The sequence below is a fragment of the Tetrao urogallus genome (assembly GCF_951394365.1).
Source record: "Tetrao urogallus genome assembly, chromosome: 15".
Taxonomy (NCBI): domain Eukaryota; kingdom Metazoa; phylum Chordata; class Aves; order Galliformes; family Phasianidae; genus Tetrao; species Tetrao urogallus.
Genome location: NC_136828.1, coordinates 13,009,365 through 13,081,453, shown reverse-complemented (window position 1 = coordinate 13,081,453; position 72,089 = coordinate 13,009,365). Strand labels below are relative to the sequence as shown.

General features: G+C 45.2%; 1 protein-coding gene across 2 annotated transcripts; it reads right to left on the bottom strand.

Moving 5' to 3' along the window:
* Positions 1-38,569: 38,569 nt before the first annotated feature.
* On the bottom strand, positions 38,570-64,609 carry PDGFA (platelet derived growth factor subunit A; the record flags this gene model as incomplete). 2 transcript variants are annotated; one of them, XM_079542983.1, is made up of 6 exons in its annotated part: positions 38,570-38,703; positions 46,534-46,660; positions 53,850-54,037; positions 56,270-56,374; positions 63,464-63,560; positions 64,547-64,609. In XM_079542983.1, the coding sequence occupies 6 exons, from the start codon at positions 64,607-64,609 to the stop codon at positions 38,570-38,572; spliced, it is 714 nt and encodes a 237-aa protein (XP_079399109.1). The 2 variants fall into 2 exon arrangements, with proteins under 2 accessions (XP_079399109.1, XP_079399110.1); XM_079542984.1 differs by lacking the exon at positions 38,570-38,703 and adding an exon at positions 44,997-45,052.
* Between the last annotated feature and the right edge of the window lie 7,480 nt (positions 64,610-72,089).

Sequence of the window (72,089 nt, the reverse complement as noted above, 5' to 3'; positions counted from 1 at the left end):
TACAGCAGAGAATGCAAATGGCACACAAACAAATGAATTCACAAATGAATATTGCCCTGAGGAGTAGCCCTGAAATAATGACACCAAGGTCGCATTTGTCACAAAAAGAACAGTTTAACTGCTGTCTTTTGTTTACCACAGCCTTCCACGTTTGGTTCATCAAACAACAGAATCTTACACAGTTATTAGAAGTGACTGGAAACGTCCAGGGACTGTGATCTTCACTCTATTTTCTCACTCTTCCCATGACATATTTTTCAGAGCTGATCTTACTCAGGGACAAGACACAGTTCTCCTCCAGGAAACTTTGACCTGGATTCCCTCACGACCACCTCTAAATAGGAAGATATGTCCTCCAAATACAATCATATTTAACTTCACTCACTTCCAAAGCTTTCTTCCACCTTCCCTCACAGCATTCTCTCTGATATTCCTACACGGAAATATCTTCCCAAAGTCTTTTTTTTATTATTATTATTTAAACTTCTGTCTGTTCAGCAAACACCTCAGGTCTGCCTTCATGCACTTACCATGAGAGTTTTTGTAGGACATTCAACTTACTAAAATGTGTGGAATTTCTTGGTCCTACTAGTTAGGACATGATTTGGTCTTCATTCAAAGTAAAAGGCAAATATTTGTCTGGCAAGGTGACTCTAAGCATTTACTACGTGTTACTTATCCAGCTGAGTCTTGGCAGCTCTCCCTCCCCTCACACAGACTGACTCCCCTTTAATTTTTTATGTTCAGATACGCTGGTTCAAGTAAAACTCCTTGCTTACTCTACTGCTGAGACTAGCAATACTAATATCTGTTCTGTCAGCATGCAGCATAATTCCCATTCATGTCTTCACCGTCTGAAGAAGACCTTTCTACCCACTAAAATAAATGCATTAAGGATTACAGCACACTCAGGCAGAGCAGTAATGGAGCCCATAAAAGTGCTTTGCTGGATAAGCAAGAGAGCGTGTCCTAAAATGGGATAATCTTTCATCTCACTCTCCACGAGGAGAAAACAACCATGTCTCTCTGCCGGATCTTACATGGCAAAACCAGCTCTTGTGAACGTTTCATACCATCCACCCTCAAGAAGGACACTGCTTGGCCCTCTTCCAGCCATGCTGGATCTCTGAAGGGTCCTGGCAGTGATCCAGGCTGGGTCACATCCAAGGGGCCCACGCCGTGCTTTTGGCTCGTACGAGATTTTGTTTGCAGCTACGGAGGATGAAGTTTTCAAGCGTATGATTCATTGGTGCTCTGCGTCAAGCCTACAAGTCTCTGCTCCTGAAAGCCTTCCCTTACTCCTAAATTATGTGCCAGCCAAGGCCAGAAGAGCACAATTGTCATTCAGAGGCTTACATTCAGCCTGGTGAATGTTACTTAGTAGGGGGTGACGTGACTCCATGATACCTATGCTGTCAGCTGAGGAGGGTTTTTTTTTTAGTTAAATGTGATGACAACTGCACCCTATTTATACCAATGAACTTAGGCATATCAAAATAGTAACATCAAGAGGAATACCCTGAGCAAAAATTTCACGCTGCTCGATTTACACTTTAAAGTAAATGTTTCTTTAGCTTACAATTGATCACTGGCTACAAGCATTGGAGACTTGTTTTCTGGCCTTGACTCCACCCTGGAAATGGGAGAACCCAGGGGCTCTGCTCATCCAGGCCTGTGGGACTGAGCAACAGCCTCACATGGATGAAAGGCTGCCATCCCCTCAACTAGCACCCACAGTACCAGTGGGCATCTCATTCTGTCTCAAGGGCAATTTGAACAGAAAAAGCCAATAAGAGAAGGACACTAGTGAGTTTGTGGTTTGCACCGTTCCTACAGCAGTAAGCATAATTATTAATCACGGGCTGCAGTGCCCTTGTCCCCAAAAATGTGAATGCTTTTCAAAACCAGAATCAGCATAGTTTCACCTGCTGAGAACAGGACAGCAGGAGCAGATTTGGATGCCGGGCATCCTTTTGTACAGTGGAATTTTAGGAGTGTACTTAGGCTATGCTGAAACGAGAAGCAGCATTCCCCATCTCTCAGCTGTCACCCTCCATCCCTACAGGCTGCACAAGCAACCGAGTGCGGCCAAGTGGTGCAGCTTCCAAATGCATTTCATGTAATGGAGCAGGCAGAGGCTGCAGCCTGGTAGGATGAGAACACTGCTGCTGGTGGTCCCCAAAGGGCTGCCACTGCTCAGCCCTTAGCTTTAATCTGCAGGGACAAACCAGAGGATAGGTAAGGCTTGCCTGCAATTCTGAATCAGAATTCAGATTTTAATAGTCACACTTTCTCTTCCCAACCCAGTGGTATTATTACCAGAACTCAGCCTGCCCCCAAATCCCCCTTCCCACCAACTCCCACAACTTTGGAACAGTTTAGCGGCCACTCTGCGTTTTGCTGCATAGCCCTAATTACTACTCAGCACTATAATTGATACGTTAAAGCCTATTAAAGTATGGAGCCGAGCCACTGCGTTACAGACACTGCATTTCTAATGCCAAAAATCACTTACAGTTTGTTTCTGTGCTTTATTTCAGCTACTTTTAAATCAACGTCTCTCCCCAGGACCCGGACGATGCTAATGGGATTCAGTCTCAGAGTGTGAAACTTGCAGCCTGCAGCACCAGAAAAATAAAGTGTTCTTACAAAGCCATTCAAATGGATCTCCCTCACCAATTACTTCAGCCAGAAGTAAATTATAAGCCGGACATTATCAAAGAAAAAATCTCTGTAGCACATTCCAGTTCATTTTGTTGTACAGAGGGGTTTGGGTGCAGTGGTGCAGGCCTGCAGTCACATTTTCGTATTTGCAAGACAGACTCGCACACTAGAGCAACCACTATTTATGTATGTATACTTTAGCTATCACTTCTACTATTGACTATGTCAGAAGATGCCTTCAGGACATTCTTGAGGGGATGAGCTCTCTGGCATGCCTACAAAAACGAAGCGGTGAAATCAAGTAAAATTGAAGTCAGCAGAAACTACTACAGGACATAAACAGCCAGCAGACAGGTAACCCTACTGCAGGAGTTCTCCAAAGGCTCATGAGAAGATAAGAGGGGAAAGGGCCACGAGACATTGAGCTGAAATGAATGTTCATGTGTATCATTTTGCAGAAACACCAGGTAACATACGGAAGGCAGAAGAAAGTTGCATAAGGGCAAAGCGTAACAAAGAAAATCCACATGAGATTAATATATCAGAAATTTTAGTGAACAGCACTCTCAAGACCTAGGAAATAAAGGGTTTCTCCAGGACATGTGAAATTCCACAAATACAGAAGAACTAAACAAACTTTACCTATTTCAAGAGAATCAAGTACTCTGCAGTTAAGACCATGCTGGAAAAACTCCAAATCAAACTGGGATCCTTATACACTCTTTTAAGAAACGGTTTGGCCAAAGTTTGCAAAGTCATCTCAGAAGTCACTGAGAGTTTCCATTCAACCCTATAAAGAGGCACACATTGGCTAAAAGGCATTTTTGTCATCATGCTCATTTCTTCCCTCTGAGTCTTTTAAGGAGACATCACACACATGGAAATAAATCTTCATTCACATGATATTCATCCCAACAGCATGGGGACCTCCACTGAAGACTGCTACATGCACCAGATAACACTTAGAGACATCATCCCAGACTGACGAAATCAGGATTGACACCCATGATAGATACAGTTTCAGTGGAGCTCAGCCTTACCAGACTGCCTCATTTATGACAGCGACACCACACTCAAAAAAGGACAAAAAGAAACTCACTGCTAAAATCCCTGGGAGACTATTGCATACGGTACCTGAGATAGCACCAACAATCCTGTTGTAGCACAAGGGAAAATGCAGCAATAACAGCACAAAAGCAAGATCCCAGGCTGCAGCAAGCAAGGATTCACTCAAGCACAACAGAAGCATGCACAGGAAGCAAAAAAAAAAAAAAACCACAACAACAAACAAAAAACCCCACCACTTACCTTCAGAAGAGCCCCAAGTATACAGAAATGTCCAGAAAAGAGCTCTTATCTCCACTGCCAGTTCTTAAATGAGATCCAGGAAAGGATGATCCTGGCCCCCACCCCTTCTGGTCACTCAGGCTCATTGCTTACAGCTGAGCTTTCCTGGGTTGGCCCTGCCCTCCCACCAGGTGCTCAATCACTGCTTCAGGCTGTGACCCAGCATTTCCACTACACCTATGTTCTTCATTTTCTGTGGCCTGGTAGTTCTCACATGTGTATCCTTATTTCAACCATGACAATGCTTTGACAAAGGACATCTCTGGACGTGTGGTGAGATCAGCTGCGTTTCAAGCTACTGGGAAAGCCCTACATCAGCCATGTCATCAAAGGCAAGGGGAAATCTCACCCTCAGCCATGCAGTGAGAACAAAGCAATAGCCACCAGGGAAAGCCCACTTTTAACAAAGGGAAAGCCCCACGCTGGAGGCCACATGAGGGATGCATGGAGTCCACTGGCCCACATCCCAGCCAGGAGGCCACCTGAGTCAGGACACAGTGCTATGCTTTGACATTGCACTCCTTGCCCACCTCTCAGCAGCCTTCCCCCACTTTTCCATGTTGCTCCCTGATGCTTGCAGATGCAGCATCACCTGTAAGTATGGGCTTCACCCGGCAGAGTGTTCTAAGTGACACAACGATGCCCAAATAAGCTCAGCCTCTTCTGATCCCATTATATTTCAGATGTGATCCTCTACAGCTGCAGTACATTTCCAAACTCTGCAAATCACACTCAAGTCTCTGATAAGGAAACGGCCGCTTGTGCAACTCTCTCATTTGTTGTAACCAGTGCATTATGACAGTTTGGCTTCCTCTAATTTTTCCTTTCCCTTGGCACAGTTGGGACTGTATACAACTCCTATCCCACCTCCCAAAAGGAGGAGGATTTTAATCCAGATCCACGAGAAGGAGGAATAAGTCTCTTCTGGTCTTTGTGAACATTGCCACTGATAGCATTTGAACACCCAGCACTCAGTGAGCTCCCTGAGGAGGTGTCAGCATCACCACCGCCACACAGCAGCACTGCTCCAGCCTCAGACAAAGCCAATCTCATGCACGGAAGGCTCCGGATAAATTCCAATTCCAGAACAGCAGACATTGTGTCTGCTGCCCATAGGAGATGCAGAGAAAGCAAAAGTCCCTGATGCAGTTTAAGGACCTTTAAGCTGCTGGGCAGAGTGGCCCTGGAAAATCCTCCTATGGAGCAAGTTTCTCCCCAGGAGCTGCTGGATTGGCAGTGGAGGAGCTGCGCACTGCAGTGCAGCAATTTGTTCCAGTTCTGAGATATGCAGAAAGACTTTTCCATGATTATTTCCAAACCAGACTAGAACAAGTCTTTTCCTGCCATCGGAAATACGTTCTGCTAATGTAATACTGGTTTGGGGGCGAAAAAAAAACCCCGAAATAAATAAATAAATAAACCTCCTGTTAAGTCATGCACAGAAAACATTGTGGAAACAATTTTTGTCATATGAGTACTGGAGGATAGATGGGTGTTTTTAAGCAACAAGACCATCGTTGTGCTTAGCTCACTCTCTTTGTGCCCCAGCAACTGGATTGCGTCTTTCAGAATCAGTATTAATAATAAAATGTCAAAGGGTGAAGGAAGTGCAGGTTCCTCTACATAGCAAGGTCCCTGTTTGGGAGCTTCTGAGCAGAGGGACACCAGTTTCCACATCTATTTGCTATTCAGCCATGCTGCCAAGACAGCCAATATAAAGAAGCAGACATAGTAGTGCTTTTTGTGCTGTTCATCTCCGGTCACTCCACATCGGACAGACACAGCTCATTCAGTTCATCAGGCCACCAAACAGAAGCTGGGTGCTGAAGGCATCCGGTCCCTGCTGCATTGGCTCAGGTTCTGCTCATGATGAGAGTCTCCACAAACCAGTATTGGCCCTAGGAACTGCTCCACTTCAGAAATGTACGTTCTTCTCTTCCAATTAGTGAAACAGAACCACATTGTCAAGGAAATGCTCGCAGTGATCTAATAGGTCAGTCCTATCTTTAACTCCTATCATTCAAAATAGAAGGAAATTATTTTCCAGTCATTTGAAAGTTCACACTGTGATTAAAATAAAGCAAAGTTCACTAACCTTTCCTTTGCTTTGTGAGTTTTTCCTCTTATGAGTATTTAAAGAAATCTGATGTGACAATCCTGGACAATTAAAGTCCTTAATAAAGGTCAGAATTCTCCCCCAAAATAGGGAAAATGCAATGTTTCCAAAGGACTGCTAAATCTCTTCCAGTAGATTTTGAAATAATAATTAAAAAAAAAAAAAAAGCCCTGTGTTTCTCTGCCAAGTGCCACCAAACAAGTCAGCAATACAGCCAGAAAGCTCTTTTACAGGCTGGGGCCATGCATCAGAAAGATAAGTTTCCCGATCTGAAAACGCATCTGAGTCATGTCTGCATTTTAGCATTTGTGAGGAGCACTTTTGTAATTCCCTGATTAGTCTGACAGGACCGGTCGTTGTGTTTGTTATTATTATTATTTTTTTTTGTTTAGATAAAGAGATTCTGTAACACAGCAGACATTACCACACTGTCTTTGTGCTGTTGTAACTGCAGCAGGGAAGAAACGCGGGTTGGGACTTCGAAGAGCACATCAGCCATTCAGTTCCAGCTGAAACTGAGCAGTTGGGCACCTACCCCGTCCTGTGACCGCCGTCCTCCAGCTCTGCAGAACACACAGCAGTGATTTCAGCCTTTTCTGGCACAGATTCCTGAGCTAACCTCACCTCTTACGTTAATAATATCAAGTTTTTCCTTCTCCAGCAGAGAGTGGGACTGGGATGAAGTTCAGCTCTGGCTTGTATGCCACTGCAGTCCTATTTTGAGAGCTCACATGAGACTTTTCTCTTAGAAGAACCAAGAAAGTACTTTCAGCCTCCTGCTATTGCGCACCTCACAGCAGGTTGAGGCTGTCCCTGCAGCTTTGTGCTTGTTTTCCATGCAACCTTTCCCAGTGCTGTTTCTATGCAGGTTTAAAGGATGGCAAGAGGGGGAGAGGGGAGAAGATCAAATGGACAGCATGGTGCTTCCAAAGCTGGTGCTTTGGAAGGGTCATTTCAGTGTTGGCTTCTTGAAATGTAACGGTCTTGTGCATCACAGCACTTCCCTGAAGAATAAACTGAAGGACATACTGGAACAAGCTGAAGGAGTCGGGGAACCGGTGACACACCTTCATTTTAATACTAACTTTCTGTGGCTTTGCTCCTGGATAAAATGACATGATTTTAGCAGTAATGCTCTAATCTGAGTCAGAAGTAGCTCTGCCCTCAGGGCCATGCCATCATGCCATGTCCTGATAGGGGAGGTGAGGCTGACATGGCAGGACAAGGGAAAATGGTTTTAAGTTGAGGGAGGGAAGATTTAGGTTGGATGTCAGGGGGAAATTCTTGACAGAGAGAGTGGTGAGGTGCTGGAACTGCTGCCCAGGGAGGCTGCAGATGCCCCGTCCATCCCTGGAGGTGTTCAAGGCCAGGTTGGATGGGGCCCTGAACACCCTGGGCTGCTATTAAATAGGGAGGTTGGTGGCCCTGCCTGTGGCAGGGGGTTGGAGATTCATGATCCTTGAGGTCCCTTCCAACCCAGGCCATTCTGTGATTCTATGACATGATTGGGGAGAAATGGAAATTTAGAAGAAAAGACCCAGGAAGACGTATTCCAACACATGGGAAGGCTAAATCAATGTTTGTCCTAGCTGCCAGCTCTGGCCTCCAAACATTACTTGTTGCTACAGCTTTCTAAATGTCCATGGCCACTAAGGACATTAAGCAACAGGGTATCCCCATTGCAACACAGGCACTCTGATGCAAGGGCTGCAACCATTTTCAGTCTGTTTGTTGCTGCCATCATTAATCACTTTCATTAGAGCAGCAGGAGGAGACCAGGGCCCCACCGTGCTGCTAGAATGCCTTGGAAGAGATGGCTGCTCTGCCAAAGCACAAGCCCAAATGACAAGTGGGCAAAAGAAGGAGTTTATGAAGTTCTCCTAAATAATCATTCCTGCAATGTAAAATCCATCAAATTACAACTACTCCTGCTCTGGTTATTGGGTAACCAACCAGCTGACTGCACCTACAGCCACACAGTTCAAGTTGAACAGAGCCACTGAAGCCAAAATGTGTCTGAGTGTTCTTCTATGTCTAATTCATTTGTGGCAACTTGCTTGATGGCAAACTGATTTAGAGCAAAAACTGCAAAGCAGTGGTGAGCTTCTGTTTGCTGATTGCAAACAGAATGTATTTAAGGTAATGACTCAGCAATGATTTCCTTGTCAATATTAAATGCAATTTTGGAGTAGTTATTGTCATTGTCAACAGCTCCTTTGGGCACAACACAACATTACTGCTGTTTTGTTTCCTGCTGCTTTACCTGACTCTCTCAGGAGAATTCTTCATTATGTGATTTGCACTCTGTGGCCTAGATATTGCAGTGGAAAAGCCACATCAGTTGTTTTTTTTTTTAAGATGTTAACTTTCCTGCTCTGGCTGGAACACAAAACACAAGCAAGCTATCATTCAGTAGGACAGCAATGAATTCATCCTCTGCATAAGTATTTTTGGAAATATTATTGGCTCAGCAGGGAATTGGAAATGGAGAAGGGAAACATATCAAAACATTCAAAGCACCTGATAGATAAACAGGTCATGCAGATGGAATCCAATTGGTTAATTACCTCTTTCAGCTTTGGAAGAAGTTTTCCAATAATCCATTCTTTTCATAATCTTATAAATCTTTCTTCAATAGAATTTTTCTTTACAGAACCTTGTATTTATTGGGTCAATGAGAATATAGCCATGGATTTTAAATAAAGGACAATCAGATTGAAATACTTAGAAGTCCCAGGTCATGCAGCAATAGCTTACCTTGAAAATGCCATTTTTATGTGACACATACAAAAAATTTTATTTACAACCAAATTATGTCAGTTAAAATGCAAAGAAGAAGAAATACCAAGAAAATATTTTGAAGGAAGCAGATCCCTGAGAAGATAAAAGTGCTGTATATTAGAAAAACGATTAGGATTGGCACAAAATAGGGAATTATAAATATAGGGCAGTGTTTCTCAGCCTCTTCACCGTGCCCCCACACTTCAAGACAGAAGAGTTGGAGATGTAGTCAAGAAAAGATGTAGTAAGAAAAGATTTTCATGTAGTCAAGAAAAGAAGGGCAGTCACCTGCTCTCCAGAGACTAAGAAACACAGTCTGATAGTGCCAGATCTCGAATAGAAGAAACTGTAGGAGAACCAGTAGGAAATCTCAGTGTAAATGGGAACAATAGTGCATGGCTTTTTGAAGGCCCTACATTGGTAATTTAGCTATAATCTCTCATGCAAGCTGCAATTATTATTGCTAAAAAAAAAAAAAAAAAGTTAATACCAGAAAATAGGATCCTAAGTCATTTAGATGTCTTGGGAAATGCTAATCTCAGATCTCAGGACCTATTTTCAAAAGAGACCTGGAAATCAGGACTGCCTTGCTGAAACGATGGGCAGCAGCTGAGAAAAGCTCAAGTCTATGCTGGGGCTCAGATTTCAAAGTCAATGAGAATCAGACTCCCCGAGTACCTGTGCCACTCCAAATAATGTCATCAGTCACCTAAAGCAATTAGGAGCCTACACACCAATTATCACCAGAGCAGCCAAGTCATCCAAGTGTGTTTGAAAGTTTAGTCTCAGCTGCATCTCCTATTTCCCTGCCTTGGCCCCATCCTGCCCTTGGTGCAGAGGAGCTGCTGGCCTGCACCCTCTGCAGGACCCTCTCATTCCATTTGGCAAATGGTTCCAAAACCAGCTCAAACTGGCAGTTGTTCACATGTGAATTTGCTGCTATTAGCCTGCTGATAGATGACGAGGTCGACTTAGTCACCAGCAAAACTACAAATATGTTTATAGGAACTCCTATCCCCTGACCAAATGTTGAACTCATTGGGAAACTTGCCCACTGTGCTTTGTTTAAAATGTGAATCAGGCACTTGTTGCCAACGCATATTCTTCTTTGTCAACCACGTCCCATGGTCTCCTGCCTGCGTACAGCTCCATGCCTATTGGCAAGGCTGTGGCGTTGATGGCTGCTTGGTTTTCCATTTCTGCCTCTGGCTTTGGTCCAGGCAAGAGAGCAGGGGTTTAGCTGGAGAGTGTCACTGACACTGACATCCTTCCCTGACCACCTCAGCTGAGGGGAAGATGACCGTGAAACCACTCAGTTACGTAGCTCAGATTTCATTTTGGTCCTGGCCTCACATATGGTCCCCTTGTTTCTTGCAGCAGACGTGGAAGGTTTTAAGTCAGAAAACTGAAGAAACTGGGCTGATTAATTTTATAGGATTTTGTGTCAGCCTGTTTAGCGTGTTCACATATAAACCAGGTTCTCTCCAGTGGTCTTACCAAGTAACTAATGCATCTAGTGAGTATAAAAGCACCAAAGGACCATAGCAAGGCACTCTGCCTTGAGGAAAAGGATTTGGATTTTAATTTTCATAACCAGAACTAATAGCATGTTTATCACTCAAAAGTTGCAGTTGCCATCCTATATAGGGGAAGGGCAATAAAAACAACATGTATCTTTCTCACTGGGATCCATGACATGGCTGAACAGGTTTTCTAATTCATGTCTAGTCAGAATCAGAAGAGAAACTGAAGCAAATACGAATAAATCATGGTCAGCACAGTTAGCTGGCCTTTGGACTGTTAATGATGTTCTGTTTTTCTGTGACATTCATTCATCCATGATGTGCCTTTGTGTTACGATTGAGCCTCCCTGCTCTGCACTGCTGCCACACAGCCTCTCTGGTGGATTTGTATAATTCTTATCAGTGAAGTTTTCATGTGTGCTAATACACAAGGTGGCCAGGGAAAGAAAGAAAGTTTGCTTGGGGGGAGGCAATACCATCAGCATCAGACTTGGGCATTTTACTTAATGGCTTTCCTGGAATATACCCATCTTGCCAATAGGAGACAGCAGCTCCAGTAACCCCATCTCGTTCACAGAGAATATGGGAGTGTGCACTGTGGGGGAAGATGAATCCTTGGAGCTACCTTTTGAAATGTAATAGGAGCACCGGCTCGCTCAGCTGTGCTGCCTGTTACCAATTTAACAGTAGAAGAATGAAACACATTGCTGTATCTTATCCCACTGCAGTAAATACTTTATCTGCAGCTACCAGGTTAATAACACCGTGTACTTTACTCCACCACCCACAGGGAGCCCAGCAAGAGCTCTCAGCCACTCTTTTGCTGATGTGCCACAGGGCAAAGCCCCTCACCAGCAGCTCCCCTGGCCAGCATGAGAGGCAGGGGAAGGTGAAAAGCCTCAGCCTTGCAGTTCCCAGCAAGGCTAGGAATTACTCCTAGAGTAGCCCACCTGGGACATGAAGCCAAGTGACCCACAGGTAACAGCAGCAGCCATGGGGGGAGGCACGGCCATGGTCTCCTGCCAGCTCCCCACCTCTGAAGTCCCAGCTTTGCTCTTCCTGTTTGCAATGGGGGGTCCTTCCTATTCTGCTCCTTCGTATTTGCTCAGGCCTGCCTCTCACCTACCATCACTCTCTTCACTTATGTATTTTTTATTACTTCCCTTTTATAATCTTTCCCCTCTCTCCGTCAGCTTTAACACCTTCACATATTTTCTAACACAATTTTTCCACCATTCTTGCTTCCCACTTCACCCTTCCTTTCCAAACTTTGCCCCAAGGCTTATCTACTCCCTGAACTCTTATACAGGAAAGAATGATAGGGCTGATCAAATAACATGAAAATTCAGCTTATGCCCATCTTTTCTCTTTCTCTTTTCTGTCCCCTTCTTCTCCCCACACTGCGAGTTGTGGGGGCAGAGACGTGACTCTCCTGTAGGTCTGCTGGCATGCACTGCACATTATAGTTCCACTGAGCTGCAAATCTGCCCAGTGCTGTAGTAATGCAGTGATCAGATGGTTTAGACAAGGGATACAGCAGATAGATATATTTGCCTTGTTTCTTGGAAACCTGAAAACCAAAAACCTGTTTAGTTGAAAATGGTTGGACGTTTTCTGCTCTTGGAACTGGAGGAGGGAAAGACTTCCAGCCAAAAAAATATCAGTTTTCTAACAATAAAAAAGAAAAAAAAAAAAAAAAGAAAAAAAAAAAAAAAGGAAATGTAACTAAAGCAGATACTAATAAAAACATCCAACTAACAATCCAGTTTCCATTTTGATGGAAAAAATTCAAGCAGCCTGAGCACAGTATTTTGAATAACTGAAAAGTAGTTGACAGTATTGTGTTTATTCTCTGAGTTATTTATGTGTGGAAAAGCAAATCCTCTGTGATTTTTTCTTAACATGAAAGATTTTTCTGGGATTAGTCACCATAATCAGCCTTCCTGATTAAAATAAGGAAATAAGTCAGTATAAATCAGTAAAAAATCAGAACATGAATTATGAGGTCCTGATCATTCATTAGACTCCTGGTGATGAATTCTTCCAAAATGTGTGATTTTCCCTGTGTAATAAAGCTTCACATAACTGTTTTAAATGTGTCAGGTCTCGGCCCAGTCTCAACCCCCAAAAAATCTTGAGAAAATCTCATTTCACAGTTTCCCATAAAACCAGGTGCAAAACAGCTGCTATGGGCATGGACAGATTCCTGAAGTACTTCGTTGGTATCAGTAGCCAGTGAAAAACCATGAAATCGAAGGGATTTCGATAGGTACATACACAATCCTTCAAGAAGGTGCCATGGAGGATAGCATGGCTGAGTTAGCGTTTCCCACATTTGAAGAAAGGACATTCTCGCGGTCTAGTTTTCCAGATTCTGTGAAATTTTGCAGAAGTGGCTTCATTTGACTCTGTGTTATGGCTAAGAACACCCTCAGTTTGCTCCATGGTGATAATATGGGTGACTGCACTGGTATGCCAAAGCTTGCTGTGACACCCACTGGAGAAAGGAACTTTCTCATCTTCCCTAATGACTTGCTGGAAGACAAATGGCCTTGACAATTTCTTGTAATGTCTGTGGGTTGTTGCTGCCTTCAATATACAGCTTTCTCTGAATCTCTGGTTCATGTGTGTTAACTAAGGCCTTACTTACAGGGGAAATTTTGCTTATTACTCTATCCAAAGCCAATCAAAGATGAGCTTTTTCCATCACTCCTCCAGCAATATTTTGATCTGTCCCAAGATCCCCTTTCATTGATTACTATAAGTCCTGCTTTGACATTTTTCTCCCTTTGAAGATTCAAAGGGTCTGTTGCTGAATTTGGCAGTTCGAGGAGAGCACAAGAGTTAGGTGATTCAGCTCCAGAAGTGTTTACCACCCATGCCCTGATCTTCCTCCTCTTAGCTGAGTTCTATGGCTTCACGGGAAGATCACGGCAATGAACATGTTTTCACTCACTGGAGAACAGAGAGATCATAAGACCTGCAAAAGGAAGCCTAAATTTTTTGAGGAAGATAATACAGTAGTTGCAGGTTGCAGTTTGTTAGTTGGCTTTTGATTTTGGGTAAGTGCATACACGTGTCTGTGTGCATTTTTATATTAGAAGCCCACTGAACTACTTAGTGTAGTTCATCACTGGTTTAAAAATATGTATTTCTTGACTGCTTCTTAGGCATTTCATTCACTATCTATGGTATTTGAGGAGGACATAATGGTACATTCATAAAAGTCAAATCAAATGTTAGTATGAATGACAGTTCTCTCATCACTCCTACTTCAAATGTTTGTTTTAAAGAATAATACTGAGCAAATTACAGCAGCTTCTAGAAGCCTGGTCACCCACTGAGACAAATTGTGACTCCAGTGTATTGCAAAGGATGTGCAGGGAGGAGAAAGCCATTCTGGCTGTTAGGCTGATACCAGGGACATCCCTAGGGTGAGGAAAGCGTTCAATTTTCATCACTTCCTTTAAAAAGTACCATTTTGTTTTAACAAATGGGAACATAAATGAAAGATATTTCTGTGTGCACTGCTTACATGAATATTTCCCAGTGTTTTTATATCTCGGTTCTCTAAGGAATAATGTTTTCAATTTCCTTCAGCCTTGTACTGAAATGTAAAATAAGACCTCTGGGCTTAAGGATGCCATAAACGAAAATTCTTACTCACTTTCTATTTAATTAGCATGAAACAGATCATGTAATCATTCAGGGATAAATCCTGACCTCTCTGGAGGGAGCAGAGAGAAAAGAATAAAGGAATTTTCTCCTCCTGTCAGTAGCAAACAAACAAATGCAAAAAACGTGCGAGGGTGGCATTTACTGTTCTACAGAAAAGCCTCCAATGTGAGGGGCAGGCTGCCCCTGAAGGTATCCTTCCAGAAGTGGTTGAAGCAGAAATTCAAAATGCTGCTTAGTGCACTTAGAGCTGTTATATATCTTAATCCCAGTAGCCATCAGCTGCTAATTGAGAGGCATTTACCTTCTACCTGAACGGTTACTGGCATATTCCAAGCTGACTTGTGGTTAACACAGGCTACACTTGATGAAGAACCATTGTGTGGATCTGCCCGTAGGCAAGAAGAAAACTTGGCCCATTCTTTCAAAACAGTCATTATTTATTATTAACACTTCCCTCAATTTTCCATTGAGAAACCTACCTCTGCAAGAGCAAGCAGTGGTGTTAACACAGCCCATAATTGGTTGGAGACGTGAGCTTTCAAGCTCACACGGGCTCTGGAGACCATAGCACAGGGACTGAACCCAGGACATTTTCCATGAGCAATTCTCACACCCAAAGCCTTGTCCCCTCCTCTCCCAAGCAGAGGCCAAAGCCGGTGACACTGGGGCCTTGTTCACAGTTCAGATTGGCCATGAGCAGAGGAGGTTGGAAAGCTTTGAGGTGTTGTTGTGCGTGGAAGGGATTACTCTAAATACTGTTATTATACTACTTACGTATTGTTTGCTTTAATATAGGTTGCACAGACATCTCCAGGTGCAGAGCAGGTTTAGAGTAAACTGCAGCAAGGAATCTCTTCCTCAAAAGGCTCTGTTCTGCAAGAGCTGCATACTGGTTTTGGCCTGGGGATGTGCTGGATATTACAAACCTGACCTGCTGTTCTCCTGAACTCCAAATGGCTCTTTGTGCCCACGTAGTGCAAAGCAGGTACAAAGCCAGCCAGGTCGGTGTGCTAGCAATTTGTGTTTATTTTTCCCTGGAGATGCTACTAGAGACTATAGATGCAGCAATAAACACGTCTGAAATGCCAGGAGAGGCAGACTACTAAAATGCACGAGGTAAGGGCATAAATGAGTGGAAAAAGCAGGTACTGGAGAAGCAAATTAGACACTCAGCTTCCCATAGCTAATTTAAATGGGAAATGGGAGTTGTTCCAGGTATTCAGTAAACAGGCTTGCAAATTAGCTTCCCACAGTTTCCTTATGCTGCTCTACATGCATAAAGAACAAGTACTGCAGTTCATTGCTTTCACTCACTTCACTTCCAAGATCAGTGAATATCTCCACTCTTTTCAGCTGTTTACACAAACGTTTTCAAACCTGGTTATGAGCAAACAGGGTAGGAGATAAGCAAAAGTGACTGCTGGACTGTCAATAACTGCGTAGCCAGACTCTTTATTCACAAAATGGTTCTTAAGCCTGGTGTTACCAGGGGATACAAAACTGCTTTTCACCAACTGATATTTATCACCATGTATAAGACAGAGAGGCTCAGAACAGCTTCATATCTTAATTCCATTCCTTAATTCCATATGAATTAACTGGAGGTGACTTCAGGCATCAGAAGAGAAGCACAGCAGGATGGGGACTGCTTGCCAAATCAGCTCCTGTTCATGGGGAAAAGGGGTCTGGAAGGATATGCATTATCAAAGGAAAAAAATGGTACAAACGAAGCCATGACTTCAAACTCCAATTTTAGCCCTAGATTAGCATTGGTCCTTTATCCAAGCTTAAGCTATGTGAGAAGAGAGAAACGACTGCGCAACCCCCAGCATACCTGCTCTCTGGCTAGCAGCAGCCATGCTGTTGAAGATGCTGTTACTGAGCTCATGGCAGTCTTCAGCAGGTAGATACTTGTCCCATATGTTTACTGGACCACCCCCCTCCTATGTGCTCCCTTCCCTTACATGGGGCGTAACACAAGAGCAGAGAAGCTTTGTTTTCCTTGCCTTCAAATTTCAAAGACCAACATGCAATGCAAGGTCAAACTTCGGCTTCTTGGTTGTTGAAGCATCAGTACCCGTGCCAGCAAAGTTCAAAGCAAGACACAAGAACAGCAGACCTACGCAGTCAATATGACAAGGAAAAAAAACATTTTTGCTGGGAATATTCAATTTGCCGCAGTGTCCATTTAATTTGAATATGAAAAGCAAAAAAAGAAAATGGCATTTCCAGTTCTGCTCTTTCCTTATAAGGAAAAACGTTAGATAACTTGTGTTATTTATAACCTGTACATTTGGTATTTTTTTGTACCGAGGGGGGAGGAGGAGGACGTAGTGGGCAAGGAGAATGTGGATTTTTTCCAGTTTAACCAAAGAATTAAGAATTAAACTGTGTCAAAGAGCAGCCAGCTTTATTCATATGCCTTGTAGAGAGGCAGATCTTGAGCTGGGCCATTAAAATTCATGTGGTTACTGACTTCAAGAAAAGGCATTTGCTCACACACCACACAGAGTGTAATGAGAGGTAACAAACACTGCTCCAAAAGCTTTGAGTTAGAAATGAGTCTTCAAATATCCTCCACACCTGCTAACTCAGTCACAATTCTAACAATAACATGTCAAAAACAGCTTTTCGGACTTCCAGAGCTGGAAGAAGTCTCATGTGAGCTCCTGGCCTTCTCCCTGTTGTGCCTGCACTGCACGTTCAATCCCAACACACTGCCCTACGGCTGTGCCAGGATCCTGGGCCAGATGTTCTCCATCCCACCAGCGCTGCTGTCCATGTCAGGCTGAGTGGTCCCAACCCCTTGCTTGCTCATCCGCAAAAGGATTTTGCTGCCAGGTCATTTCAGTCCATTTTATTTGTCATCACTGTTGCTGTTCTGACAGCAGATCCTGCCAAACCACACCAAAATGACTGTTCTTCCTTCTTTATACCATACACTGTGTGGAGCAGTTCTGTACCTCAGCCCCAGGCCTTGCACACAGTCCCTCTTCCATTCCTGAGAAGATTCTATTTCACACGTGAAGTGAAGGTCACACCATTACCCCATCCCTTACCCCAGATTCCCAGTCTTCGTAGTGGCAACACCATTAATTGTGTAATTCTCCACCACATTCACACACTGGACCTTATCTAAAAACTGGGAAAAATATTTATTTCACTGACCACTTCAGGACAGATGACCCTTACATTAATGTAGGTGGCAAAGAGCTCTTTCAGGTGTCCTGCAGAAGCACATCACAGATAACTTGGGGAGGAACATCAAGCTGCCCTACTATCTAAAAGACCAGTTATTATCTGCTAATGGCATTTAACTTGGAGAAAAACCTCTGTGAGTAACAGTTTTTTTGTCCTAACTCTCCATTCAGCAAAAGCAATGATATATGGATGAGCACAGATTATTTCCAAGCTGGTACTAAGACCAAAGCAAAGGTAAGTAGGGCATGACGTGGATTTAAAGGCAGCCCTCAGTGGTAGTTAAAGATTACATGCAGATTTTCTCTTCTGATAAATATTTTTTGCCTTGCTCTACCTCTTAGAACATTGTTTCTAAAGCCCTCATTGTCTTATCAGCTTTCCCTTCCCTCAGAACAGAATATGCAAAAGGAATGATGGCAAGATGCTACTTTTTCCCATTCCATGGCAGAGAGGAGTGTAGAGTTTCAGAGACTGCAAACTCTTTCTTCTGCACTGAGAGACTGACTGCACAGGCAGAACCCCTTCAATAGAGCTATGCTGACAGCATCACTTCAGAGATTTCTATGGGAAAAAAAATCTGTCTGCACTACGCTGGTACCTCAAGCCAGGCAGAGAGCTGCCTTGATAACTTGTTCAGATAATGAATAAAATGTGGAATGAATTCCATGCAGGATCAGCACTCTGCTGACTTGAGAATGGGTTGCAAAACATACAGCAGGATCCTCCTGTGGCTGTTGTTTTAAGCTTTTCAAATACCATGGATTGCATATGCTGAAGTCAGGCTATTATTAAAATAAACCCCCAAAACTCCAGAGAGTTAAGATATGACGTGACTTCCTTTGAGCTCAGGTCTCCTTATCGACAAGATACACTGTATGTGGATGCAATTTATATTAAGTTCTTAAAGACTAGAACAGCCTGTTATTTCTACCATGTCCAGGAAAATCAGGAAAGGTATGCAGCAGCAATAAATCAATTATTTCTTACAAATTAGACCAAGATAGCATTGCCTAGCAGCAGTTTTCCAGATGGTTGGGATGAAAGGTAGACTGGGCTGGAGGGAAAGGGAGGATTTCTAGATAAGAGAATAAATGGGTGACAGTTTAGCAGTATAACTGAAAAGATACAGAGGAATGACACCTGTGAGTGGGGAAACATAGCTGTGGGCTTAGGTTATGGCAGTGGGTTGGCAGAGCAGGCTTTAACAGAGGCCGTTCCAAGACATCACCAGGAAGGTGAATTCTTCACAGTGTTAATAGGAGTAGCCAGGGGGATGGGGAATGACAGAATTAAAGGAAACAGGGGTCATTTCTAGATATTAGGGGAAAAATACACTTTTCTCTGGGAGAAAAGAAGCAGCTGAAGCAAGAGGGCAGGCACTGAAGCAGGGACCTGAAGACACAAGGGCAGCCCCAAAGTAGAAATTAGCTGCCAGCAGTGTTGAATGCTACATCTCTATGCCCAAAGGTGGATTTTCACCCTCTCTTCCTAAGCTGATTTCTGCTCTGCTGTTACACCTGTGGTGGAAACCATTCTCCCCCTGCACACAGGGCAGCCTGGGATGTGGTGTGTCTGTACCCACCAGCAATGCTCCCACCCTCCCACGAGCCAGGACAGCTTCCAGCAACAGCTTGGAGAGATCAGTCCAGCACTTCCTCAGTCTGATATGTTGAAAACAATAGTAATTAAAAATATACATATTAAAAATAAATAAAATTCTGATCCTGCAAGTCCCAGAAGCAACAGACATCTTGACCATGTAAGGCCTGTAAGTAGAAAAAGCAAGTTCCCCACATGTGACTGCCTAGGAATTGGGCTGATATGCTCCACAAGGGTACTGGGAGAACACTGGGACCCTTCTGAGCCTCACTTATCCCATAGACAAAGGGGTTAGTACCAGTGGGACCCAACAGAGAAGAGAAAGCACTGACGTTAATTAGCTAGGAATTGACATTGACTCTTTAACATATGTATTGAAAAATATTAACGTGCTAAATATATAGAAATAATTAATATTAATACATTAGCAGTGAAGCTCATCCACTCCTAATTATGGGAACAAACCCATTGGTGTTACTGAAGAGTATCTTTATATCTACACATTTGGTTTTGCCAAAAAGCAGCATTGGTTGTTGTGTAGTCTTCATTGGCAGCAAAACTGGGCGACCATCCCGCAGGGAGGCATAGCTCCAAAGCCCAAAATGTCCCTCACTGCTTACCACAGATGGACCTTTAGGAGCACAAGGGGCTGAATCCATCCTACAAGCCAGGCAGATAGCAGGAGTTTCTGCAGGCATTGTCAGCAGGCTGATATATGTCTTTTGCTGGAGACGTTTTCCCAGTGTCTCACAAAGCTCTGCCACTTCTCCTGCACTCCTAAAGCAAATTCTTCAACATAATCCCTTCCCGCATCTCCTGCTTTGCTCAGGTCTAATTGTAGTGGTGCAGTTGCTGAGAGTGTGCCATGCAAAAGCAATGCGGAATATGCTCCAGAAGTAGAGAGCAAAGACAACCTTGCTGCACTTCAGCCTTGCACAGGTTTTGGCCTGAACCTGATCGTGGTGCAATGAGAAGCAGCCCCACATTTTGCTGTAATTGAATTACTGCCTGACAGCTGCCTCCAGGATGACGTGGAGATCAAATCAGTGCAGGTCCTCACCAGGTGCTCAGATCCTGATTGCCTCCTCACCTCGCATGTGCTCTGCACCTAACATGCCACCCTCAAAATGGTTCTTTTTCCTCTTTTCAAATACAGAAAACACTCACATCTGCTATATTTGGATACTGGACATCTGAAAAAAGAACTACCCATAAAAACAGCCTTCATGAACCTGCTGGATGGCAAACCATTGCCAACAGACTGAATAGTTTTTTCTTGCAGAGATGTTTTTGATGTTTTCTCCTATGAAAGCAACGGAGCAGGACGTCAGCAGGAGCTGCACACATCTATTTTCATCAGCTCTGTTATGTCCAAGGAGCAGAACTTCTCTTCCAGTAGCGATGCAAGAGCCACCACCCCAAACTCTGTGTGTAATGCTCAGAGCTGGCAGGCAACAAAATGACTTCTGTGTTGCTTTTCCTGCTCTTAGGACCTGTCAATTTGACAAATGTAATTCAGATGTTCCTGCAAGGTGATAAACATGGAACCTCCCTACCTCAGCGTCCAGAAGTTTCAAGGACAAATATATTTAACACAGAAATGATGAAACAGAAACACGGACCTCTTAGTGAGCAAGGCCAGAAAAAGCCAGAGCCAGGAGGGAGAACGGATGCTCTGAGGTCTCCCTTATGAGCAAAGAGGGGAGGGGGGGGTGCAAGATACAATCAAGAATTTGGCTTCTCAGGACCAATGGATTTGAAAAAGAAAAAAAAAATGAAAAAGAAAAAAAAAAAACTGCAGGCCAAACTAAAAATGGTTATCATGGTAAAGTTATGGGTTGCTTCACGCTGCCAAAACAAATAGCTTGAATCCCAGAGCAGTAAAGGTTACATGCATGGAAAATGGAGCTATCCCCGAGGACTAACTAACATACTGCAATTATTATTATAATTCTTGAGAGAGCTTTGAGAAAATCAGGGCATGCTGAACTACCTTGTCTGCTGCATCCACGGAAGTCTGCAGAGGAGATGTTCCAGCTGAGAAATGTTGTCAGATTCCTGGCTTGGCTGACATCTGCCATTGCCATCTCAGAAGTGAAAGCAGCATTTCTTCAGCAATTAACAAGAGCTGTTTGAGGTTACTGATGTACTAAAAAATGCCATGAATTTCAATAAGTTTGAAGCTATTTCCTACTACAGCTCGTACCACTTCTGCAGGAGATGTTCCCAAGTAAAATGCAATCATGTCTGGAATTTCAGCTAAGTAAGGGTACGACAGAAAGAAAAAATCCACACTTCTCAGAATCTGTTTATCTCAGTTTTGGTAAGCCTGCCAAGGTATTCCAAAAGGCACAGTCTCCAGCCTTATGCTTATATCTAATGCAGCCTTTCTGCAGGGCCTACTGCAGGATTAGTTATATCACTGTTTAATGACTGTAGATCTACATCAGTTATGTAAGAATATTTCTTCTTTTTTGGAGTAAGAGACAGTATCCACACCTCCATGTTCTCTTTTCCTTTCATAAGTATGGAGTTCAAGGATAGGATGAGGCACCAGGATCTCCCAGGCTCCCTTCCCAGCTGTGTGAGCTCTTTAAGGACAGCTTCTTTTCTGCAGAAATCAATGAAACCATAGTGAACTTTCCTGGGAACACGATAAAATCCGTTATCTCTCTCTGCCTTCTTACCCTATCCTGCAAGACATCAAGCACACTAGCTCAGCTAGTCCAGCAAAGCCTTTAAGCACACACATGGGAAGTGCAGGATGACTGTGGCCAAAGCCAGGGCTTGCGGTGAGCGCCTGCCTGAGTGTGCTGCTGCTCCCAGAGCCAGCAACGAGCGGGGGACACCGCATTCATCTACCTCCAAAGGATGTTTCAAACATGAAGTAAGGAGATTCTTGGAGAGCGGTCACAGGATGCAACAAAGTGAGAGCATCGTTCGTATCCCTATGCTTAATACCTATTAATGGAAATGGATGATAGACTATCTATATCTGTGCATACCCCACATCTCTCCCATCCCGTCAGGGCAGAGCGTTATCTGCTAAAGAAGCAGCGCTTTCAGGTTTGAGGAGGGGGAATGAGAAAAAGGACAAGCTGTTTATAACACATTAAACAGATACAGAATTAGACGTTTATATTCTAATCCTCCCCAGAGAAGCCAGAACCTACCTACAGGGTGTGTTGACTTAGTTTCTCATTCCTTCTTCCTTTTTTATTTTTTTAAGCTTCTTTTGAAATCACTGAGTGTGCAGCATGCCTTGCCTCGGGGCAACATAGTGCTGAGCTGTTTCTGGCACTGTAAAAGGGTGCCACCTCCTCCTCCCTTTGCTCCAGGGCCCATTTTGAGGTGAAGAAAGGGCTGATGGGCCAAACCAACAGAGCCTGGGGCACCCAGCCCTGGGGCAGGCACGCAGCTGGATGGTTTGGGGTGTTCTGCCTTTGTGCTCTGGGAAGCTCATTCCTGCTGGGAATTCAGCCTAGATGAGGTGTGCCTGGGACCATGAGGAGCTTCAGGGACACAGCCTGGATGTCTGGTATAGCATACGACACTGCTCTAGTCTGGCAACTGGGATTGGGTCAAGAAAGGAGCTAGTTTGGGGTGATTTTAGGTCTGTTTTAGTGGACTCTGTCCTCTTCTGCGCCATGTGCCAGAGGCTGGCCCACATCTGAAACAAAAACAGGGTCGCATGTCCAAGTTTGATCCATCTCAGGTGCTTTCCAGTGCTGCCTTAGTGCAGCAGCTGGCTGAGGCACCTCACAGGTGTCAAGGGAGAAATTCCTTGCCATTTATAAATTTCATTGAGTTCATACATCTCCTGCATGAGCCCACAGTATTCCAGCTCCCTAACGTGCTGCTATGTGAACGAGGAGAAAATCGTCAATGTAGTCAGCAATCTACCATGAAATTCACTGATTAAATTACTGGATAAATATTTGAGTGGATCTAGCTGACAGGTATGTCATGCATTCAGTCTTAAAATAGGAAGGTAATGGGAAATGAGGGAGAAATGAGCCAAGGAACAGGAACTGGAATGTGATTTCTGGTAATACAGCTCATGTTCATCAGTACATTTTTAGCAAATAGAGGACGTGTGTGGTGAAACTGAGAGCGAGGCACCATCGTTAAAATAAACTGAAAGTGCAGCAATGGAGAAGCTGAGCATTAAACAGTTCTCCGGGAATAAAGCTGGTGAATTAATTTATGAGGTTTTACATTGGCTGAACGTGGCAGGTAGTTCTTACCAGGCTCACAAGAAGCAGACATCGCTATTTCCAGTAAAATCTAGAGAAGCTGAGGTGGGTGTGGGCTTACTGGAGAGGCATGAGGCTGACGCCGGCCCTGACAGTGTTGGACTTGAGGCTCTACGTTGGCTCTGACCCCTGCCATCTCTATGGCTGCTCCATCTGCAGCCCGATGATCCGGTGCTCAATTTAAAAGATGAAAGGAGCAGGTCATCCTGTTGTACAGGCACACCGGGTCAGAGTTGTCAAAACATGCACACGCGTGACTCTGACTAACATCAACAAGGGTAGCATTAGGCATCACCACGTCCATCAGACCATGCTGTGAAGGGCTCTAAGTACCGGCTGACCATATTTGTGTCATTCCAAGTCAACAGTCTGGAACGTAATTGCTTTAAAACACATCTAATTCATTTTTGACTGATTCTGCAAATGTTTCCCCTTCCCTCAATGCCCCATTGATTGGCCGTGCAAACCATTTGGCGCTGGCCTGCGTGGCGTGTGCAGTCGCTTTGCTCCTTGATGTTACCTCATCAAAGAGCACTTGAAAATGATATTTCCAGCCAGACGGCTTTCAAAAGTGGCCGGTGAACTTGCTCTGCCCTGTGCCCTCCGGCTCGCCGTTGGATAGATTTCCTGTATGTCACTCCAGCTTCAGAAAGGTGATAAATTTCAGATTGCAAGATGCTGACCAAAAAGAAAATAAGATCATGAAGGGCTATTTTTGGTTTCAAAAGAAACTTCAGTTGCTAGGTCTTTCCAAGCCATCACCCTAATGTACAGCTGCAGCAGACAAGGAAAACAGGATGCAGGGTTGCAGTGCTGGAGGAATCAAGCATAAATCAAAGGAGACAAGCTAGTCCCTGTGTGTTGCCTGGGTTAGACCTCAACCTCTCAGCAAGATGAGCAGTCATTGCTTGCTGGGGACTCTCCCAGTAACAGCATTGCCCAGCTGCTGGAGAGTTTATACTGGGCTATACCATGTCTCACTTTTTTCTCCCACTGTGTCACCTCCTTCCCTTGTGCTGACAAGTGATTTAGACAGCCTGCCCTGCTGGACCTGCGTTTGAAATGTAAATCAAACACATGGGACATAAAGCTGGGTTTCAAAGTTGACTATTAACTAGGGCGGAAGGGGTGGCTTAGCAAAAACAAACAGTTCCAAGTTCAAGCCTGAAACCATAAGAGTACACTGAAAAGCCTTCCTCCTTTCCATCGCAGCCAACATGAGGGTGAGCACTTTTCCCTTTTATCAAGTAGGAATGTGCCTCTATGATTACAGAATTTAGCCTAATATTACCTTACCTGCCACCCCAAATAATTTGCAGCAGTCCCAGTGATGTGGGCAGGGGATGGTTCCAGTCTTGAAACACCTTGCGCCAATCAGTGGGCCATGGCTCCTGGTGGGACTCCAGGACATCTCCAACTGCCAACCAGGGCAACTTCAGACACATCGTTCTTCTTCCAGCACCTCAGCTTTCCTGTTTGTGGGGTGACTGAGGAAGAAATGCTGTGGTACTACCAAGAAACATTTCCTTATAGACCCAGTTCTGTATAGCTGCCCTCAACACCAGCAACTGAGGAAGGGTTCTGCTGGCATGACCTCTAGGGGCTCAGCTCCATCCCAATGCTCTCTGAAGGCAGAAGGCGCCAAGTGCAATTTCACACAAGCCGGTAACCAACATATCTGTTTATAACATTCCTTTATCTATAGCTTGGACTTCTTTCAAACCTGCTTAATTATCTCCTCCAATACGGAAAAGCATTGTCCAAAACCATAGAGGATAATAATCATGCAGTAGTTCTTCTGTAAATAATGTTTCATTCTAGCAAAGCAAACTGCTCCTCATCAGACTGGATCTCAGAGCAAGTTGAAGCCAATTTGCTGGAGCAGCAGTGAGGATGTCATTGCACAATCTTCATTTCCATTAAACAACTGGATCTAACTGTCCTTATTTTTAGGCTAACCATGCTGAGATTTAAAATTGCGTTGATTATAATATAGCTTTTAAATGATTTATCGTGGCTGATGGATTTTGCACATGAAAGTTGCTACTAGCTGATTAGGAAAAAAAAAAAATCAGCATTGCTTTTTCTGCTGCTTAGGAAATTGCAATCCTCTATCTGCAGCCTGAAAAGCATGTTGCCATGGAAATGATGCTTATGCTTTCGTAAATAAAAGTATTCTAGGGTCACAAAGGTCTGCAGCATAAACAGGGGCACAAACACCGCCTGGAGAAGTGCCAGAGTGGTTTAAACATATAGGAAGATAATTTTAATGGTATTTCACTTTCACTGTTACCATCAGAAGGACTGATGAAGGTTAACATGTAGCTATAACCTCGTCACGTAAACAAAGCAGAGAACATCTTACCTATTGGTATTAATTAGAGTACTGAAAGCGATATCATAGCCCTCCTGACTGGTCTTCCTCTGCTCTACTGGATCAGTGTTTCTTTCCCTTTCCCTGCAACACTGAACTGAGATGCATGCATACACTTAACCACAGGCAGCTTTACCGAATTCATCAGCACAGCCCAGGACATTGGGAAAACTGGGTGATGTTATAAAAAGCTGTATCATGGACTATCTAATTGTGTTGTATTTAAAGGCAGAACTTTGTCAAAGGAAATCACCTTGAGAGGATGCAATGGGCTTTTCTTCACAAGACAAGCTGGGAACTACAGGCAAAGAATGGCGGCGCTGGTTGGGATGGCAGGCACCAGCTAACCTTCCATTGGGAAACTGAGGGCTTCTATCCTCACTATAGCACTTCTATACTCACCCACAGTCTAACTGAGACATGCTCTCCATTTACTCCACGTCTGTTATTCCATCCCCAGGCCCTGAGATGTACAGCCAGAGCTCAGGGCAATGCAAGGCCACCTGTTCAGCTCCATGCTTCCAGGCAAAGTGCTTTGTGTTCAGCACTGTGTGTGAACACCTGCAGTTTGGTGTCTTAATCAGTGGCTGAAATAATGGAAAAATAACAAAAGTGGGAGTGAACACAGAGACCAACAGCAGAGATTGGGACGCATGGGTTTGTGTGAATCTTCAGGAGGAAAGCAGACAGTTACTGTTTCTGGTGGGTTCTTAATTGTTCAATGGACTGCTCAGTGGCATTAAATGGGCCATACTGTGAAGCTGCCTTGGGCAGTATCAGATCAAGGATACATGCTTTACTCCTTGTGCTTTAAATACCCGTACAGGCATTTAGAGCAGACAGTCTTTATATACATATATATACAGTCGATATACTTTAAATAAAACTACGGAGATTGCAAATGCCACAGCTTGCTTATTTACTGCATCTCAGTCTGCCCAAAATGTGGAAATAATGTTTCCAAAGATGCTGGAATTCATGTGTCTGTTGAGGATCCTGGCTCCTGTCCTGAATGATACTGCATATTCAGGGGATGATTCATTCACTCGGAGCAGGAGGAAGGGCTGTACCAGCTGTACCACCTCTCCGCTCTGATTGACGGCAGTGATGCTCCCACAGGGAAGCTGTGCCTCCAGGTTCAGCCAGCAATTGCAGAACAAACAAAGGAGAAGTGGAATGGAGAAATGATTCACGGGAATAGAAACCAAAAGAGAACCCGGAGATGATGCCAAGCCGAGCTGAAGGCAAAACTTTCATTCGTTTCTGCTGAAAATGTGCAGACAGCATGGTGCATCTCTTTGGTGTGTCAGTTAACAGTGTGCTTTGCCATCTGCAAGGAAGGACCCAGGGGAGAGAAACGGCTTTGAGGGCTTTGAGCCTGCAAAAGGGTGAGAAGCTTCACAGCCAACAACATGGAAAGACCCAGCCTGGTAACTCTGATGGCTCCCTCAGCTATCTGAAATAAGCTTTCATATTTCAATGTAAAAAAAAAAAAAAAAAAAGTGCTATCCCTGCTGGGATGGGAACTGTGTGGGATACGGATGGTGCCAGGCACGTTACACGCCTCGCCATGGATTTAGCACAGGGTTGGGCAGCTGACGGCTCCCAGCCGGCACAAGGCTTGCTCGCATGGGAACAGGGTGGGAAAAGTGGACTCAAAGGTTGCCCAGAATGACCAAGAGAGGAAAAATTCCTCCTGCCACTCCTCTGCTAATCAAAGGGGTGTGAAGGGGAAGTTTCGATCTCTTGTGTCCCGCGCTGCCAAGCAGAGAATAAACACGTATTTTATACACTGAATACACAGCCAATTCCCGTATTAAGGAAGAAGCCTCCATGCAGTCAAAATCAGACTTGAAATCTATCTCGCCTGTTGTGTATTAGGTTGCTGGAAATGGAGCCAGATGTTCCAAACTCCCTCAAAACACCCTCCAACCACACCTGACCGGCTGCTCCAGCCCCTTGCTGCTGGCAGCACCTGGGACCTCATCTCAGAGACTTCCTACAGCGTGTGATCTTAGCAGGTCAAAGTTTCCAAAGGTGGGGAGAAGAGAGGCAGCTCCTCCCCTACTCGTAGTAAAGGTATGTGCCTCCAAGCCACTAATTTAGAACCAATGAATCAGAAATAAGTAACATAAAAAACATCCAGCATTCCTGTTTGCTGAGCACCTTCTCTCCCAGCAGACAAAAGCACTGTGACAACAGGGAAACTGCCACTGAGAAGTGGCACGGCTGCATCCAAATAGCTCATGCAGGGAAGGGAACACGCTGCCCAGAAAGCAGGAGCCAGACCGCCTGCACCCAAAGCTGCATCCCCACTGCAGGGAATGGAGCTGCCCTGTGCTCACCACTTCTTGTTTCCATCTTTGTAGCTTAACAAGGCAGCTCTTCCATGGCTAATTAACGTTACTTCTGCAGAAACAGCATTTCGCACATATTGGGCTAGATTTGAACTAAAATAGAGTAGGTTCTACCTCTTTTTTTTTTCTGATACTGCTTGAAACTCATAAGCTTCAAAATGGCATTTTTGAAAAAAAGCCTTTCCTAACCTGAGGAATAAAGGCAGACAGGCTGCCCGGATGCACACCTGTGTTGATGTGAGCACGCTGCTGCAGCAGCTTCAGGACACACACAGGCACAGCTCAGAGCACCACGACAGACACCCCAGCTCAGAACTAGGACCTCCTGGGCTGTGGCAATCTGCCCAGCACAGCTCCTGTCCCATGGGGTGAGGCAGTGGCACAGGACCGGAAGGGATGGCTCCTACAGGTACAAATCACGCTGCAGAGTGTGTGCACTTCAGGGAATGAGTGGCACTGTAATATACTGCATCATCCGGAATGCATCTATCCACGAAATTAACCTCCATAGACACACCTATTTCTCCACGTGGCTGGGTATATACATAGGTCACTCCCAAAGAAACGCCTCCTGTTTATTTCCACGGTAACGACAACAAAGAGCACAATAACACTATTTGATAGAGCACATTCTCAGCTACAAAGCACTGATTTTCAGCACTGTCACCATCATAAGTCACCGCCATAAGTCAATTTGCGCAGGTGAGCTGATTGAGACGCTCATGGTTTGGTGGTGTGACAGCAGGGCATGGCCATCCGGAATGTGGCTTGTCCTTTACATCCCTGCCACTGCTGCTGAAATGCACCATCCACCCCTCGCTGTGCTCACACCCACTTGGTCTCCAGAAACATTCATCAAGCATTGATGAACGTCAGTTCCACACGGAGCAATTCAGTGACACTACTTTGCTTTATACACACCTTCACAGACACTTCCTGATGCAGTCGCCTGTCACACAGCAACAGAACGTGAAGGTATATTGGTGGGAAGGTTCAATGCCTACCGCCATCCCACCAACATCCACCTCTGACATCGTGGCCAACATAAATAACAGGAGGCATTACTTTCAGAGCAGCCCTCTTCTGTATCTCTACCAGCATCCCACCAAGAGTTTTTATTATCCCCATTTACTAACGGGATAATGAGGGTACAGAAAGTGCTGTGAGCCCTCTCAGCTGCCCTTTCTCAGGAGAGTAGGGTTTATGCCTCTGTAGGAAATGTAACAGGGGGAGTGGAGTTTCCCAAAAGCCAAGGAGCTCCTCAAGCAGGAGCCTTGCTCAGCTCATGCTTTGAATCATGCTGGCAAATAAACATGAAAGTGAAAACGGTATTGTGAGATGGTTACACAAGAACGGGCGGATCCCAGGACCGAGCCATTGTTCCAAACATTTAATTAACATTATGAAAGCTGATTAAAGGAAAATCTGTAACCTCCAAGGAAATCCTATTTTCCCTCACTTCCCATAGCTCCATAATTTTCACAATGTAAGAAGGAAAATGTTATTTCAAGGCATGAGTCATAACAGCTACAACCTGATTTTTGCATCTGTCATGTCCTGCAGCTTAAATAATCATTAGCAGTGACAGTAAACGGGGACGCTTCTGAGGCAGCATTTTCCCCCGTTATGGCATGACCTTAATTGCCATCATAATTTCTAGACTTTGTGTCATCCTGGCATGATGACAAGCGTTCACCCACGCTCAAGAACTAAGAGTGAGTTTGCAAGGACAGAGATTACCTTCCTGGACACAGCATCTCAGATACAAAGTGCTAATGACACGGCACGGCCCGGCCTTGGAACAGCAGGGGCCGTTTGCTTTGGTCACTGGGATGAATTCCTTTGAAGGCAGGAGACCAAAGCACCATCCCCAGAGACTCCCCGACTAACCTTGAGCAAATCACTTACCCTTTCTCTTCGCTTGGAGGTGGGGTAAGCAGGGTAACCTCCCTCGGGGGCACTGCAAACTGCAGTGCATGTATTGAAGACACGCAGGTGGAAAGCACTACTGCAAAGTTATTTTATCAGAGATTTTCTTTTCGACGCAGTGAAAAAATCAGCTGTATGCGTTGCATATTGCCTTTCCTGAGACTATTTTGATGATCCAGAGTGGTCAGCTTGTCGGAGTTCTAATCCCAGGATCTAATCTTGGAGGCAAAGAACAGCTGATTGCCAGTGCTGTTTACAGAGTAGTGCCCTTGGGGTGATGCAGCTGATGTGCCCACCCCGCATTGCTCAGCACAGTGAGCTGAGGCTCCTCTCACCCCTCCAGGACAAGGACACCCAGCTTACCCTGACAGCAGTGGCATGTGGGTGGCATCACTCACACATCGTAGCCCTGGGTCACCTCCTGGTTAACAAGGCCGTGGGCGGAGGATGGCCATCCAGACAGCCAGACCTCATTCTCAGAGCATGCACATGGCTTTAGTCCTTCCCAAGATAACAAAAATACATATGCATGTAAGTACACGATATAAATACAGCCTCTAGCAGCAGCAACAATCTCTTATGTAGCTCTCTCCATCTGCAGACAAATGTAGGAGATCCCAGAAGCTCCAAGACCATTCCAAAAAGGGGAAACATTGCCTTTTCTCCTGTGCATGTCTATTGCAAAAATACCAAACCAACACTTCAGTGATGACATAGCAATATCATTCTCACTGCTCACAACTATGAAGAACAGGCATTGCTTTGGTACACATTGAGATTTCAGTAAGGTTGAAGCTTTATTTACCGGACAAAATTCCTCCTTCAAAAAATGACAGAGCTGAAGCAAAAGAATATTAATGTAATATAATGAATACCAAATGCACAAAATTCCGACTCAGTTAAAGGCAGACGGCTGGGTATTCTGATAAAAATGGGCCTCAATTTTTTAATTCTTTCTTTCATTACCTGGCTTCTGTGTCGGTCAGAGCAGCAAAATAGTTTCTTTGATATGCAGCAAAACTGAAAACAATCCTGCCAGGAGCACAAAACAAAACAAAAACTCCCACAAAGGAGAAAGCTATAAAATTTGAGAGGCAACAAGGCTTTCAGAAGTGCCAGCTTCCCAGTGCAATGGCTGGAAGGGTGGCCCGGCCTGGCGGCGGTTCAATCATTTTGTAACGAAGGACAAATACTTTCAACATCCTGAGAAAGAGGGCGGAGGGAAGGGGGGCACGGCTCCCTTGCTTTCCCTCCTCCTGCTATTCTTTCTCCTCCCTCCCCCCACCCCCTGGATTTTCAATAGCTCTTTAGTGTTTCCATCAAAGGCTTTTACCATTCATTGTCCCTTTCTGGTGCCTGCCTTCCACCTGTCTATCCATCACAGCCCTAACCCAGGTCCTTTTTTCCCCCTCTTTGCTATTTTTCACGCAGTGGGATTTGTTTATAAGCTTCTGTATTACCTAAAATTGAGGGGAGGAGGCTGCTGGAAGGAAAGTGAGAAAGCAGGATTAAGGAGTAGTAATTCAGCTCCATTGCATTTCTATCCGACCAGTCATAAAATGTGCAAATCCTGTTCCTGGGAATTTCATTTCGGAGACCTTCCCTGCCACTGCCCTTCGTGTGCCCCTCTCACGTGAAAACCAGCCTTGGGAAAGCTGCTTGTACCTCCAAGGATACCAAGGGACATGGCAGGGAGAGGGCTCTGAGCAGCACAGTTGCAGGCAGACACCTCAGATGGGCCAATGGGCAAAGCAGTGGGAGGCAGCAGGGACCAAACCTGGCAGGATGGGAGGAGCAAGAGGGGAGAGGCCCGTTAGGCTGACAGCTCTCAGCACCCCTTGTCCATAACCAATTAGTCTGGATAAAAGACAGAAGTAAGGTGGCCTTCCCGACCGCTTCATCCTGTAAGAAAATGATACAGAAATCTACGAGATCGACCCATCGGCCTGAAGAGTTATTTATTATTTTTCAATAAAATGTAAAGAGATTTAATTGGTTTCCCATCAGGAGCTCAGTTCTTTGTTTGGCAACTTTTTGAACAGTTTGACCATACGTATGACAACAGAAAATGCATTTCACTTGCTTGCAGCAGCAGCTTGCTATAAACCCAGTCCAACAAAGATTTACAGTTCTAGCAGCAGTGGGGTATATGAAATGAGAAGCCGTTTCATCCTTAAACTGCTCTGCAGTCTCGTTGAGATGATGGAAGTCATCGTTCCTAAGGCCAGAGGAGTGCTGGAGTTACGCAGCCGGTTCGGCTGTGCTGGGAGCAGGAGTGCAAATTGGGTCCAAGACGAAAGGAGGTCCACAGAAACAGCAGCCCTTGGTTTTGCTGAACAGTCAAAAAGAAATCCTTAATGACGTTAGCCTTGCTTTGCAGGCTGAAGAGGAGCACTACTTCCATCAACTAAATAATCTTTGCCTTTCCCGAGGGCACTGCAAAAGGACAGACTGTGATTGCTCACCAGCCACTCTGATGTTTGTGCTCTTCCCACCCACCAGCAGCCTCAAACCTGAGCAGGACTTTGGCACAGCAGGTGGTATCCTTAATCCCACGGAGGGCCAGCCCGGAGCCAAGATTAGCAGAAGAATTTGTTTTCATTAAAATCCAACCTACCATTACCATCCTATCTGATGGTGCAGGTTTAAAATGCGCATGTCCAGCTATTCTAGCAGTTCTGTTTCTGCAGGGAAAGGACAGCTCGGCAACCTGCCTCTTCACTTTCTAATGTCTTTCTTTTAATCAACAGGTAACTAAGACAGACACAGCGAGGAATGTTAAACGCACCTCCTCCTGGAGAATTCTGCCAGCAAGGTCAGTGGAATCGGGACTTCACCTTCGTTACGTTTCTTTTGACTGTGGAACTGGTCTGATTTTCCTTCCAGATAACTTTTTTTTTTTTTTTTTTTTTTTTTAATGGGACCGTGGAACAAAATAAAATAAAATATACAGAAAGAGACATACAAATAAACACTAATACACGCAGGAAAAATACAAACCTTAGCACCATGCACTCCCCTCGTTATTAGACAAAGGTTGGGAAGGGTTCACAAGTGTAAAACGCTCATGTGAATTACGAGATTACTGCTCAGTTTTCTTTCAAGTCGTGGGCTGGAAACAGATGGTGGCTGTAGCATTTATGACGACACAACGTGTTACTGCAAGCCTAGCCATCTCGCTCTCCCTCCTCAAAAATGCAGCTGCAAGGAAAATTGTGGAAAATCACATTAATAGTCTCTTCCACCACGCAGTTTTCCAGCCCTTCATCCCTGGCCAGCACACAGACAGAGCCATCTTGGATCCCAGCAAGAATATTCTCCTGAAGCCTGGCCTGCATGGTTACCACTGATCAGCTCTTTTAATGGCTCATTAATGAGGAGTCAGTCAGCATCTTAAAAAAGGCTCCAGAAGGCAGGTCCCTAAGGTCATAGCACCTGCTATGTGACCTCAAGCACTCAATAAGGGGAACACTCAAAAGGAAGCACGCAGACCATCCTTCAGCTGTTTGTTATTTACACTTTCAGTTCAGGCCAAGTAGGTTGATCTACAGAGGAATGGGAGGACAGATAAAATATTTGCAAAAGCGTCTCCATGACCTAGGGGCCCAAATCTCACTTCCAAGCACGAACAGAAATTGTCACAAGGGCAAATGCCTCTCGATTTTCAGTAAGACAGCCTTTCCGTGTCTGCAAGTCTAGAGGCATCTCAGTGTCTAAGGGCAGAAAGAGCATCTAAGCTCATATTTAAATACCTTGCTGTATTTAAGAAAAACTATAAGAGCTCAAGCTATGACAGCACATCTGCACTGGAAACCATGAGGTGAACCAGGGGTACAACCCCTCAGTTCTCTGGTCATCAGTGAGGGGCTTGTTTACACCAGTGGACAATTTATCATCCAGAGGACCTCTGAGTACTTCCTAAAGATAGGAAGTATTTCTGTTCCACATTCTCTGAGGCCTAGAGGAGCATCAACTCACTAGCAACAAATCCATTAGCTTGGGATTTGGGCCTTTGTCCAGAAACAAAATTTCATCATTACTTCTTCACTTGATTTAGTTAAGAATCTGGCAAATACTAATTTTTCAGGCAAGTGCCACCAATACATTAAATCTGAGTATCCATGCTTCTTTCCTGATTTTGCTGGCATCAGTGCCTGATAGAAAGCATCAGTACAACATAACCTGTTCATCACTACACATACAGATGTGATCCTGCTGTCCTCCCTGCAGCTGGATGTATGCAATGCAGCATTCTGCTTTCTGTGGTGTAGAACAAGACAGCTGAAAGCAACACAGACTTCTACCATTCCCTTTATCTCATTTCAGCAGCTAGTTCAGGAGGCTGCTACAGAAATTCAACACCGTACACATTTACAACTTTGAAAAGCTTTTTCCTAGGGGTAGAATCCTTCCACTGAACAGTGTTACACATCCACTGCATGGCTACCATAGTTAGCAACCTAAGACCCTTCTTCTCAGATACAGAAGGTACCTTATTTTTTCCTTTTGGAAACTTCACCCTGCAAAATTCATTAGTATCTTATGTGACAATGTATTTCCTGTAAGTAATGAGCTATAAAGTGTATTAGAAGTTTCCACTTCTGATTTTATCTTTTCCTGATCTAGCCTACAAACTCTTTTGAAGTTGCTCAAAGTGTTCTTCATGTATGCTTGTTTTGCTGGCAAACTTTTCCTTCATTAAGCAAGATAAAGAAATCAAGATGATATGATCTGCTTAATTTCCCACCTTTTCAAGGAACTATTTTAAGATTTTTTTTTTCTCTTGCCTTAGAAAAGAAATGTTGAATAAGGAAGGAAGAGTCCTCAGAGGCCCAGAAAAGGCAGTTGTTGCTAAGGGCTTTCTACTCTAGCAGTTTACTGCTAGAATGCTACTGAGTAGTTAAAGATGTCTGATTTCTCTCAGTGCTATGGAATAGTTTTCTGAGAGCCTGCTGCTGAAACTAGCATCACTGCAGGCAATGCACAAGAGGAAAACACCAGGCTTACGCTGTGTTACCGCAGCAGGCTCCTCAGGGCCTCAGCAAGCAAGCCAGATCAGAATCATGCCTAACTTGAAGTGTGAGTAACTTCAAAGCAACATCTCATGTGCTTCAAGTTCAGCTTTACCACTGAGCACCTTGCTGAATCACAGCTACGGGGAATGCAGGGAGCTAATGGGAAACATTTGCACTTGCCAACTCCAGCTGTGAGGTCCCTGAGCCTCCATTACATAGGCAGACATAGCCCAACAGTTTGGGTTGGTCAGCAGCATCTTCACAATCAATGGATACAAGCTGCTAGGGGAGCCATTCTGAAATGCACAGAAGAGATATCCCTGCATAGTGACACTGTGACTTAAAAGCTGCATTTGTGGCCAGCAGTAAAATACACAGGCTGCAGGACTCACACACAGCCTATTGCAGATGGTTTAGTGGGCACGGTGGTGATGTGCTGATGGTTGGACTAGATGATCTTAGAGGTCTTTTCCAACCCTTATTATTCTATGATTATCTTTTGTCACTTTTACTGTGAAAACCCATTGCATTTAAGGGGGAATTCAGGTCCTGAAGTCATATTTGAGTAGCTGCCTTGAGTGAACCATTTCAGCAGCTCATTTTGCTGTGGGTGACTTAGGATAAAGAAGAGTCTTCCCTTCCAAGTTCATGAGCCTCAATTTCCATAGGAATCCTACTGGACAGACACTACCTCTCCTCAGCCATTTTGTGCAGCGTGTGATGCTCCCCGCATGAGGGATATGTCAGCATCAGGGAAACACAGGCCCTCTGGACAGGAGGAGAAGAGGGGAACTGCAGGGCTTGACAGCAGTCAGGGAGGACTGCATCTTTAGGAAAAATGACTGGAGGATGAGAAACCGTATCTTGGCTTCCTTGAAGTGTTGTAGCATCTCTCCCTCTTTCCCTGGCCCCACACAGCAGAGCACAGCTGGGCACTAGGCTCCAGCAGAGCAGAGCTCAGGGCAGAATATCTGCCCTCTTACAACTCCCCTGGTCTTCAGCTTCATCCAGCATCTCCTTTCTATGGATACACAGGTAAAAGCAGGGCGCAAATGAAAAGGTGAAGCATGGCTAGCATTAGGAGGACATCCCATGTGAAATGTCACGCTGATTCCAGCAGCAGAATGGAGCATATGACAGCTACTTGAAAAGTCATTGCTGGAAAACATTTTCACCTAACAGCAGAAAGCAAAGCTGAGATTTGAGTGTAAATACCTAGGGAAGGAAGGCAACATTCAACACAACATCCCTGTGTCAGAATTAGCCTCTGCAAAACAGAGACAGAAGGATTTTGGAACAACTTGAAGTTTACTGAAAGTCTTGAAAAAAAGAAATAGAATGTACAGATGTACAAATCCCCGAGACTGCTGAAAAAAATCACAGCAGGGGGACCCAGCAACTTTGGAGGGCTCTGGATACGCCAGTGAGGGCTACAAGTTTGAGTTCATCCCCAAAGGGAGCTGAGGCCACTCAGCACTTCACCCGCAGCCCCCTCTGAACAGAGTCTTCTTTCTTGTGGTCAAATGGGGGATATCTTGAATTTATGTCTTGCTTCTCCCCTCGTGAGCAAACGAAACAATTTCTGTGAGTAATTCTACCCACTAATTGCCAAGGAAAAGTCTGGTAATGAATGCTTTGCATTTTTGACAGGTCAGAGGCTTCCCTAAACAAAGTTGCTGTTTTATGTTTTCTATCAGCACATGTTTGCATCCGGGGACCTCAGCAGATTCCAGGGTGGATGAATCTCTGTGGGAAATTGCTCGTCCGTATTTTCTTGTTTTAACTGCTCCAGGAAATGAGTCTATTTTTACAACAACACTAAACTGCAAAATAAGAAACCATTATCTGCTCCACGCCGAGAGTTTCGGGTCAGCTCTCAGGTAACTGTCATTCCCCATGAAGTCAATGAAGTTGCATCTATTTCTGCAAGGTAGTTATGCAATTGGTTGATCAGTTACTAGAACATGCTGCTACCATTGGCCTGAGGAGTGTCTCATTTTCATATGACTCAAAGTCCATCCAAGCCCTGATGTATCGATAAGTGAAGTATTCGAGTATTATGGTCTGTAAAGATGATCATTAACTGCTGAAAGATTTAAGCATAAACATTTTCCATCAACACCTACTCTGTTGCTGTATGATCGTTATATACAGTAGATTTCCTGGATTCATTTTTCACCTGCCAAATAAACTGAGGTGGGCTTTTCAAATGTCTAAAATGGCTTTTATTCCTGCTAATTTCTGATCGCTCTCAAGAATTAATTATTTCTTTTTTTTTTAATTTCCATGGGATTTCAAGTGCTACGGATCCATCTGCATCTGTGTTTCTGTACTTCGCACACCTGATCTTAACAGCCGCTCAGTTTCAAAGATGGACAATAAAACAGATGCCTTTATTACGGATGGTCAAAGGTACTTCACAGAGCACAAAACAGTTCTGATCTTGGAAAGATGAGCACGCGGCTCTCAGGCTGGGAACGACGTATTCTTGACTTCACACCTGACATAACAGCTCATCAAACATCACTCGAGAAACAAGCGTACAGACAACAAACTTAGAGACAATATCCAAGGAAAACACTACCTAACCTATGACTCGTTCTTTGATTTACAGCTGTGATTGCAGGCCCCACCTTACAGTCATATGCCATGATAATAGGTAGCAGTTCAACGAGAACCAGCCATAACTTTTATGTGTTGTGGTGATTCTGAGCTACTTCAGCACATAATTTGGCCTGATGCAGCAAATAATTAGAATGACTGATAGGTGACATTCCAGAACTGAAAAATGAATGATCAGTCTTCTGGTCTTGTTCACTTTCTTTTCTAATTCTTTTCTTAAAATAAAAAGTACCACATTTCACATGAAATTTTAACTAATTATTTTTTCTCATCTTCAATGTGTCTGTTATGGATATGATGGTGAGTTTTCAAATTATGCTCTCTGAGGTTCCATCTTAAATGGGAATTGCTGGCATTAGTAATTGCAGACCTGAACCCAGTCCTGCCAGAAAAGCAGTTTTTCAAAAAAAGGAACAAACGAGGCAAAATGGCAACCTGCACAGGAGCAGAACGGGGGGAATCCAGCTGCACGTTCTACTCTCGTTACTTCGTATTTGGGGTTATCTACAACGTACTTCGACACTCTAAGGGCAAGAAGACCCCTATCTCCCAACTGGGATCCTGTGTCAGAAAAAGGGTAATAGACACCAACTCTGCTCCGTTTGCCTGAAGTCAGTGGAATACTTCTGCAAAGTCACAGGCTCAGGCACTGGTTTGAAGAAGGGTAAACACAAGCACCTCTTAAAGTGCTTTTCCACTTTAGGGCCTGGGAAAAGAATTCAGGATTGGGCCTATGATAAAAACAGCTCCCTTAGGAAATGCTACCCACACCATAAAAGGAAGGAATTACAATGAAGTGAGGGGAAGGACAATGAAAAATTGTCTACTGAATTTTCACAAATTCCCATAAAATCGGACTCTTAATTTGTTCTATGTGCATAACTTTCATTACAAAGTCACGAAAGGTTGGCTCCTTAGAGATGCAGGAAATGACTAGCTCATGATAGCATAAAAGGCTGCATAACTGCATGGGCAGAAAGCTAGATTTTCATCAGTCACCACATTCTTTGATATGGCAGTTTTTGGATCATGTATCCAATGCACAATAATTAGGCAAAATGACTTACCCTCAATCTTTTCAGTATTTATCTCTAAGGGTGCAAGGATTCATTCTTGGAAAGGAAAGATGGTCGTGTGATTTAGGGCACTGGATGAGCACTCAGATCTGAGTCCTATCCCTGGTTCTGCCATAGCCTTGCTGTGTGACCTTGCACAGTCACGTCTCCATGCCTCGGTCTCGCCTAAAATGGGATAACAATAGTTCTTTATTTCAGTGGGATATGAGCACAAACCCATTCAAGGCTATGCCACATAGAGACTCTACAGCAAAGAGCAGCATAGGAAAGCTGTGACATGACTAATACCTTCTATTAATATGTGGGAAAACACACAGTAATTACTTAAATTTAAATATATATATATACATCCATAGGCTCAATTCTGGGGAATAAAACACTAACAAGCTTTTCTCTTCCACGTCAAATTAAAGCACACGTAAGTGGAAACCTCACTGATTCCAGCAATTTCTATGTCTCTAAGATTTGCTTTTCAAGAAGCGGTGGAGTTGGAAACACCAAGAAAACAAATTCCTTGAAAACAAATAGATACCTCTGCTTTGTTTAGGTTTGAAAGCAAGAAAAACTTTCAGCTCAAGAGTGGGCCAGATCAATATTCAGAGTAAGAGTTTCAAAGCCAAGGAAGGGGTATATAAACATTATTTCCTCCACTTTACAGTAAAATACAAGCATGCAAATCTGAGGTAGCTTTGCAACTTCATCTTTGCTTTTGGGTGCACTTCCAAATTAAATTATAAATGGGGATACTGAGTTTAATTGAGCTGTCAAGTATCTGAAGAGCTTCAACACCACTATTCCAGAGTTACAGCGTTACTGCAATTGGACAGAGCTTCTAAGGCAGCCTTCTGCACTATTTTGCCACATGCAAAGATGAATCTTCTTCTCTCCATAAACATGTGTCTAAATAAGAGCATTTGTTTTTCACGTGTGTGGTCAGTTACAGGCTTGTAAGCCTGGGAGACAGATCTCAAGGCACATGCCTAGATAAAGCAATTGATTTCAAGATAAACAGATCAAAGACTGTTCTCGCAGGCAGAGGGAAAGCAAAGAGATATGTGATGAGAAAGAATCGAGGAAGGGAAAATTATTTCTGAGAGAAACAGAGAGATGGGAAAGTCAGGCAGAGAGTAGCTGGAAAACAGCCCACAGAAGGCGAATATGGACCTGAGGATGACAGCCAAGAGAACCTCACAGCTGGAATGTTGCAGCCCACTGGAGGGAGGAGATACATGAGATGCTGTTCCAAGTAGAATAAAAGGCTTAAGCTCAAAGACGCAGAAGATCTGGAGCTGCCCAGGAACCTCCTGGGCTGGAGAGGAGCAACTGCTAGTCACCATGTGCTAACAAAGCGGATGCCAAGTAGGACGAAAAATGGCAGAAGAGGAAGGAAAACTGGCACGTAATCTTTGATTTCACTCAATAACAACTGAAGGGCAGCTCCAAAAGTTGGAGCACAGAATTAAATGCAAAAAATTGACTAGAGAATCAGCAGTCATGCACCGTATGATGACACTGAGGTGTATTCTGACACTTCCCTACACACAGGCTTTTTGATCAGAAAAGACGGCAAAAAGGATAACATCAGACCAAGAACTTCTGAATTTCCGGACAGGTGAAGCAACTGCAGAATGTAAACAGAACATCTTGCCCCCAAACCTCCACCTATTTTGTGCAAGGACAAAAACAACAAGGCATGGAAGCACTGCGTGGGAACGGGACTTCCAACAACTGCCACCTTCGGGTCCCTCCTCAAGCACCCTGCTGCACCCCACCCCACAAACAGCAGTTATCAATCACGTATCTGGCGGCTCCAACTGCTCACACCCTTCCCTCTGTCGCTCCAAGCGCTGCACTTCAGAAGCCCAGGCAGAGTCCAACTCCAACAGACAGTGGAAGAAGGTATGACACGGCATTCACAGATGCACAGAGAACTGTTTAATTTACAGCCACAATGGTGAAACAAACCATTTCAGAGCTCGGACATTCAAAGTTAAGTCTGACACTCATTCTTATATTCACTTATTGTGCTTAAGTATTAGAGAACACAGGATTACATTAACAGTACACAACAATCTGAGATCCCTGCAGGACCGAGGAGTGAAAGGGATGAGCAAGAATGAAGGACCGGCCCCTCAAGTGGTGTAAGCTGGTACCGCTCCATTGCAGGCAACAGAGCATTGGTGATTTACACCAGCTGAGGATATGGCCCTTGAAATGTCCAACTTAACTTTGAATTAATGTCTCCTGTGTCACAACCTTTACAGTTAGTGTTCCTTCTGGTTGTTATCTGCCAGCTCACAGAAGGCCCAACAGCACGGCCTGCGATGCTCACAAGGCTCCGGGTAATATCTCAGCCGGGTGACAGCAAATGGCACTTGTATGTCCTGACACTGCTCCTCGTGCTTTAGAACTGCGGACTGGATCCTCATCTGATGTAAATTAGCTTAGGGGCGGCTGAAGTAAAAAACATTTGCCAATTTATACTAGCTGAGAATATAGCCCTGAGATTTTTGTGTTATCTGCTGCATGCCATATAAACATTGTGCTCGAGAGCAAAGGCTCGTGTGCGTTTCATTCCTGGTAACAAAATTAACTCGACACTACAAGCCTCAAACAAACGACTACTGGAAAAGACTCCATTCAGTCTTCATTCTCTCCTGGTTTGCTGAATTTGGCGTAACACACTTATTTGCTGGCACCAGCAAAATGCATGCCTCTTAGCTTACTCTCTTCCCGAGAACTTCACACAGGCCAGACTCGCTGGTGGTGTAAATCAGCAGAGCTCCGTTACAGTCAACAGAGTTACTCCAGGGAGTCTGGCCCACACGTTTCAATGCGACCTCTTATGCCAGTGTGACCATAGGACTCTCCAAAAGGTTTTTTGCAAATTATTCCACTTAAGTGACTTCAACATCCTCTCATACCTGCACAGTGTCTGAGTGGGTCACATAATGCTTTTCATCTACATGATTTTAATGGATATATGATTTCTTTTTCATTAGATATCTTTCAGACAAAAAAAAAAAAAAAAAAAAAAAAAAAAAGGAACGGAGCAACATTATTGGCATCCCACTGAAACATAAATATATAAATTACATTTTATACACTTCTTTAAACGCAGACACATACATTCATGTGCATAACATTGTGAACAGTACACTTAGTGGAAAACAAGCACAGACAATCTTAGTTAAATGTATTTCCAGTTTTGGTGCTCAACAAATACACTGGGAAAATGACCACAAAATAGAACGGTGACGAACTATCTCTGCATTAGCATCTGAAACCAATAATGCCTGTTAGCTAACATTGCTTTGTTTGGTTGAAACTGGACATAGCTAGAGGGACGGGGGATGGCTGAACTACACTTAAAGAAATGGAAAGGTTAAAACTCTCTCTTTTGCTGTTTTAAGGTTCTGCAGCTCACTCACACTTGAAGGTATTTTGTATTTGAGTGGAAACGCTGTCTCAAGATGAACTCTTTCCCATTCCAAACTAAGAGGAGAAAACTCTTTCATCTCTTTGCCGATGTTCCACAAAGAAAAGAATCCAGTAGTTCATTTTACATATCCAATGAGATAACCCAAACAAAACAAAGGATGCATAATCCAAACTACTGGGGTGGGGCAGTGATTTTGGCCCAGCGAGTAGCCATGTCATATCTGGCACAGCCCTGAATTTCCAAAGCAGTAAAGCAGGATTTAGACATGTGGCTCCCACTGCAATCCAGGGAGAGCTCAACACATCATCCTTTGGCACTTTGAAAATACAGGGGCTCATGCCAGACTATTTTATCTGCCCTGCTATAGTTAAAATAGATTTTGATGTTATTTGGGCTATTCTACTACAAAAATATGACCACAAAATGCTTTTTTTTTTTTTCTTCTTTTTTTCTTTTTTTTCTTTTTTTCTTTTTTTTTTTTTTTTTGGTTCAAGAAAACATAGCAGGCTTTCTCAGGTATATAAAACTGTTAATTTTTAGATAAAAATACAAACTTCACCTTTACAAAAACACATATTTCTGTTGAATACACATAAAGCATAACATTTTACCAAAAATAAAGAATTTTAGGTTTTGTTCAAATATTTGCAGCAAGGTAGTTCCCATGCCACCATGACATTGTACAATGCAGATACAAGAACTTGTACATTTCACACAGCTCCAACATGTGAAATAAAAGTATCTGTATACTGATAAGAATGACAATTGCTAACACAATATCACTAGTAGGCAACTGGCATAAGTCTGAAAGGAAAAAAAAAGGATTTTTGCATGGATATCCTATGATTTGTTTACGCACGTCTCTCTTTTCTTTCCTCTTTATTTCTTTTTACGTAATGCTTTAAATTACGGGGGAGGTTGGGGAACATAAACCAAGAAACGTCTAGAAAATTATGCATAGGTATACCACTTTTATTTTAATACATCTCATTAGTTTGCATCCCACTAGGAGAAATACCGCAATGTTTCGTGTTCTTACTGTTATACCAGTCTTTTATATGTGTTATTGGCAAATGTAGTCCAAGAGATAATAAAAAGCTAGGCAAAGAGTAAAAAGAAAACTTAATAATCACTTTATGGTGTAAAAAAAAAAAAAAAAAAAAAAAAAAAAAAAAAAAAAATCCACTTAAGGCTCCCCAGAAGGTTTGTTGCTTTTTTTGTATAGACTTTTAAAACACCACCAAGCAAGGATGTATTGTTCTATAGTGTTTGCGTGGCATTTGATCATTTCATACATTCCTGCTTTTTTTGTGCCTGAAGTCCATCAGTGTCCATCCATCTTCATCAAGAACGCAGGCACATTTCTTGACGTAAAGCACCGTTGACTGCTCTGACAGAAATCCACTATTCACTCAGATTTTTGTCATGTTTTTGGGTACTTTTGGTATCCTCCATTCATTCATTCAACTGTCTTTTTTCTTTTCTGTTTTTTTCTCTTTTTTTTTTTTTTTCTTTTTTGGACAGGGAAGCTTCCTATTGTTTCACAGAGTGCTACAATACTTGCTTTGATGTCACATTAAACAAATGTACATTGTCTCTTTGTTCTCATTAAGTGTTCTTTTGAGCCAGTTTTGTTTTGTTTTGTTTTTTCCACACAGGAGAACAAATAAAGTATACAGTCAATAAGCACCATACATAGTAGGTTCAGGAATGTAACAAACCATGTACATCCATGTCCCAGAGAGAAGTTTTTTTTCTAGCTTATTTTCACCTTACATCTGCAGGAGAGAAAAAAGATACAATAACTCTATGATTAGAATCAAAGGTCCTATCCTCAAAGCAGATGACTTAAAAATTAAAAATTAAAAGAAAAAAAAAAAGCTGTTCTGCATGAAGAGTCACTAACCTGGGGCAAGGAGCTCTAAATGCTGCTCTGATTGAGTTTACATGCGCACTTAAGGTTGAATTTTAGAAAATCTTTGCTTCTATCATACTACTCCCAATAAATACCTGTTAATCTGAAACAGGATATCAAGTTTAGCATTCTTTAGAAAAGACACATCAGTAAAAACGAACACTGCCATTGGGAGTTTATGTGCAAAAGGAGATGTTTGAAATTCGGTTCACCATCAGAAGGGCATTCGGTACACACACTGCAAAATCCAAATCATTCCCACTCCAAACACTAGAACCAAATGCAAGTGCTGCAATTTGCATAATTTACAAGTCATTAAGAAATGAAAACTCCGTATTCAATTTGGAACGTGCGTCTCATCATCATACATTGCTGATACGCTGGCCAACAGATTTCAGGCATTTCTGCATTCAGAGGGTGTTAGTTTTTCACTATGCTGAAAACCTCATGAATTTTGATGACTGACTGTTATCCTACTGAGACTGAACAGAGCAAAAAAAAGATCTTAATTTTGTGCTGTAAGTAACACAGGGCCTTGCAACACAAAAGTGGCATTTCTAAGCACCTTCCTCCTCAGGGGCACGTACAACCAATCCCAGTTCATGCCAAAACAAGGGTTTGATGGCCATGCAAAGAATAATATTTACTACATACATACACTCAATGTTTTATAGACAACGATGGGAACACAACAGTTTGTAACCTGGCAATTCATTCATGCATTATTATGTGATGCTTGACCTCAGAAATCAATAATAATGAAACAAAAGCAGAGGCGATGGAACTTGAGATTTCAGAAGCTGAAGTATTAGCACCCTCCAAAAAAATAAAAATGAAAAAATAAAAAAAGGCAAGAAAAGGAAGTAGCTCAAGAATGTAAGATGCTGATGGTGATGTGGAGCTTAAAGGAAAAATACCAGCAGGTAGAATTATCAAAGCCAATCAAATCTAATCTCTTTGCAGCCTTGAGGTAGCAAGTGTCAAGATTTTGAACAGTGATTAAGTTGAAGTGATGGTATTTGATTAAGTTTTCCAGTACTTGTGCTATTAGGGTGTTCAGCAGATAGGTCCTACCTGAATATCAAATAGTTCCAGTGGGTTTTATGTTGGTTTTAACTTTTTTCGTTTCCGTTTTTTACCTGATTCCCTAGGCCTTCCTGTTAACATAAGGGCAGGGCTGGTCAAAAGCCCCAAGGTAATGCATTTTGTTGAACACTGAAGTCATAAATACTCAAACCGTTCACATTTCAAAGAAATCTCATTATCCTTTGCACTAAAGAAGTAACTTCATAACATCTGATTTGACATTCGGTTTATAAAGTAATTACACAAAAGTAAAGAAATAATAAACGAAGCTGGCATCGCATGCGTCATTACAAAGATCCATCTAGAATTACTGTTACCATGCTGTACTCAGTACACACTTGCAGCTCTGTAATTAAGCTATTTTCAGCTCACCATCCACTTGCTGGTACAAATTTTATTCCCATCAGTTATTAAATCCTAGAAAACTGTATTCTTCCATTAAATTTCTACCCCATTTTTCGCACATAATTTATCTAACCAAACATTTTTTTCCAAATGCAAGACAGAAAAAAAAATTATATACACAAAAATAACCATTTAAAATGTGTTTTTGTCTACTCATAACTCAACCTAGCTTGAGCTGAAACACTCTGCTTAGATTATAAATCAGTGTCAAATAGAAATCACAACAGAGGCCTATCATTGCTTTTATACAAATTCTAATTCTGCTGTTCAGAGCAGCTGGAGCTGGCATTGCCTTAGGCCAGGTTTAACGCCTCCATGCCAGAGAGAGGCAGTCCTTACCCAGACACCTATGAAATCCATCACCACTGAGCAACTTTCTTCCTATACTTACTTGCTCTTTACTGACACTGATTTTGGGGCTGAGTCTACTGTAACCCCCTAAGCTCCTGGAAGAGGTGAAAGTGAACTTTTGCAGTGACTTTAGTGGGTTTCCTGAACATGTTTCAAGTCCTGCATTACACCTAGGAAGAGGATCTGAGCTAGTAATTTCAGGCACTTTATGAAAATCACATTGGAAATAAGTGCACTTCCCCACATGACCTTCCCCAGGATTATTTTGTCTTGAGAGGGCGAGCACACATTTAACCTAACACTGGCCAATGAATTCTTGACTACGTATAAGTAAGAAAACAACAGAAACAGGCACTGTTGTTTCAAAACTCATTACTTCTGAATATAAAATTTACTCCTCAGTGCTTTATATGCGTTTCGTTTCATATTTTCCCCAAGGTCAAGTAAATCTCAGCCTTAACTCTGTCTCCACAAAGTCCAAAGAAATTAGGCAACAGAGTTCACCAATAAGCTGCAACAGGACAACCTTTAACTTAATTAAGCAAGACCTGAGCAATATTGGGCATTTCCTTTTATTTAGAGTCTAACCTAATGAGAATTGACAGAATTTAAACTTCAAGTCCAAACTTTTTTATCTAGCACAAACTGCTTCTAATTTTGCATCTCCAACACCCAAGGAAGTAGCTGGGGCTCTACTGCGTTCACTCGAAGCAAGATTTGCTTTACATTCTTTACTAAAATAAAAACAAGTTCTATATGAAATAAGCATTAATGCAAAAATAAAAGGAAAACATACCAGTTTCTTCTTCTCTATAATCTGAATTAGTATTTGTTGATGTACAGGTGCATTCCATATGCTCTTCTAATCTCACCAGAACTTCTTTTAATTTTGGCTTTTTTCTAACATATTCCACTTTTGCCACCTATAAAATACGATGAGGTATGTACTGAGACACATTAACATAGTTCAGGACTGAAGACAGATAACTATATACCTCTATTTTTGAATGAAGCCAAACCCACATAAAATGTTAGCATAATAATCTTCTTTTATCTTAATTGTGCATCATGTAACCACTTATTGCACAGGCTATTTGTTTACTCAAGTTCAGCACTTTGAAACAGTTTTCCCCCAAGATAAAATAATTTCCCACTCATTTCGTTTTGATGTTTCAGGCAACTCAGTTTTCACATATATCACAATAAACTTATATAGGAACTGTACTCAGCGTTGGTTCTTGCAGACTGCCACTTTCAGCATGCTGTTCTGTACATGTTGACCACTGCTCTTAAGCTGAAGGCTACCAACAAAGGCATTCAGTTAGATCGTAACACATTTTCTAGATCACAAATCGTTGTCGTCAGAGTCCTCTGGAAGTAAAGTACTCAACCCTTCAGAGACCTGCATCTGAGTATCAGCCTAGAAAGCAGTAATCTCAGTTCTACTCATTCCTTGCAACGACCCGAGACTTGCTTACAAGAGCTCCCACACACTGTTGTTAGGTCCAAGGGAACTACCACGTGCAAACTAGATCCAGCCTTTGGTTCTTGTTGTGGAAGGCTAGCAGGTACGCTGCTCCTCTCTGATCCATCCAACTGCTTCCAACTGCACTGCCCGACTCTGTGCTAAAACACTGGCACCCTTTATAAGAGAAGTCTGGGGGGCAAGGCGAGGTTGGATAGCAGCATGTTGGAGAAGCAGCAGATCTCGATGCAAAGAAAACCAACACAAAAGGACACTGAGGTTCAGGAACACTGAATGTGAGGAAACCTGAACAGTCCAGTGCCAGCAGGCAGGGCAGGAACACAGTGCAGGCAACAGGAGCACCGCTGGGCTGGGGCACTGACACAGATAGGTTGTGGGGTGCTGGGCATGGGGTCGTGCTGAGAGTAACAGGCACGATGGTCACAACCATGCAACAGAAAATGGCACAGAGTGGGAAAAGAGCCCTAGACAGTACCTAAATTTAGTTTACAATTGGGTTGAGTAGGTGGCAACCGTTTGCTTAAAATGGTAAGCACTGAAATGAAATCATGGCTCCTCAGTTCTACTAATGATCTGTCTACTGCTTGATAAAAAGGACTGCATTGTTCCTGTCCCAGCAAACAGGAACTTAATACAGGTACGCATTATAAATGAGATAGGTGAGGGAGCAGAAGGAAGAGAGAGGCAGATTGCCTGTAAAGAAGTTAAATGACAGAGCCAAAGGGTCCAATCCAAGCAAAATCCCCTAAGCAAAACATTCACTCTCTCCTTGTAATGGTTTACTGGTGTGCTTGGCAGGGTCTCAAAGCTCCAAAATCAACCTTCAAACCATGAAATCCATTCCCTGGCCCTCCCCAAAATGGAACAACAGCCTCAAAGAACGAGAGTGGTGGCTGGAAAAAACATCACATTCCCAGTTCCCAGAAACTCTCTTGGCTCTTTGGATGTACATAAACTACCAGGGACCTCTGAATGACAGTAACAGAAGCGAGAGCAAAATCCTGGCCTTGTTAAAGTCAATGGGAGGTCTGCCATTGCTTGCACAGAGCCAGGATTTCAAATCCATGTTTTGGTCACCGCCTCTTCTGTCAACAGGATCTGGAGACCATTTTCATTTATCCAGCAAACAAAAGTTGCGGAGAGACAGATACATTAACTAAGATGTCCACATTAAAGGTATCTTCAAAAACTTCCTATCTCCATATAAACAGATTAAGAGCTGGCCACGGCATAAAAGAATGCTTTAGGCTGAAGATTAACAAAGGGTCAAAACGGTATGCTTCAAAATCTGTCAGGATCCAAGTCCAACAAGTCCTTGAGTGTGAAGACATGAAAATGTATGGTACAACCAAGTCATCTGGCATGAAAGGATGACTAATCCTTAAAATTTACAAAAACAAACAGTAATTAAGACACCTTCATCACCACAGACAAAGAAAGAGACCCAGCAATCACAGAACGGCTTTCAGATCTGCCATGCTTATTACAACTGTTGGAATAAATCAGCTTTATTGAAACTTACACACAACAAAAAACATTTTGAAGTCTGTCCCTGTTTTGTTTTGTTTGCCAAACTGAAAGTTAGATGCAGTCTCTGTGGCTACTTGGTATCAAACAACATTAGAAAAAAAGAGCAAAGAAGGTGATGCTTTGAATGATAGGATCATAAAGAATTCAAGAAGCAGTTTCTATCTCTGGGTTTTCAATACACTGTAGCTATAGTACAATCCAGCATACGTTTCACTGCCCTACTTCATGCGAGGCAAGTTGAAGGAATGATGTTTTTTAGTATGCTGTGAACATTAAAACTGCAGCAGCACACACAAGAGTTAAATTGCCATGCTTGTGTCATCTCCTAGCACCTGCTGCCAATTAATGCTAATCTGAAACGATAAAGGCTGCAGGTCAGATTTTCAGTGGCTATAACCAGGGATGGCTATGCTATTAGTGTGGGATTTGGCCTTTTGTTACTGTCTGTTTTCTGCTTCGTATTTTTGTCCCTGGTGTTTATCTTGCACACTTACTGCCACATGTAATACCAGCTGCTTTGATGGCCAGTCCTCAGCAAACCACTCATACCAACATCAGCTTCTTCTTCTTGTCATTAATGCAACAGAACTAAAAACCACAACCTCAAATCCCTCCAGAACTGAAGATTACTATATAAGAACTAAGAGGGAGAAAGAAGACAACAGACTAGCTTGGATAAGTGGTGTGTAACCAATGGTACTGCACTTGATTCACAGCAGAGCCTGCGTATCACTCTACAGTATGGTGTGGTGGTTAGGTTAAAATGAAAATAAAATCTGAAAAACATATGTGGCCCTATGAAATGTCATGGAAACACCTCCCCTAGAGCTTCTGCAGGAGAGAGATCAATGAATGGCAGTGGGATGAAAACACCACTGAAAGCAGCAGCATCCAGAACTGCCCTAGCACACAGCTGACAGTTACCACGGGATGGAGCTTGCATGGAAATCTCAGCGTAGAAACTTCCTCACAACACACAGAGCAGCAAAGCTCATGAAGCTGATGGCTAAATACAGGATGGGAAATAAAACCAAAACTGACGGACTGAGGGCACTGCCTGGGATTAACCATTTCTCCCATATTCCAGCACCTCACAACTCCTTCTATACCGCCCTCAGGTCTGCGAGGAAGACGGAGGTCTACAGGGCATTAAGGCACTGGAGGGGCTCAGCAGGGACCTGCCAAGTCCCTGCATGCTGCAGGGATGGCAGGATGGGCACAGCGCCTGCCAGGAGACGTGCTGCCAGCTGAGCAGCGTTGCCCCATGCACGGAGGCAGGCCGCCCCACAGCCTGGCTGCCACTCCATTAAAACTCCATTTGCAGGGCACTCTGCCAGCCCAATCCCCAAGGGAAGCTCTGTGCATGGACACTCGGGGATTGCTCTCCTTGCACGGAGTGAGGTGCTGGGTGCTGCCACTGCTGTGGGAATGGGGGAAGCCCAGGCAGGGCAGCCCTGTCACCGTGCAATGGCAGCAGGATGCTGGGAATGCAGCCCCCAAAGGCATGAGAGGCTGAGATTGCTGTGGGGCATGTTGGGAAGATGCTAGAACACTTCACTTAGTTTGGACTGGGGCTTCCCTTGTTTCTTCCGTTCCTAAATTGACCTTCGGTCTCCCTGTCAGCTGGTCCTGCCTGCCACCAGCAGTAATCTTCTGTTAGGTCACCGCTAAAATCAAAGTGCTGCTTACCCTACTGATAGAAGGGGTCACTGAGGAAAAACGTCCTTAAGGCTGCAGACATGACACACAGCCATTTCACGTGCACACACCACTGGGTGCTGGGCAGCTCTGCTGAATACCTCCTGTGTTTTTGTCCTTCCCTTCACAACCTCTCAGCAGCACCCAAGCGACAGCTGAGGAGCAGCATCCCTTCTCTCCAGCTCCCTTTCCCCTGTATTAATTTACTGTATGAACATACTAGGTTAAATTTCCTCCATCAGCTCAGTGCTGAATACTCAGAAATGGCTGAAGTTGTTATGGCTATGGCCCAAGGAAAAGCAGAAAGAAGAGCTGAGGTGATTTATGTCATTTCTGTGTTTAGAAACGAGCATTGCTGCAAACAACAGTAATACTCAGCTTGGCTACTCATCATTGTAAGCAGGATTTGCTCTGCAGTATTAACTGTTTTCTGCCACTCTGACCAAAAATGTGAATAATAATTGTGCTGAATATTACAAGAAACATCCTGGCAAGACTCAGTTCAGAAACCCCCAAAATAAATTGCAGTTCTGTACTTGGTAAATACGTGATCTTACTGTGCAGAAGCAACAGAATCTGCACATGTTGCTGAAATGCTTTTGCAGACAGAAGAAGAAATATATCTGTAACAGATAACAACACCCCTCCTCACCAATCCTTGTTACCATTTCTCTATCAGAAGGATAGAACTGCAACTTGTTCCTTCCTATCAAAGGGCAACTCCCAGCCAGGTACTTCATCTCAATCAGATTGCTGCAGTTGCTGTTTACAGGTACAGCTTGCTGAGCAGAGCACTTTAGGACCAGAAGCTGAGCTCTCTGGAGCTCCCCATGTTACAGGGCAGGGGAACCTCCCTTCCACTGCTCCACCCAACAAAGGGGAAACCTCAGAGAACTTGTTCTGGGGAAGTCATGTCACCAACCCACACCACCAACACCCCTGGCTTGCAGTCTCCCTGCAGCTCCAGTTCCATGAGCCCAGTAGCAATATGCTGGCCACCTGAACGTGGCTCTGTGAAGGCAAAGTGAGGACATTCTGAAACCCTATAGCCTTCAAGTCGTGTCCACACGAAAGGAATGCCCCAGTACAAGCCCCTTCGCTGCTCCTCTCACACTGCTTCAGCTGTTTCTTAACCTTGAATACAGAGGCCCTCAGTAAAACAAAGAAAACACCCTCTGCTTCAGCCTGTTAGATGATGCAAACCCACTTGCTGACCTTTCTGGGTGAACATTTCTCTAGTGTGAATGGGCCAGCTATGATCTCACTACCTTGTCAATGAAGAGGAAGTGGGGAAAGCCTTTTCAATGTTTAATCAAAAGAGGGCTTTTATGCAGTCTGACATCAGGGGAAAATACAAGACAGCTTTCCAACCACATTGTAGAACAGCTGAGAGGCTCTCCAAGAACTCTCCCCCTACCTTTCCAGCGACCCTTACTCTGGGCCAGCTACTTAATGGCATGAGCAGACATTCAGCTCAGAACGTCAGACTGACAAAAAGCTCATAAAACCATCAATTATATCAAAGCTACAGGAGGATATGACTCTGGAGGGCATAAATATGGATCCTGTTCAGAGATTTCTGGTGTGACAGTGGGGTCAGCCTACAACCTTTACAATGAACATCCTGTTCCTGCTTGACCTCTTGTCCTCCCCCCTCCCCTCCCCCTTCTACTTAATGACTATTTGGAGCAGTCTTGGAGTTTTGGGGGGAAAAAAATGTCCTCCAAAGCTGACTGACGTATATTGATATCGCTGGTGGCAATATATTTACACAGCCACAAAGAGCAGCTGCTCAGCTGAGACTACTTTTAGCTTGTGCCCTATTAAAATGAATGCAAATCTAAAAGCACTCAAAGCATTATCAGAGCACTGAGTGCAAGACTCTGTGTGCTGGGAAGCAGCCCCAGCAGCGACATCCCACCAAGGTGCTGTCAGTTACAGGCTGCATCCTTGAGGCTTCTAGGGAGCCCCTGGGGTCCCTGAGCAACTGAGGACTGCAGTCTCTCTCCCCCATGCACTGCAGGGACAGGTCACAAGAACAGGGCTACTCAGTCCTACCACAAACACCAACACGGTTCACAGTACACAGGACAACTCCTTGCTGGCCATCTCCAACTGCTTTATATCTATTACTTGCGACACAAAATTAATTGGAAGCTGAACCAAACCCGAAAAGTAACAGCACTAGATGTAACACTGAAGCACTTAGCTGTTCAGCTCCTATTACAACTGCAATGCTCCAACTTCTTTGGTTTGCACTCAGCTCTTAGACATGATTCCAGTTTTTTTCCTCATTTTTCATCGTTGCTGCAAAGCCCCCACACAGGGCAAGCAGACAAGCAGCAAGCAAGTGCAAATAGAATTGCTTTTGTAAAAAGTGAGGAAATCTCTTCAGACGTTTCTCCAGCTTATCTGGATGTAAAAACATTTTCAGATGCTCAGAAAAAAAGTCCTGCTCAGATGCCTGCCTGCGTGTATGAAAAACTTCACATCGACCCAGATGCCACACTTTGTGTTTACAACATACGTGGGTTAACAGCACCTTCCTCAAGAAGAAATCCATTCCAAGTAGAGAGATCAGAGTGTTGTACTGGGCAATTTCATGTTCAAGAACGTGGGTTGGTTTCTTTCTTTCTTTTTTTTTTTTTTTTAAACAAATTCTGCTCTTAAAATACTCAAAGCAACACGAACTCAGAGCTTTAGCAGTGTAAGTGCTAAGTCTAATCTCCTACATGCAGATGTAAATCAACATTACTTGTTTAAACACTGATAAAAATTAGAACAGAGTGAAGCCTAATGAACACAAGAAATATTTCACATAGTATTTACTGGAAAATTGCAACAGGGATTTTGTCTAATGAGTAAATACAGCATGAAGCCGCTGAGTCTTCTATCCCTGGGGTAAGATAATTTGAAACACATTTTTTTCAGATCAAAAGTGTTATGTTGTCAAATATAAAAGCCCAATTTAGGCTGCATAATATTTAATTAAGAAAACAGCATTCCACGCTGAGACGTTGTTTTTTGTTGGTTTTTTTTTTGTTTCGTTTTTTGTTTTTTTAAGTCCAATGCCCCTTGAGTCATTTTATCTTCTTAACTGTAAGATTTGCACAGTGCGAGATCATGGGAAAGACACAATCAACTTTATTTTACATTACTAAGAGAAGAAAAAACCTGAAGGGAACCCTGTGGAAACCAAATCCAAACACAGGATTTTCCAGCAATGGTGCCATTTGAAAAGGCCCTTGGCTCACTCAACCAGAGAGGAGCATAGCAGCCAGCCCCCTTGCTAAGAGGATGGGTGTTAAAGATCCAGACCATGCAGAACAGGCCATGACACCTGAAGTTCCTACACTTACGAGGAGGTTCTCAGGGCTCTGCAGCCCCGCTCTGCTCACCTTGACACTTCTGTGATGTATCCGTGAGGGCTGGCATTTCACACTGCTGGTGTTGCAGCAGCCAGTGCAGCGCTTCACCTCCACGCACGGCGGCCATATCAGGAAGTTGGCCGAGGTGGGATCAATCTGACTCCGAGGTATCTCATATATCACCGTCCGTGTTTTGCAGACAGCCGGGATGGCTTCCTCTGTGAACAGAAGAAATGCACGCTTCCAGGTGAACAGCTGCTCTCACCTCAGAGCACCCAACTAGCGCACACTGCCGATTTATGAGCGGCATCCTTAGCCCGGGGCGAGGCAGTTCTCAGCACCCAGCACTTCCCAACACGCCGGTGCCGAGCACTGTTTGCCTACCACTGCACTGTGGGTGCTGCCTTGGGGGAAAGCTGGACTTGCTCCCAAAAACCCAGCCCTAAAATGCATGATGACAAAGGCTCGGCTCCCAGCAAGCTCAGTGTATATATATATCACTAGGTAAGGCAATCCTGGCTCTTTAGAAGTGACAGCAGGCTTCCCTCCCTTAGCCAATTCTCCCATACAGCCTCATAGCAACTGCTGAACAGCAGCTGTTATTTTATAGTATTGGGGCAATCACTGCTCACATATATTATCACACCAACATGCAGTACCTGGCAAAGGCAGCCACAGAAGCTGCACTGAGGGTATTTTTAATCACACTCAAATTGGCTGAGCTGGGAAACAACCCGTGCCAGCTTGAAGCTTCTGAGTCTTGAGTTTCCACTTCCACAACCTTAACATCCTCATATGGACTCTGGTCCACACGCCATCAGTGGGCAACAGCCATTTTGTTCTAATCGAAAGTTCTGTGCACGCTGGGTTTTATTTTATCTGTTATTTTTGAATAAGGCAAAACCGCAAAAGTAGCACGACTGAGGAACCTGCAGTGTCATTTTCAGCTGAACGAGTTCACTCCTAGGTTCAGGTAAGGTGAGCTTGTCGCTGGCAGCTTCAGCCACACGAGCACCAGAACAAGGGGAATCATAGAATCATAGATTGTTTGAGTTGGAAGGAACCTTTAAAGGTCATCCAGTCCAACTCCCCTGCAACAAGCAGGGACACCCTCAGCTCCGTCCCACTGCACTGCGTGATTGCTGTCGTGAGAAATCCAAACCCCGCATCGTTCTCAACCCAGGGACTGCCTAGGAAGTCAAACCTGTAATTTAAAACGGTCCAGAAAATAATAGCAATCTCAGGGATAGCTCATTTGGTGGTCAGCTCTCTGAAGGCAGCTTGGATGTTTTGCCTTTGAGTGGAAGCAGTGATAGCTTCGGGTCATACGGGGCAGGGAACTGTAATTCTGCCTGCACTTCTTCAGTTACTCCTGAAGCACAAGAAGTTCAGGCTTGGCCTGCACTGTAACATGAAAATCCAAGCCTGGTTTTTAAAGAGGTATGTTTTGGTCATCTGAACAGAGTGAAAATTCTTCTTCTCAATCCCCAGTGCCACGAACTTGACAAAATTAAAGGGTCCAATATAGCAAGGTAGCTGGCAACTCCTCCACGTTATTGAGCATACACAGTTCCCACTGACTGCTATGGAGAGGTATCCAACACCCAGCAGAGCAAGGTGCCAAGTGCAGCAGACTGTTTCAGAACCGCTGCTCTCCAGAGGCATTCAGTGTGATGAGCATCTTGCCAATTCCCACTGCAAATCCATGCCGACAGCATGCTGTGCTACCCACTGCGGGCAGCCACAGCTCCGTGTTAGAATGCATTGACTCTGAATTACCCTAAACAGATAAGAACGTGGATGCTTTCCACCGCCAAGTAAAATGGTCAAACAGGTCTAATCAGATGAACAAGCGCTGCTTACAAAAACCGCCCTCACATTCCTTAGCATCCCTTTAACGGGGGATCTGGACTTGACTGGATTGCCTTCATTAGTGTTTAATGAGAAAAAAATCCCCTGTAAACATGCCTGGTGCTCAACACAACGACGAAATGAATGTCCCAGTGTTTCCATCAATGGCTTTTAATTTTTCGGATAAACTGTTTTTTCCTTTTGAATAAAGAGTCAAGCTGTTTCCTTTTGTGGAGCTTCTGTACTGAAAACCCTACCAACTGTTGATGTTTTTTTTAAAGCAAACGGCTGTAGCTGTTCCCCACACTATGAATTATACATTGAATATCACAGCGTTTTCTAACCAAGGTCTAGCTTTGTAACATGCTGCAACAGGAAAGTGAATGTAAAGAATTCGTGCTCGTCTGTCTGCTACGGCCAGCCTCCACAAGACAGATTCTCAGGCAGCAGCTCATTTTGTGCAAACAGAAAAGCAGAAGCTAGAAATGGCCTTTTTTCCTTTTTGTGCACATCCCATTCTTCCAGTGAAACGCCCTGCTTGGCTGACCAAAAACACCCCTCTGTTCTTCCTCCCCGAGTACAAACAGCTTGTTTCTTACCAATGCTTCTTTTTCTGCGAATGGGCACAGGACGGTTCTCTTGCACATGTTTAGCAGAATGAACACTATAAGACCTCAAGTTTGCCTCTGAAACATCATCATATCCTGAAAGAGGAAACAAAGTATTAAACCTCAGCACCGTTATTAGCAGGAAAGTTGCTAACAGTGCTGTTCCATACATATAAAACTGCACAAGTCCAAATTGTGCTGCAATTAATTGAACTATCAACACAAGGGTATAAGGCAGGGAAGACATAAACATGAAATGCCACATGTAAGCATGCACAGCACAATTCTGACACCCGTTTTATTGAAAGCCCCCCCAAAGCATGCACTCTGTGATACAGAACTATATCTAAAGCGAAACACATGCACTTGTTATGTGAAAGGCAGAGTAAAACTTCTCTTACTGGAAAGGTGTAGAAATAAGATCAACAGTATTTCATAGGAAATGTTTCTTATGAGAAGTTTAGTGAACTCTGGCATGAGGCTACAGTAGAAAACAGTGCTACACACCCAACAGCAACAATGCTGCCTCTGTACATTTTCTCTAGCTTGGTTTCCACGACTGTACCGGGACAGAATCAAAAGCACAAATAACTAGCGTGGCTTTCCTTTTAGCCTCTCCGTTGCAGAACAAATCCCCTGTGAAGTATCCTAACCTTTGGAGGGGCATCTGAAGCTACTGCAAACTCTGGGACTGCATCCAGGCTCGTCTTGTTCCCTAAATAAGCCTACCACATGGGTTAAAGGGCCATGAGAAAAAGCAAAGACTGAAAACTTGGCATTTAATTTATCATTAGAAAAACAACAAAATAACTGCTACAACTATTTGGTTTTGTTAAATGAAGCAGTCCAGGTCGCGTCCCATGCAGTGGGGTTCTGAAAACAGCAAGCACAGTCTGCAAACAGTGGGTCAGGCAGACGTAAGCATGCTGAGGACTGCGTGCAGAGTTCAGTACAGCAAACTAAGATATTTAGCACTCTGCTTCTTGGAGTGCCCTCCATAATGTCAATGGACAGTTTCAAGGTTTTGCTGCCGGTTCCAAAGAAAACAGCCAAATACACCAAAAAAATGTAAATGGTTTGTACTCAGTTACGCTCTCTCCATGTGAGCAATGCCTACATCCCTCTGTCTTCTGCACTGTCACGCTCCCTGCTTTCAGTTCACCTTGCACGCACAGCTGCCTGTGACTCTGCAAGCAGCTTTGACCTCTGCTTTATTAGTAACACTCTCCCTAAGGGCATGCCCTACATGTAAACCTGCTTCTTCCCTTCAGCCTCCAAGAAATCCTGCCCTAAAGAGATGCAACTCATGGAACAACCTGCAGAGCTGGCTAAGACACGAAGACAAATGTCTCCAGCACCTTAAGAAGAGCTCTATGCCTGAGCATATACCATCACTATTTGGAAAACAGTACTGTATGTAGCTGAAACAAGATTAAATGAGAGTTAAAAAAAAAAAAAAAATAGGGCCAGGAAGCCCCCTCGATCCGCTTTTCCTCATCAGCAGAACAGATCCTTGTCTGAAATAAGTCAGTGTGAAATCCAGAGTTTCAATCTACCAGATAAGTAGGTTCCTTCCACCAATGCAGAGCACTTGCTTCCCATTGACTGCAGTGAGAAATTTTGGAACCAAACAGATTAGCTGACTGTGGGCCTTATTTGCAATCCCAGCCCTGTAATGTAACATAGCAATGACTAATGCATTTTATTTCTGCTTTTATTGCACCCCATACTCCACAAAATTCATCTGTGGGGTAAACAGAATGGCTTGCCTGAGATCCCACAGGAAGTTTGCAACTGCGCTGGGGAACAGAGCCAGGTCTCCTGCATCCCATTCCAATGGCAGCGAGCCATCCACCTGACCCCAAATGCTGTTATGCAAAATGAGGATCCGTTCTGATCTTCCTCCAGCCTTTTTCTGCTTCCTAACGCCCAGCCACCCAACACCTTAATGCTGACGTCCTTCTTGGCAAGTTCACGTTGTCACAGCCTCTCCCTCGCTTTGAGGCAATGTAGTGATACTCAGAAGAAAGCAGCAGGAACGCTGCTCAGTGCGAGATCTAAGTGAGGCTCAGAGCAAGAAGCATCTCTGTGCACACTCAAACAGAGTTTAAAAAGGATTAAACACAACACTAATGCTGCTAACCCTAACTGCTCAGTGGGCATAGCCATCTTGCTGAAAAGAGAAGCTGCCAGTGATGCCAGCCTGAGCCACAGGTCCTAATCCTTTATTCAACACGCTGCCATAGCTTCCTTTTAGCATGACTGATTCCTTGCTTTCTTGTTTAAAGAAAAGAGTAAGACTAAAGGAATAGTATGATCAGTTAACCAATATGTTTAGCCATGTGCTTATATCTAACTGCTCAACTCAGCTGCAATTAGCCATATTCCATCATCATGTTTATAAAGCAAAATGACATGTCGAGGAGCATGTGTTGCTTATAAGACGACTCCTAAGGTGAAGAAGGCCTCTGGCTCATGCTGCATCTCACTGTCTCACTACATATCTTAGGCATGTATATCATTTTGTAAGTTCACATCTCGTTGTGGTGGTTAAAAAGAAAAAATTTAAGCAGCTAGCACAGCAAAGTGCCAAACAAGTTCCAGTCAAACCCCAATGCATTATGCAACACAAATTGTATTATTTCTATCACCAAAGCAATGATGCTGCTTTTTTTTTCTTTAATAAATAGCAATAAGGAGCACATGGTTGGTGTCAGACAACACTGTAATGCTAAAGGCACTCCTTCTCCTCCTGACCCCCACTGGCATTTCAGAGCAGTTCCATTTCCCAATGAAGCCCAAAGAAAAATCACTGCACTGAAAAATCAGAAAGACAGTTTCGGATTCCATATATCACTCTAAACAGGCAGACAGAAGATTTTATTGCACTTCATTAAAACAACGATGCTACAGTAATTACAAATGACTCTCTCCAGTCTGACTTTAAAGATCTACAACCTGCCAGAAAGATTCCTCAACAAATCACACCTTAATTTGTATCAGTTTTTTCCACCAATGTATTGACTTGGGAACATGAAGTTGCAGGACAAGGTCTTCCAGCTCTTAGCAAAGAAAATGGGGGTTTATGGGTGCTGAGCACCTCACAAAAAGGGCCTGAGAGCAGAAAGCTCAGGAATGGGGTGTTCTTCGCTTAGAAATTGAATGCTGCTTGTCACTAAGCAAAGATGGAGGATGCTGCACTGTGCCAGATTAATTAAGTTCTTTTTTAACATTTTAATAATAATAAAAAAATGCTTTTCATGGCAGCTGATCAAGAAATTTCTCCGTAATCTCTCACGTACTGACAACATGTCAATGCTGGGTAGAAAAACTCTTGCAATCAGCCTTGGTCAATCCATTAGTGTAGCTGAAATTGTTCTTTTTTGTCAGCCTGGCATTTTTCCACGAGGTCATGGAGTATAAATCACAGAGCTCCTGCGACACTCTGCCAATACGTGATTACTCTTCTCCCAAAAAAAGCAAGTGGAAAACATCCTGAGACTACTGTTACTTTATGTTTGTCATTTTATATTTTCACATTGCCATCTCCTTCCTGAGCAACTTTATGTGCGAGGTACAGTCACCAACATAAGCAGCCCTAACACGAACCCTTCTAGATGTCACTTGGATGCACATCCAAGAAGAGTAGGTCCAAGATTTCTAGTACCACCTGCAGGAGCTGGGGAAATTCTCAGTCTCCCTGCTTCCAGGAATTTGGTGTAAGGTACAATAAAGCGAAATGGTCTGTCTTACAAATCGGTCCTAGAGCTAGAAAGCCCTAGGCAATGTCAATCTGTTTGATCTCCTTTCTGACTGATGCAAAATATGCCCTCCTGACATTCAAATGCAGAAATAGAGGCCATTAAGTTTTCAACTTTGATCTGTTAAAGGAAATATAAGTAGCAGCCTGCAAGGTCCTGTTTTGTTTAGGTTGGTTTTTTCCTCTTCTTAGATGGGATCTGCCAACTGCAAGGGAAGAGGAGATCCTCCACCTGCCTCAGAGAAGCGCAGGAGGCAGACGCCCGCCTCTCATCATGCTTAAGAGGTGCAAGGCAAGCTAACATCACATTGTAACATCTCTAATTGGTGCACCACCCCAAAAGCCACAAAGTCAACAGAAGGTTTTCCAATAGACTGAGCACTGGGACGCAGCCCACAAACCATTCGTTTAGAAGTTCCTCCATCAGCACAGAGCTGCTCTGCCAGTTCTTACTCACGGGCCGCTCCATTCGCGTGGCCTAAGCTGACCCTGCGGTTGATGCCCTTAAACCATGCAGCGAAACACACTCAGCCCAGCTTCCCCAGGCAGGGAGAGGACTGGGGAAGTCTGTTCCCAGCGGGAGGCAAACATAAGAGGTGATGAAATGAGCTCTGCCTCCCACAGGACAGATGGGAGAGGTGAAGCGCGAGGAGAGAAACCACGCTGCAAAGGCAAGGGGAGCTTTCAGAGGCGGAATGTAGGAAATGCCCCCGTTTTGGTGAGTTAGTCTGCTAGTAGTAAATCTGAACTCCGCACGCTGCAGCTGCCTACTTCCTGGGAGCGTGTGTGCTTTCTGTTTTAAATAAGGTCAGCTTCTGCTCTCCATCGTGCCAACGAACGCCCAGCACTGACTCACAACCCAGTGTTAACTCAACATACAAGGCTGTTTTCTGATGTGAACGCAGCGTTTTCGTGCTGCCTTTGCAGGGGTTTCTTCTCGGATCGGACATGCAGCACTAAGCTCTGACAAACCGGCCCGGATTGTCTTTTTGTGAAAACAATGATAAGCTCCATGTTGGGTAGTGTTTTTCTTTAAGTAATACGACAGATGGTCTGGGGGTGTCGTTTCTAATTTTATGAAGGGGGTTATCAGTCATCTCTGCGCTACAATATAGCGACCAAATCTGTCAGAATACAAGAAAAGCCTGCCCACTCTGACTTACAAAACTTACTTTCCCAATTAAAAATGCATGCTTTGCATGGCAGGAAAGAAAACGACTCTTCTTCCTTCGTTTTCCACAAGATTCTGCCTCGTTACTCAGTAATATCAGACATTTTCTGCGTGCGTGCCCCATCCTGCAAACTCTTCCCATAGAAAATCATTCTTAATTCTCAAGTCCACCCACTGAGTTTAAACAGGGCTACTCGCATGCAGAAGGGCTGGCAGCACCATGCACTGAAACGAAGGAGCAGATATCTGCTGGAGTGTTTAATTCTGTTCCTTGAGTCAAATCAGTACGTGCCATAAAGGAGAAATACAGCTACTGCACAGGCCCTCACCAAACCAGCCCTTCCCTAAACGCAACAACAGCCCTAAAGAAATACACACATTTCAGAAAGATCATCTCACCAAAAGCATTCAAAACACAGCTGATCTGCTAAGCCAAGCCTGTATTACAGACAGTAAACAGGCCCAATCCTGTTAGCTGAAGAAAACACGGTAATTCCAATGTTGGATTAGTCACTCTGATAACCCCTCGGTAGGCATTACTCACGGCAGCAGAGACCGTGCCCAGAAAGCATACAGGCAGGTAGGAAGGAGCAGCAACTGCCTGTGGAGATCCAACCCTGCCTATGCAGCTCAGCATGCATGCAAACAGAGCAGGCACAGGCTGAAAGGCCGAATATTTTATTTTTTAATATTGTTTTGAGTTCACGTCTTAAGGCATTACCATTTCACATTGAAATAGTGAAATATGCATGCCTCGTTTCTCTAATGGTTTCTAAATTGACACGTTGCATGGAAACAGCAGAACGAAGCTGTAAACTCGCGGCTGACCTCTTCAGTTTTTGGTCACACATCCTCTGGTTAATATTTGCCACGAGGTAAATAATTCTTTTCTGAAATACATTTCTCTCCCCTGCTACACGCACTGATGGATTCAGCTCCCGCCACCACTTGCCTGCTTGCCTCAGTGGAGCCCTGTGAACTTTTGCTCTCTTTTAAAAATGAAGCACGGCCTATCTGCAAATGCAGATGTACTCTGGTAGCTACAGAGCACTGACTTAAATACGGCATTCCAAAACCTCAGCGCTCAGCTCCAGCCCTTCTGCAGCACGGCCCTCCTCTGATTTCAGCAGTAGCACACTTGTCTGGTCCAAAGCAGCATTCAGTGGGGAGATACGCACTGCATCCCCCTCCTCCGCTGTGAAAGCTTCTTTAATTGCACTGATGATGGAGCACTGCTCTCCAAAAATATTAAAGCAATGCCAACAGATCTGGTAATTACTAATTGGTCTCTACGGTAAAGTACTGCGCCAAGAAAGAAACACTCTCATTTTCAGTATAATGGGAAACTCTGCTCCCTAATCACATGAAAATTGAAAGCTATGTCTGTAAGACACCTTCCAAGCGTGCTGTCCTCCTGCTCCTTAACGCAGCGCTACACCAAAGGCAATGAGTTGCACTCTAGAAGGATCCTGCAACTCTGAATGAAGGTGACTGAACCTGGCACAGCCCTTACAAAAACACACAGCATATGGTTTAGAAAGAGATGGCCCCGTACCAACGCAAGCAAGAACTCATTCATTTCTCTCCATGTTTGCTCCTCAGAGCGATGCGGGTTTCCCTTGGGCACATCAAAGGCGTCGGGTTTATTCTCTCACAACTAAGGCACGAAATCACCAGGAGCAAAGTGCATCCAGTGAAACCAACGATAAGCCAGCCGGCAGTCCTGCACCGCTCCGTCTGATTTACTGCTGCAACGATCTGTTTGAACTGCACGTTCTCACTACACCCATTTGCATGCCTAATGATGCAGAAAATAACCCCGCGCTGTTTTCTTTTGGGGAAAGTGTATTTGTCAGGGTGAGCTCCATGCACAGGTTCCTGCTCAAAATCAGCGCGGACGGTTTATTTTCCTTTTAATAAAGCCCAGCACTTGAAGAGACATTACTTCATTCATAAATATTGTTTCAAATATTTTAAATACCTCTAGGACAGTAGTTTAAAGATAACAGAGCAATGCAAGAACAACAGCAACCCTTATGGAAATTCTTCTCTGCCGAGAGACGGAGAACTCCGAAAACACTGAGGGTCACCGGGTCCCTCTCCACCCCGAACCCCACGAAGTTTGAACTCCCGAGCGGCCCCGTGGCCGCCGCCTCCCTCGGCAGCGCAGCTCCCCGCGCGGAGCGGAGCGGTGCCTCCCCCCGGGGCGGCGGCGGCCGCCGGCGCGGAAGGAAGGAGGACGGGACTAATTTACCTACGGAGTCAATCTCCAGGAGGCGCTGCAAGTCGCGGATGCTGTGGATCTCGCTGTGCGCCAGCCGCTCGATCAGCTCCTGCGGGATCTCGGCCTCCTTCAAAGACACACACACACACACACACCGCGGGTCAGCGCGCAGCCCCGCGCGGCGCTCCGCGGCCGGGGGATGGGCACGGGGATTCCAAGAGGACGCGGGGTGCCGCGGGGCGCGTTTGGATCGAGCGGGGGAAAGATTCGCCCCCGGCTCCGCCGCCTGCCGGAGCGCACCCGCGGGGCTGCGCCACGGCTCGGCCGAGCACCTCGGCGCGGTTGGGCTCTGGGCTGCCGGGCTCGGTGCCCGCCGGAACCGCGCCGCTTCTCCCCGAGCCTCCCCCCCCCCCTCTGGGAGCCCACCCGCAGAGCCGCCCGCCGAAGTTTGCCCGAACGGGTTGAAAGTTCGCGGCGGTCCCGGCTCTACCGGAGCGGGGAGGGTACCGCAGCCCCGGGGCCGGGAAAAGTTGGAGCCGCCCCGCAGCGCCGAGCGGCGCGCAGCCCCCGCCCGACGGCACCTGTAGCGAAGCCCGGGACGCGGCCTCGCCGATCGGCCCCCCCCCCCCGGGCCTCAACCCCCGGTCTGCGCTCAGCTCGGGGTCCGCACCCAACCCGTGCCCGCACCCCGCTCGTGCCGTTCCCGCAGCGCTGCCGGCTGCGCTGCGCTGTGCGCCGCGGGGGCGGCCGCTGCCGGGCGGCTCCGCTCCCGCTCTGTTTGCAAATAACCGCAGCCCGTTTGTACCCGGGGGGCGTGAATCTCTCTATTATATATCCTATAAACATGTGGGTACGCATATATATCTATATTATTTTTTTCAAGCGCAGCCAACAGCCCCGGAGCGGAATGCACGGTCATTCCCCGTGCCGATGGCACGCACGAAATGGCAACTTGCTTTCTGCCTCGCGGGGCTGGGCGGGTGCCTCCGGCCGGGCCGAGGCGCGGGGATGCCCGCGGGCCCCAGGTGGGCACAGCCGCAGCCCTTCCCCGCCACGAGCCCCGGCTGCGGCGTCCCCCGGGCACCGAGAACGCGGCGAAGCTCTCGCACCTACCTCGCAGGAGGTAAAGGACAGGTAGCCAAAACCTATCAGCAAAACGCAAGCCCAGGTCCTCATCGCGGTCTAGTGCACTTTAGATACGGAGGAAAGGCAACGCTGATGGAGAGGAGCTGCAGGCCGGCTCCTGCCGCGCAGAAATTCAGTACCATCCCTCAGGGGAAAGGCAGCGGGGTGGCTTCGGGGGTCCTCCGCATCCAGGGTGGCTCGGGGCTGCCTCGGCGTGGCGGTGCTGGAATTACGGCGCTGCCGCTGTTTGTACGTTCCCCTCCAACGGGAGCGCGGCCGCTCTCCTTTCTGCCGCTCTCGCTCGCTCCTCTTGGCTCTTAGGACTAGACCAGCCGGTACTTCTGCATATTTGCTTAGATCAGACCAAAGTGAAACCCAAGGAGTCGATCCGGAGCGCAGCCGAAACGCCCATCACCTGTGTGGGGCGGCTCGCCCCCCTGGCGGGCGGCGCTGGGTCCCGCCTCCCCCCGCGGCCGCTCTGCGCCGGGACCGGCGGAGCTTTGGATTTGCCGGCGTCTCCCCCCGCCCCGCCGGGCCGCACTGCACCCTCTCCCCGCTTTTTTTTTCCTCGCAAAAAGGGCGAAAAATAAAATTACTGATACGGATCGAAACGTTTCTCTCTCTGAGAACGGTCCGCTCGGGGTTGAGATTTAAAAAAGGGAATTAATTAATGAATAATAGCAGCGATAAATCGGAGCAATACTGCGAGATCTCGAGGGCTGCCTTGGTGCAGTTCCTTCCTCACTTTGCACGGGAGAAAAAGGAAAAAAAAGAAAAGAAAAAAAAAAAAAAAGAGGAGGAAGGAAAAAAAAAAAAATATATATATATATATATATATAATCTGTCTCTACGCAAGAAGATTTAAATCCCACGGGGAGCAGAGACGAACTGCAACTCCGGGCGGAGGGCGCACTCCGGGCTCGCAGCAGCCGGGCCTGTCTGCAGCGTGCGGCCGCCGGAGCGGCATTTAGCGCTGCGCGCTGCCAGGCGCCTCCCCCGCCCCTCCTCCCGGTACCCAGCCCCACCAACAAGTCGTGGCGTGGGGGCCGCCGGCAGCTGCAGCCTTGGGAGAGGGGTCTGCCCACATGCAAAAAGAGAGGGGGGGCGGGAGGGAAGGACGGGGGGGAAAAAAAAAAAGAAAAGGAGCCGGAACAGTGCCGGGGGTTGCGGGGCTCTCTGCGGCACCGGGGCGGGGGAGCTGCTGCGCAACAGCCGCCGTAACCTGATGGGATCCACCTTGTGCCCCCGCTGCCTTTTATATAAGGCGAAGAGATCGCCATGATCGCGGAGGGCTTGGGGTTATTTTTATTTTTTTTAATTGGGGGAGGCTCGCCTTTGGCAGAAGGGGAGGGGCAGGGTGGCAGTGGATTGGGGTTGGGTTCTCTCTCTCTCTCTCTCTCTCTACATATATATATAATTATTTTCGCAGCGTAGCCTTCGTTGCAAAGGGGAAAGCTCTCCACCCCCCCCCCCCCTCCCCAAAACCAAATAAGAGCGAAAGGCAGCGGGCGCCCTGCGGCAGCGGCTGCGCCATACGCGAGTGCGGGGCTCCCCACCGCGGCCGCGGAACCGCTGCGCCCCCCCCAACCCCCAGCAGCGGGCGGGGCGGCTCCGCTCCTCTCTCGCATCTCCGCCCTCCCGGAGCGCCGATGCCCCCCGTTCTCCCGGCGCAGATTGGCACAAGGTGCTGCTGCTCCCTGACATCTCCCTGAACTCATTGTGATTTAAATAACGGCCCTTTCTCATCTAAACAAAGCATCTTAATAGCAGATGCAAAGAATTCAGCTCATCTGAAAATCCAATAGCATTTAAGTGGATTAACTGCAATAACACAACTGAGGAGTGATACTATCCTTCATGGAAGACAATAGACTGTAAATGCACAGCCAGGGAGACTTATCCTTTCATCTCTGAATTTCCTTCAGCATTTCAAAAGCGAATGCTTTCTAGAAGCCCTGGAGGGCTCTGCGCGCTGCTGCTTGGACATGCTTCTAGGAAACAACCTGTGCTTTAATGGGCACTTTGCAATTGCATAGAAGTTCCCACCAAAACAGAAGTGGCCTTTCAAGTACGTTTAATTCTCCCTCGTGATGTCATGTAGGCTTACAGGGTGGTCTGCAGGACCACAACGGGGGAGAGAAGAAGGTGGGGGTTGGAAAGGGAAAGAGATGCAAAAGATTTGGAAGCACTTGAGAAAGGAGAATGTTGAGAGAATGTTGAGAAAGGAGAATGTTGTTTTCTTTCTTTTTCTTTCTTTCTTTTTTTTTTTTCTTTTTTTTTTTTTTCTTTTTTTTTTTGGAAAAGGAAAACGCCGAGCCAGTGTGGAGCCATTCTGAAATGCCTTCTGATAACTAAAATGAGGAGCTCGGGGTGCCCCAGCCGGGCGCTGCGGGACACTGCGGGGCTCCCCGGCTGCCCCCACCTCCTGCACGGGGTCAGAACCGCAGAGCAAAAAGCTGTTTTGGCGGCTTTGGCTACAAAAAAAAAAAAAAAAAGGAATGTCTGCTCTGCACTTATCAGTTCTTTGGGTTAAAGCGACAGCTCTTACGGTCTGTGATGTCATAAAAGCAACAATAACCAAACAGGGAAATAGAGTGTGGCACCGAGCATTTGTGTGCTCCTCTCTTTCCTTCTTCCACTGGGCAGCGTGCCTGGGGCCAGCAGTGCTGGAGCCCTCTCCGGTGGTACTCCTCTATGAAAGCCATAGAAATAACTCTTAACATGTTTGTTGTTCAAAAATCGATGCAGTTTTGGTTTTTCCTGCTGTTCCCTCTCTTGATGAGAAGCACACTGCGGCTCTTCTGAATCTGTCATTGCGGAGCTCAGATAAGCATCTCTCCTCCGGGTCCAGTTACACTCAGAGTAGCTTTTAACATCAGGCCGTTCGTATGGATTGTTGCAAATATTTGATAGTGATGCAAGATATGTAGGATCCCAAAGGACCAAGGAGCAGGGAACACAAATGGAATTCACACGGGATCTGCAGGCAGATTTATATTTGGGCTGTCTGTCTGGTTATGAAACACATCACCTCCTTCCCTTTTGTTTCAGAGACAAGTGCAAACTTTGTGCCATGGAAGTCCAAATCCTCAGTGCAAAAACCTCACAAAAGCCGATCCTGACTTCTGCGTGGCACCTTCCTGCAGTCAACTAGGCTATGGAACACGTGTGCACCAAACACGAAGGTTCCTTTTTTGTGTGATACCTGTAACCACAGGGTGGTATTTATAGGCTGAAAAGAAAATCCATACAAAGACCAGAGTGTCAGAAAATCATGTTTTGCACTTCTTTATTTGTCTGGAAACGGCAAGCAAGATGTCTCATTTGTCTCATTTGAAGCACACGCTGCTAGAAGCCCCTTCAATGTCAGGAATCATAATGGAATTACACTATGACAGAGTGCTGAGGGAGGATTTCCAGGATTTGCACAGCGCGTGGTTTGGGGGAAGGAATGCGGTGCTCCTTGACACGAAATGCAGCTCCATCAGCAGCACCCGTGTGTTCTGCGAGCGGTGACGCACGAGGGCAGGGTGCCCCACATTGGGCTCCCAGCACCGCATGCTGAGCTCCGTTCAGTCCATGCAGGCTTTTAGAGACACGAGGAGCTCCAGCTGTGTGGGACCAACCGGTGTCTCAGAGCAAGGAGCAGCGTCTGTGAGCACAGGCAGGTGGGCAGTCAGGGCACAGCCGTGGCAGGGAGAGACGTTCCCATTTCTGCAGCGTTTGGGTTGAGGGTTGGGTTGGTTGGGAGGAGCAACCTGTTTTAGTGCAGAGGCTGCGTGGGGCTCGGTGTTCTCTGGGGTTTTATCCTGCCACGGCTGCCGACGATGGACTGAGAGCCACGAGTGTGTTGGCTCTGGAAAGAGACCACAAGAAATGCCCTCCGCAGTTGAGCCCCACACCACGTCAGTGCCTCGCAGGACAAGTGGGCATAAGTTCAGCCCGTAATCCCAGGAAGCTCACCCACTTTGGATGGTTTCTCTCTGCTTTTGACCATTTTGTTGGCCTGAGTTCAGAGGGGCATGTGCCACGGGAAGGTTTTCTTCCCTCCTCTCAGTTGCCACCTGCCTTCAGGAACAGAGCTGTCACAGGTGCAGTGCAGAACAGGCGGCAGTTTGCAAAGCAGAGTGCTGACAGCAGGCACACCACTTCTGTCCTGACACCTGGCCCAGGAACAGCAACAGGAAAGCTGTAAGGAGAGCAAGCAGGAGAGCTGCTGTTCCAGCACCACAAAGATTGTTTCCTCCTTTTCCAGCTCTTCCTTTTGGATCCTTATGCCAGCTCTGTCTCTCTGGCCAGGCTTTGTTTTCTTTGAAACTTTTCTTGGTGTGACTTTCCAGATGCTTTCGTGGTTGAGAGTTTTCTTAAATAGATGTGAGATGCAAATCTGCTCCAAGCTTTCAGCTAAGCAGGGTGGTGAGAAGGGACTCAGAAAGATTTTACAGTGTCCCTGCCGGTGAGGAGAGAGGTGCCCATGGCCTGTGCCACTTGTGCACCTTGACATTTGAAGCTCCAGTATTTTTGGAGAGGGTTTGGTGCCCTGTGAATGGGGCAGGGTCCAATAAAGCCGTTGCACTTGTCCCACGTTGACTTCAGCAGGGATAGACCCAGCTCTCCCTGGAGAAATGCCCAGGTTTTGTAGCAAAGGCAGTCAGTAACACTCTGATGCACACTCCCCCTGCCCTTCCTGCCGAGCTGTTCAGTGCTGAGTGACATGAGCTTCACCTTCAAGGCTGAGTGGGACCAGCAGCCCTGCCAGCCTGGGTAGCAAGATACCATGTTTAGGCATTGAGCAAGGGCTCCTGCATACCAGCACAGCCCGCTATTTTGGTGGGTTAGATGCAGTTGTTCCCCACTCCCCACCCCAGTGAGGCGGTGGAGTTGCTGCAAGTCGCAGATATCTTCTGCCTGGTGGTTAAAGCTATTAAAAATGGGCTGTGCTTTGTCAGTAATGCTAGTCCATCCTGCTTAATAAGTGTAACAGTACCAGTGCAGCTTAGGGTATCCCGCACTAAAATGTGTTGTAAATGCCAGAAATATGCTGTGGGCTCAATCTCCAGAGCCCCGTGCATGGTGTACATTTATCCTCAGCAATGTGGGTGTAAAACCCTTCTCTTCTGACTCAAATCAAAGCCAGTCGCAGGGATTCTGTGGAGACCATCCAGGATGTAACTCAGCCATGCTAACTACCATAAAATTGTGATATTATTCTTCATTGTTTGTAGCTTGGAAGCCTGCAGAGGCCTAGCTTGGAGCAGTCCATTTTATTAAGCTCCATCCAAACACCATCCAAACACAGTGAGATAGCTGTTCCTCCCAAGAATTCAAATTCTCAAAGTGCAGGCCGCTCCGTTTGTGTTCTGGTATCCATGCAACCTTGTTGCTTCTACAACATTACACATTTGTCCTGTGAGGTTCCCTCCCTTACAATAAAAACTCACAGGAGTGATGCACGCGTTCTCAGCCCTGTGCACACCAGAGGCTGCAGGACCCGGCCGTGCCCAAAGGACACAGGAGGTATGAAGGCTGCCCAAGTGGAATCGCTAATTTATTTTGAACTGCAGATGTTTGCAATGGCTGTGAGTTTTTCCTAATTGAATTTCTGACCCTTTTTGTCAGAGAAACCCAGTTAATAGAGGAGAAGGAGAGGAGCAAATGGAAAGCGTGACTTTCTTTAAATTAAAAAAAAAGAAAAAGAAAAAAAAGAAAACAGGCAGAAAAGAAACTGTGCTGCAGAGTTCTGTGCAATTTTTCTTTTCATTTTCTTCTTTTCATTTTCTTGTTTCGTTTTCTAAAAATACAGCATCCTTGTCCTCACATGGTCTCGGAGAATGCACACAGCTGGCAGGGCCATGCACGAAATCTCCAGCTCACTGCAGTGCCACCCGAAGCCCACCCTCCCCGAGCACCTCCATCCTCTCGAGGCATTCTGCTGTCACAGACCCACTTGCTGTGGTGAGCAGAGCAGAGCAAGGAGGCCGTGCAGTGGCACACAGAGCTCAGCAGACCTGCCCAGGGAACTCAGTGCTCTGCAGTGCTCACCCTCCACACTAAATGCTTATGCGGTGTCTCACTAAGAGCTGCGGAAGCTCTGTAGCCACGAGGCACGTGGTTGGACATGCAGAAGGATGTGGTGAAGGCCAGCAGCCCGCCTTTGACCGGGGCAGGTTGTGGATGAGCAGATGGGAGCAGCTGCTTCCTAACCCAACCAATCTTCTCACCTGCAGGCAAGTTTTGGTACCACCCCGCTGCTCTCCAGGAGCAGTAGACCTCTCCCAAGCACACAGTGGTCGCATCGCTTGGCTGTGCCACTTATGGATGTCTTAGCTCGGTCAGTGACTTGCTAGCCACTGTTCCACGTACAAGGAGTGCGTTCTTGCACATGTTATGGTGCTGGGCTACCAAGGGGATGTGTGCCGCATTTACACCAAAAGAAAATTCCTCAGTTCTCACAAAAAGTGAAGTGCAGAGTCATCTTCTCCATCCTACTGAATGCAGCACGAGTTTGCCTTCCAGCATCAGTCTGTGATGTGGTGCCCAGCAGCAGAGATGCAGAACACCTTCCTTCTTGGAAATCAGTGAGAAAGGCTCTGTTAAGCCAAGCGTGGGCAATGGCCCTTTAAGCATTGTCTGTTTAACTGTAGCGCGATCTCTCCTGCACTCGAGTGCTTTCCATAAACAGCAAGTCATCCTGGAAGGGGAGGGAGAGGATGATAAATAATCCTGTTATTCATGCGACTGCGTTCTTTCATGAAACTGGGAAAAGGCAAAATAAAGTGGCGACTGTGAGGCTGAGAATGAAATCCAAGGCGGTGGGTTGTGTCGCTGCAGTTATTTTGGGCTAAAAGAAAATCTGAGAAGAGAAAGGTGAGCAGGAAAGGTTTTAAATTCCAAGAAGCAAGCAAAGAGACGAGGGATAAAAGAACAGCTTTTTCTGCATCCCTGCTTTGTGTCTGCAATAATAGCTAGGGCCAGTGGCATCCCTGTTGCCCGACTCTGCAGGGAGAAGGGGATGCTGGAGCTCCAGCAAGGGTAGTGGGGCAAGGAGGGGTCAGGGATGGGCAGAACCTGGAGAGAAAATCCCATGGAGCAGCAGGGAAAGAGAGCAGAAACCTGTTTGCTGAGGGCCCTGGGGAATGGGCCGTAATGAACTGCAAGAGCTAATGTTTGCTCTATCCGGCTCTGCCCCTGCCCTGCCCTGCTTCACGCCGTGCCCTGAGCTGGCAGCACGGAGCCCAGGCCTCCCTCCAGCCTCCTGCAGAGCCCGCAAAGACAGCTGTGGGGCTGTGACATCTGAAGTCACAGCAGCCATTTGCTGGCTGTATGTGAGTCAGAGCCCCATGTCCCTGCAACGCCCCTGGAAACAGCCTCACAACACCACTTCATCTCCAGGTACCAGCCCGGCATTGTGCTGAGAAGGCACACCAGTGCCTCTAAGGCATCACACATTCATAACAGCGGTGTGGTTTCAGGACTGGGACAAGGCTGGCCACGTGGCAAACATCTCCAAAAAGTGTCTCTTAGTGGCATC